The sequence below is a fragment of the Vigna umbellata genome, chromosome 9 (genome assembly GCF_029865625.1).
Source record: "Vigna umbellata cultivar VRB3 chromosome 9, Vumbellata_1.0, whole genome shotgun sequence".
In the NCBI taxonomy this organism is placed as follows: domain Eukaryota; kingdom Viridiplantae; phylum Streptophyta; class Magnoliopsida; order Fabales; family Fabaceae; genus Vigna; species Vigna umbellata.
The window spans coordinates 27329032-27401120 of NC_142173.1; the positions used below are offsets into that span (position 1 = coordinate 27329032).

Consider the following 72089-nt stretch of genomic DNA (forward strand, 5'->3'; position numbering starts at 1 on the left):
TGTCAAAATCATCATAGTAACATAAAATCAATTTAAAATAAAACCCATCCTTACAACTTAATCAATAAGTACTCAAAATTCATAATAAACTAGATATAGTTTTATCCTAAAAAAAATTTATAAACTCCCTAAGTGTTACTTCCACAAGATGAATGTCTTTGATCTTGTACTCAAAGGAGACTTGGGCTCATTTGCATCACCAACTTGCTAAAATGATAAAAAAATAATTATAATTATACTCATACAATTTTGCAGGAAAGAAACAAAAAAAATGAATTTGTTAAGATAACCAATGGGAATGTACAATTTTACAGAGTACTATAGTTTGTTTCGCACTGCTTCTACTGGTAAATACACACACAATATATATATATATATATATATATATATATATATATATATATATTGTATAATAGTGAGGTTTTATATATCAGACCAGAAAGTTTGCTAACTATTTTAAATGACGTATGGTAAATCAAATTTTGTTGATATACAAATAGAGTAAAAAGAGAAGAAGAAATGTTATACTACCATTTACTGTCCCGAATATGAGGAATTGATTATCTACAACGTAGAGGCATTATGATTTTTTTCTCTAATTTTCAATCCAAAAAGCTCTTTAATATATAATAGTAAAAACTAGGGACCTGGTTTGATGTTTGAACAAGAACATTAATCTCCTAACATTAATTGTACAATCAATACTATTTATGTTTGACTCAGTAATCTTTTTAGTCAATATGTAGTAATGGTAAATAAGTTGACTGCCCTAACTAGGTAGTTTGGATCAAACAGTTAACAAGTCATCTAGCTGCTTGATATAATCATAAACTATAAAATGAACAAGAACAGACTTATGAAATAAGTTATCAGACAGTTAGGTGATAGAGATCTTACAGTGAAATGCTTCTCAACGTCATTAACATCATTCACCAAGGATGCTTTTGTATCATTTAATGAGATTGCAACAATTTTCGAATGAAGTTCCCCTTCATCAATCATGGCTAATGCACCCAAGGGTTTGACCTTCAAAACCTCATATTTTCCTCTCTTTCAGCGATCTCAACAACATCAACTGCAAAATTACAATGATTTCAGACATATTGTGTTGTATTCATAATATATAACATTATGGTAGGGAGGGAAGTCTACAATCTTTATTAATGGAATACCTGAATCGTTATCTCCCAGTTCTCCTTCAACTTTAGAGTTTGCAAAAGATGGATTTTCCCATGTTTGTGGAAGTAAGCCATAGTTCCAATGTATATTGTAGCTGGAGAACATGAATAAGATGTGTTTAAGAATAGGCTAAATATGAAACCAAATCAGTCTAGCTAGATCAACCAGACATAGTAAAAGAAGTCAAGGATGTGTTAAATGAGAGATGCAAAATGCTTCAACTGTTAAGGATAAAAAATTAACATGAAAATGGCATTTAAGAAGGAAGGGTAACTATCAAAGGTCAGCAATGGGTATTGAACCCTGAAAGTAGTAGATTTACGGTAGTAAATAGACAACACTAAAGAAGAAATATCACACCACATTTATCTCAACAATAAGGCAACAAAATAATATAGAGAATAGATTTACGTTAAAAGTGAACTGCCAATAACAAATAATGTAATTTAGAATAAGAAAGGAACAACATGAGCTCAGAAATGGTATCTCACGGGTAATATCAAAGCTTTCCCTTTTCTGTATCTTGTTTTATCGGAGTGAAAGCTTCATCAGTTGCAACCTCCGTCTTTGCACTGGATTCTTTAAGAATCTCAACAATGAAGTTGAAGATATCATCACCCGATGGCAATGGAATATCATGCCAAAGAGAAACCTAAATATTTTGCAAATTACATTTTAGGTACAAGTAACAGAATCATAACAGGTAGCCCACATGGCAGAAAACTCATTCTTTGAACTTTACTTCCATTTCCTAATTGAAAAGCTCAATATCTCATTAATAGTAATTCTTATTACATAGCTACACGGTTAATTAGCTTCCATCATATTAAGCAAATATAAATCATGATGAATCCTCATAAAACATTAAAATTTGGCTCCTGCTCAACATTTCTTTCATAAAAGCAGAGGAAATGTAGAAATGTAGATGTGTGAAACAGAATATCTCATTTAGCTAGTGAAGCATAAGAATATTTAAAACTATTCAACATCAGCCAAAACAAAGACTATCCTAAACAACTTACCAAACTATTGATCCATAACAGAAAATACAAATATTAAACCAGAGCATGGATTTGCACGGTGAAGAGTTCAAAGAATCCAGATGTGTGGGGAAGGAGAAAAGGATTAGCGCGGTGGTATTGGCGGGGATTCTGGGATGGAGCCGAATCGGCAGCGATCGTGGCGAGCTCGTCGGCTAGACTCGTCTCGTTGAGAAGGCGTGCCGAAGATAAATTTTTCCCTGGTGAATTTAAAAGTGAATTTTATTAACGTGACAAATTAGAAAATTTTATTTTTAAATTGATTCTTATTTATCTTTAATTCACTTAAATAAATTATAAAAAATCTATTTTTAAATCCTCTTAAATTTCTCTCAAATTTATTCTCTCATATCCATTGATGAACGGAAACTAAATGTATTGAAGAAAAGGAAAAGATAAAAAGAAAAAATAATTATAATTTAGGTAAGATATAAACCTCTCTTAGAAAGAATTTAAACCGCCTCTACTGTTAGCTCTTGAACAATTCACTAAAATCCTTTTAAATTATGTTAGTTTGTGGGAGTTTTTTAAAACCCCTCAAATAACCCCCAGATAATAGTTTTTTTTTGTAGTGCATAGCTTCTCTTACCCTATTTCAACATATGCATAATCTCATGGCACAACATTCTACAAACACTGCTCCAGAACATGCTGTTATACGAGCTGAGTAGAATGAGAAGTTCTTGGAAGTGGTCAACACCCTCACCCAAAAATTGTTCCTTCCGCCTACACCTACTACTCAACCACCACTACCTCCACCACCTCTATGCGGGAATGATGACCTTTAGTACCTTTTTGTATAACATTATATACAAATTAATTTTTGTTTGAATTTAAAAAAAAAATAAAATTGTTTAATTTTAAAAAAAAATAAAAATAAATTGAGATAAAATAAAAACACTAACTATCGAATTAAAATTAACATAATACGTGATATTAACAGGATCATGATAATTTTTTTATTTTTATAAAAATATTAAAAAATAAAAATAAAAATAATTACAAAAATATTTTAATAAAAATATCAACCGTGACACCTTCTTTAATTGTCTTTAAATGTCTCAGTGTAAAACTAAAGAAACTTAATTACTTCAATTTTTAAAAAAAAAAATATGGATTCAATTAAAACAAACAAAAAGACCTATTTAAAAAAATCATAAGAAAAGACCAAATGTATGATTACACCTTATAAATAATTCATACAAAAATTAAAAGTAAATATTTTAATTATCGTATGTATATATATGCAATTTTAAAAGTTTGGGACCACATTATTCCAGCTCCAATAATCATCCGGCCCTCTCATCTATATATACGTATGAGACCACCCAATGTTAAACATTCGCAGTTGCAGACATAAGCGAGCCTTGAACAAAATGACTCTTGTGAACCCAACGTTACTCAATTCCTCTTTTACTCCACATCTCACTTTTCCCAAACCTCTGAAACCAGTAGCTCCTAATCTTCTCCAACGTAGGATAATCTTCCCTCGCTACAACGCAACCACCACAAACGTTAACGTTTCTGAAAGAAAATCAGCAAACTACCAACCCAACCTCTGGACTTACGACTTTCTGCAGTCCTTGAAGCATGCCTACGCTGTAATTAGTTAAAGCATCATAATTATCATATACACTGTCCCTATTCTAAACTTTTTCTTACACACGTATACGTGATTCGTTCTTTGTATAACGTTTTCTGGATATAAGATACGAGGACAGGGCCAAGATGTTGCAGGAGGAAGTGAGGAGAATGATAAAGGATGAAAGTTCAGACATATGGCTCAAACTTGAACTCATTAACGATGTGAAACGATTGGGTCTGAGTTACCATTATGACAAGGAGATAGGTGAAGCCCTTCTTCGGTGTCACTCTTCTGCAGGATTCAGTAGCACATTCGTTAACAGAAGTTTGCACGAAACTGCTTTGTGCTTTAGGCTTCTCAGAGAATATGGCCATGATGTCTCAGCAGGTATAACTAACGTTATATTACATTTTATTATAAGCAAAATAAATTTTTTTTCTAAACAATTATTTATAATATTATTTAGTTTGTAAAATATCTGAAAACTACCATTAAACCTAACAAATAAGCACTAATTATGTTTTGCATTGATTCCTAATAAAGAAAGAACACTACATCTATATATACTTTCATTATGTTTTAATTATTTGATAAAAAATAGAAACCGAAAAAAGAAAGTGGTGAGGTAATTAAATGAAATTTTCAACTGTTATCTGTAGGAAAAAGAAGTGTGAACAAAAGTGGGGTGATAAAACAAAAATAAAACTTTATCATCTTACTTTAACCAATATTGTCATCGTATCAGACAAAAAGCGAAACACAGTACACATGTACAACATAAAGAAAACCAGGTACTGAGCTGTTGATGAACACCGTTATAGGCCTTAACATCATAAATATATGTATTTAAACTCCGCTATATTGTCATGTGGAGTTGGGGACCACCATGTTGGGTATTCAAGTGTAAGCTCACGTGGAATAGAAATAAAAAAATAGAACAATATATAAAGATGAAAGACTTATTAATCCATTGTCTTAAGGTTTTGGGTAAAGAGTGATATCGGTTCGTTATATAGTTGGCTAAGATGTTATTGGTGTTTGTGTAACTCACACGGATAACCTTCTCCTCGATAGATCCAACAATAATATCAAAGTCGAGCCAATGGTTCCCGAGTGTGAAATAAGAAAATGAAATAAGAAAGTAGAACAAAGAAAGTGAAATAAGAAAGTAGAACAGTATATAAAGATAAAAGACTCATTCTCTAAAGATTTGGAGTAAAGAGTGGTGTCGGTCGCTTGTATAATAATTACCAATAACCGACCTTTCAAATAACATTTCAAATAACAGCTTATGCTGCCTCACTAATCTGGAACAAGACTATGCCTAATAGACAGATAAACAAATAAGTTTTATTAATATATATATATATATATATATATATTTTAAATTCCTTATCAGTATTTTGAATATATTTATAAATTTAATTAGAATACCAAGTAATTGCAGTGGTATATAAAGTATTACATGTTTTTGTTTATTTATTTTAAGTATATAAGTTGAACATTTTGGTTTCTTTTATCAAATATAAGTGGCCTGTCTAGGTACTATAGCTTCACGTGTGTACTTATTTGATCATGTAGATATATTTGAGAGCTTTAAGGAGGAGAATGGTAATTTCAAGGCAAGCCTTGTGAGCGATGTGAAGGGAATGCTGAGTCTGTACGAGGCATCGTTTCTTGGATACGAAGGAGAGAAGATTTTGGATGAGGCCATGGTGTTCTCTAGCTTCCATCTTAGGGTTGCCCTCAACGAAGGTAAAGGCGGTAACATGCTTTTGGAACAAGTGAATCATGCATTGGAGCTTCCACTCCATCACAGAATTCAAAGGCTGGAAGCAAGGTGGTCCATTGAATCTTATGCTAAAAGAACAGACTCAAATCGATTTCTGCTTGAAGCAGCAAAGCTTGATTTCAATATTGTGCAGTCAACAATGCAAAACGATCTCCAACAAATGTCAAGGTGAGTCTGTGTTGGAAAAACGTATCAGTATTTAAATATCAAAGGATAAAAATTGGATGCAACATCAGACTGATATAAAATACTAATTTTAGTCCTATAATATTTAACACAAGATTAACTGAACTAGCAGTGTTGTGTCTTTTTCCATTAACTAAAAGAATGCCTGCTGCAACCGTAAATGTTGAAAATAAAAATCTACCAGACAAACAAATTCTGGTAAAAAAACTATACATGTCTTCCAAAAAGTCATGATTATGTGATTCCGCGCTTAAATTTTTCAATCAATTACGTATTCTTTCATTGTTTTATTATATGAGAAAGAAAATAGAAAAGGACAAAGAGAAGGAAAGTGGTGGGGAAGTTATTAAATGAAATTTTCAAGTATTATCTCGAGGAAAGAGACGTACGTGTGCACAAAAGTGGGGAGAAAGAAAAAATAAAAGGTTAATTAAACAGAATGAAAAAGGAAATAATATTTTCTGTTAACTAGACAATTATTCCCTTAAAAAAATAGAAGGTTACAGTTTTATTATGATCCTTTTCTATTACATCTTTAGAGATACCTCATTTTTCTTGATTACATCGTGATGAAGGTGGTGGAGGGGAATGGGACTGGCCTCAAAGTTAAGCTTCAGCCGAGACAGACTTATGGAATGTTTCTTTTGGACTGTTGGAATGGTCTTCGAGCCTCAGTTCAGTGATCTCCGTAAAGGCTTAACAAAAGTTACTTCCTTAATAACTACAATCGACGACGTTTATGATGTCTATGGCACCTTAGACGAATTAGAACTTTTCACTGCAGCTGTGGAAAGGTAGCTTACGTAAAAAAAAAGAAAAAACCTTCAATCACGAGCATGAAAAAAACTGCTGAAATTATTAATCAGTGCACTAATTAGAATTTTTTTTTTTTCTTGTTTCAGTTGGGATGTTAAAGCAGTTCAAGTTCTCCCTGATTACATGAAGATATGTTTTCTGGCACTGTACAACACTGTCAACGAATTTGCCTATGATGCCCTTAAGGAACATGGACAAGATATTTTACCCTACCTCACCAAAGCAGTGCGTTAATTCATAAATTATAGCAATTATTTCTTATATTATGTATACATGTTAGTGCATTATTGAGATTATTTTTGTTTTTTAATTAAATTACACAGTGGTCTGATATGTTGAAAGCATTCCTACAAGAAGCCAGATGGAGTCGCGACAGACACTTGCCAAGATTCGAGGATTACATCAACAATGCATGGGTCTCAGTCTCCGGGGTGGTTATACTCACCCATGTTTATTTCTTACTAAACCAAAGCATTACAAAAGAGGCACTTCAATCCTTGCACAATTACCACTCCCTGTTACAGAAACCATCCCTTATTTTTCGACTTTGCAATGATCTGGGCACATCAAAGGTAAATTTGATTCCATACATGACCATGTTTTTTTTTTCTGTGACATTTTTACATCATTAAAACAACAGCCTAAAACATAAAAGTAATTGGTCTTGTGTTGTAACAGGCAGAGTTAGAGAGAGGTGAAGCAGCAAGCTCCATTGTATGTTTCATGCGAGAAAGTGGTGCTAGTGAAGAGGGTGCTTACAAGCATATCCATAGTTTGCTTAACGAAACGTGGAAGAAGATGAACAAAGATAGAGTGTCACAGTCTCCTTTCCCTAAAGCTTTCGTAGAAACAGCCATGAACCTTGGAAGAATTTCTCAGTGCACATATCAGTATGGAGATGGACATGGAGCCCCAGATAGCACTGCCAAGAATCGCATACTATCTTTGATAATTGAACCCATTGCACTTTACGAGACGGAGGCATTACAACAAGTTGTTTATTAATATTAATGGTAATCTTGCAAAAGAATAATAAATTAGTTTGTATATAATTAAAGGGTTTGTTATCTTTGTATCATCTAGTTATTTTCAAGTTAAATTGTTAAAATATTTTCTTGATTCTAATAAAATAATTTTGTAACTTGCTATTTTACCTATTTTTTCTTCATCTAATATAGTAAAGATATGCATAAATTACTTTAAAGTAAAATTATGTTTTATTGATGATATTTACTAACAAATCATGATCTTTTGGTAAAAGTTAATTATCAATAGAGTTATCGGCGGAAACAAATTTTGTATTTATCGACGGAATGTTTCGTCAGTAAGATATTTTTGTTTTAATTTATCGATGAATCATTATTTGTTGGTATGTTTTTGATGAAATAAGGTCAAAATTTTGTCTCTTCTTCTCTTTTCCGTTCTTACTGTTACGCGATTTTGCTCATCCCTTTACCTCCACTGATGCGCATGTTCTCATCTCCATTGTTTTTGCTTTTCCTTTCATCTCCATTACTCTGCTCTTTTCCAATCGTCATTATTCTAAATCGTCTCCAATCACCATTGTCCAAAATCGTCGTTCATTGTTTTTTCAAATGTTCGTCGCTGACACCATTGTGAGGAGGGTGTTGTTGTGAGAGAAGAACTGGTCCACAGTTTATGTTGTGCTTGAGGTTAGTTGAGAGAAGTTGGTCAAGGTTAGGTGGTGAGTTTTTCAGCATTGTCGTGGTGAACGAAGGTTGTTGTCGTTAAGGGAGGCTGTGGAGAGGCCCTACTATGGAGGTAAGTTATAACTGTAAAAATTAATGTCCTTGTATTGTGTGCAATGACATTAGTATTTGGTTGTTGTTCTGTGCAATGAATAAGCATAACATTTGAGGTTTCTTTTCTTTTCATTTCGATAGAACAGAAGAAGTGAATGGGTTTATTTTAGCTTGGTTCCCTAGTAAATTTTGTGTTTGAATTTTAAAAGTGTTTTGTTTTCAGTATACTTGTATTTCATTCATTCACTAATTTCATATATTGGTTACCCTATGATGTCTAAATTTTGCATAAGTTTGGTTCAATGTTTATGTTGAAAATTGATTCATTCTTTTTTTGTTGTATTCAACAATGAAAATTTCTATTTAGACTCTAAATTAGATTCCAAATACATCTTAAATAATTATATATACAAAGCTAATGTTTTTGCTTTTATTAGGTTGGCCAATTGAAGGGCACAAGTCTATTCATAGTCTTTGGTTTTGGCTTTCTTCATAGTTTTTGTTTCCTTGGTTTTAGCTTGCTTCAAAACCTTTGTTTATTTAAACTTTTATAGTTTTTTTTAATTTAATTGTCTTATTTGTTAATATATATATATATATATATATATATATATATATATTGACATATTATTAACTACTAAAATGAAAAATAAAACACTTAGTTTTAGTGAAAAGGAAAAACAATATTTGGCATGTGTGTTTGAGGTGAAGTTGTGGACTTCAAATTAAGTTTATCTCTAGTGACAGATTTGCTCTTCTTTGAAGCAACATCACCTTTGTCACCATGTTCCTAACCAAGTTGACATGAATTAGTTTAGGTGACATAACATGTACAATGTATTCATATTGTAAATGATCATTAATAGTTCAATTGAAAACACAATTCTAATACACTAAAGGTAACTTTAGCAAGTTTTCAGTTTCTACTTGTTGTAGATTTGGACCCTTCCTACTCCATGTATTTGTATCCAACCATTTAGGCCCATTTACTGGTCACTACCTCTTTTAGTTTACTAATGAAAGTAAACTAAAACATAATTATATTACTTTTGGAAATTAATTATACAACTAAGAACCAAAACCTACATTACAAAAACTAACTAACCCCATACCACTTAATATTTGTCCATCCAACACCAGTCCAATCACCTTCATAGTAGCAGCAACAAAACGATGAATAAGAACAAGACCATGAAGATGACTATATAGATTATTAACATATTATTTATGTTTATAAACATATATTTTTTTGTGTACCTATATTATTTATGTTTATAAACATATACCTGGTTGTGTACCTATGATGTTTGGATGAATATTATTCATTGAACTTGGATTGTGTGTGCTAATTTTTTAAAATCTTATGACCAGGTATGATTGTATGGTAAACAACCAACAACCTATTGCACTTGAATCTACCATTATACTTACCAATGAATTTATCAAATGATATATAATTCAGACAAATCCTTCGATAATTACCGAAAATCATTATCAGTCGATAAATGATACTAACAAAGATTTTATCGAATGACTTAGAATTATTAGTAATCTGTTAGAAAATAATCATTACTGATAGATTTTGTTTATTTCCAACAAATTAGTGTCGTTGAAAATTCCAGCTTTTGTTTAATAACTTAAAAACACATAAAATATAATTAATAAAATAGTGATTAATATACAATATAAAACTATTCAAATGACCTAAATAGAAATTGTTTTTAACTTAAACCTTTTTAAAATAATGTAATGATTTTCAGCTATGGAAAAACATTTATTTTCTTTTTTATTAGCTAATAAAGAAAATTGTGGTTTTTATTTTCTCATATTGTATTAATTATGAGATAGCTTTGGACTAATCCTTCTTAGTCTATCTTGTAACACCTTAATTAACTAGATGATTCTACTAATTAAATATTATAACGAAGTATTAAGCTTAATCATATTTATAAGTATATAATTTGCATATATAGTCTTCCATGATAAAATTTGATTTGAAAATTTCCTATACAATACAAAATGTATATATTCAAGCTGTAGTTATTCATTCTTCAATCTTCAATAATCTCACATCTATGCTTAAGTTCTATCTATATTACATATAATATATAATCATAACAGGTGGACAAACCACAACATAACAGAAAAAGGTATAACTAGAAGTATTTTCTAACAAACAAACACACACACAGACATATATGTGTGTGTGTTTGTTATGTAAAACTGTAAAACTAATCCAAGCATTTAATGTAACACATTTCTATTAAATCACTTTTTATAAATTCTAACACATGACTTAGTATAGACTCAATTTCAAAATATTTATTCAATAAGTACTCATATAGTCTTGCACTTGTCATGTAACCTTGTAGTATAATGTCACGACCAACTAAATTTACCAAGTCTAAAATCTCCCATGACAAAATTAATTTTTTATGATATCGCAAGAAATGGACTCTCGCATTAAATATCACCATAGGACCTACTTCAACTCTTACCCATAAACTTAATTTTATATATGAGTCGATGAATTTAGTAGAGTTAAAATGATTATATAGGAGGAATAACTATATTAGCAATTTGTAAACAATCAATTTTCAATCTAACAAAGATAATTAAAATCATATAAATCATACATGGATCTATACATCTAGGATTCTTAACAAATGAAATATCAACTCACATCTTCCAAAAAAAACTCAAATGAAGAATGTTGTAATAGTTAATAACATCTAATTTCAAAACACAAGACTTAAATTTACAAGCGAACTTGTCATTATAATCCAAGTCATACATGTGATAATGCACAAGAATTCGTCTCCAATTTCTCACCACTGGTATATTAATTTATATGACTTAAATAATAAGTAAAGCAAGAAGATCTCCATTATAACATTTTTGTCTATCCTTAATACATAAATCAAATCATAGTTCACTTGTCATCCCAAACACAATACCACAAATTCATATAATTATTATCGATATCAATAAGCATTTCCACTTGTAATATACAAATTCTATCCATCTTAGTAATTAATCAATGTCATACAATAAAGTTAATTTAAACAAAGCTGCAAATCAATCATACATATAAATATTAATATTCATTTTGAATTTAAGAAAAACGTTCATATTCAATCCCCCAAAAAATTAGCTTGAGCAAAAGTTGTCTCCTTAAAAAGAAATGTGGACAAAAACTAGATTTGAGTTATAATATTATTTTCGATTGAACGAAAATAAGATTGAGTTGCCGTACTACTTTTAATTAAGCAAAACTATGTTCACTTTAGAAAAATACCTTTACTTAAGAAATATAAAATCGAGAGCTAGGCTTGAACTTTTGTACCAATTTTGCTTCAGTGAAAATATAAAATAAAAAATCAATCTTAATAGTAACAGAGTCAAATTAGATTTCAAATATTGTTTTAAAAAATATTTAAATAATATAACTTCGAAACTTCAAATTTATCAAACCTAACATGATTTGCTAAAAAATCAAAGCATGTGTATTTATATTCAAAATTTAATTTAAGATAACTCTTTACCTTGTCATGATCTAATTCTTATATAAATTTTTCAATAAGAATATTAGTTTAAAAGTATTTTAAAAGCATCATTTAGTAAACAACACTCAAGTGTAAACCTTTAAACAATTTTTAACTAAACTACAATTTCTACATAGAAATAAGAATTTAGTGACTAAATCATCTTCACATTCTTATAATCATTCTTGCACTTTTATAAAAAAACATAAATATTCTTCCTTGTCTATGATGCTTATTTTCAAAGAAACTTTTTAAATTCAAACAATAAAACTAATCAAATATAGGAACTTAAAAAAAAGTACACAAACATAATAAATTTTAATATAATATATGATAAATCAAGTTGAGATGCTTATTATTTTTAATTAATTTTACAAAGATCGATGACAAAGTCATAAAAAATATTTTAAAAAAAGACCTACTATGTTTAAAGATGTAATCGTCCTGGAATAAATCTCAATCCCTCTACTATTTACTGCTAGTTTTTTTTAAGAGAGATCAATAAAACAAAAAATGAAGAGTGAGTGGTACATATGTCATGTGACAATATTACCAAATTGATATTTATTGATATGTAATGTGGTAAGTTAATTACATATGTTAAAAAGCAAAAAAAAAAAAAAGAATGACTAAAATGAACAACCTTATATTACGGCAACTTAAAATTTAACTAAGTTATACTTTATTTTCTTATGATGGCATTAAACAGAAAAAGGAGAAGAAAAAAACTGATAAAATCATTCATCTAAATATTAAAGATATGTTTGGCAGAGAGAAATAAAACCAAGAGGAAAACAAGAAATAAATAAATAAAATAAAAATTTAAAACTAGAATAAAAAGTAAAGATGATTTAATAGAAAAATATAACACAAATAAAATTGTAAAAAACAATAAAAATCATCATGATATATTATATTATATCTCTAATAAAAAATAATTTTTAAAATTGATCATAAATGTTATTATTATAAAAACTATTAATGAAATTTGTATTGATGAGATAATTCAAATTTATTAATGGATGTATTTTCACAAGTTAAATATGAATTTATTAAGGATCAAACTCAACCCAATACCCTATAAAGGATTTCTTCCTTTTCTGATTTTGCCCATATTAGGGGCATCCTCTTCCATTCACGTAAGTCACTACTAAAGAATTGCTTCATCTTGCTACAAATTCCACCCCCACATAAAATTGTCGCCAACAACATCAATCACTATCGGAGGTGTTACCGACACCGTAGCCAAACAAAGATCTTAAATAATGAGAATCATCATTCAAACTCAGTATTGAGATTGCAATGCAGAGGAAGAAAAACAGAGAAGCAAAAATAGTTTGTGTATATTCCAAATCTGCATAATGCAGATACAAATATTTATACATTAAGATTATAACAAAATTAGTTATAATATCAACATAATAATACCAAACAGAAATAATAACAAACAAGATATTAAATCCTAACAAGATATTAAATCATAACAAATATTAAATCCTAACAGCCCCCCTCAAGCTGGAGAATGAATGTCAATCATTCCCAGCTTGGAAACCAGAAATTTGAAAGCTACGGGAGGAAGTCCTTTTGTGTAGATATCAGCTAACTGACATGCAGAAGGAATCGGCAGTAGTTTAAGTAAGCCAGAAGAAAGCTTTTCCCTTACAATATGGCAATCTATTTCAATGTGTTTCGTGCGTTCATGGAAAACCGGATTTGCAGCAATATGAAGGGCAGATTTGTTATCACAGAACAAGACTGCTGGTTGTTGAAAAGGTACGTGAAGATCCTGTAGAAGAAAAGTTAACCATTGAATTTCGCAAGTAGCTGTGGCAAGAGCTCTGTATTCAGCTTCAGAGGAACTTTTGGATACAGTAGCTTGTTTCTTCGATTTCCATGAAATAAGTGAGGAGCAAAGATAGATAGAGTAACCAATGATACTTCGTCTAGTATCAATGCAGCCTGCCCAATCAGAATCACTAAAGCCTTTCAACTGTATGATGTTATTGCTGGGAAAGAAAATCCCTTTTCCAGGAGCACCTTTAAGGTATCTAAGAATCCTGGAAGCTGCTTGTTGATGATCTGTGTTGGGATTTGAGAGAAATTGACTTAGTTGTTGTACTGCAAATGAAATATCTGGTCTAGTGTTGGTGAGATATAACAATCTACCAATCAATCGTCTATAAGAAGATGAAGCTGCATCATTTAGAGGTTGGCCAGAATTTGTGCTGAGCTTTGTATGATAGTCACAAGGAGTGGAAACAGGCTTAGAGTTTAAGTAACCTTCATCTTTGAGAATGTCCAGAGTATATTGTCTCTGAGAAATGGAAATACCTTCTTTGTTTCTAGCCACCTCAAGACCAAGAAAAAATTTAAGATTGCCAAGGTCTTTAATCTTAAATGTTGCGTCAAGAAGATGAGTAATATGAGTGATTTCTGTGAGATCATTTCCTGTGAGCACTATATCATCAACATAAACCACTAAAATAGTGACATTGGAATCAGAATGTTTGGTGAACAATGAATGATCAGATGCAGATTGGAGGAAGCCATTAGATAAGAGGAAATCAGATAAACGAGCATACCATTGTCTGCCTGCTTGTTTAAGACCATAAAGTGATTTTTGTAACTTGCATACTTGATTGGGTTTGATACAGTGGAGCCCTGGAGGAGGTATCATATAAACTTCTTCATTTAATATACCATGAAGAAAAGCATTATTAACATTTAGTTGCTTAAGATGCCAATTATGTGTTGCCGCAAGAGTGATAACCAGTCTAACCGTTGTGATTTTAACCACTAGAGAAAATGTATCTAGGTAGTCTTGACCTTCAATTTGAGTGTAACCCTTGGCTACCAATCTGGCTTTATATCGTTCAATGCTTCCATCAGCCTTGTGCTTGATTTTGAAAACCCATTTGCAGCCTACAGCAGTTTTGTCAACAGGTAAATCTGTGATTTCCCAAGTGTTATTTCTGGCCAATGCATCAAGCTCATCATCCATGGCTCTAACCCAGTGAGGATATTTGGATGCCTCAGAATAAGATCTAGGCTCAATGTTAGTAGAGATATGCATAATAAATCGATAATAAGGAGCTGCAAGTTTCTTATATGAAATGACAAAAGCAAGAGGATGTTTGATACCTGAAGAATGAGAGGTAATAGTTGATGCATAAGAAGTTTCAAATTCAGATAGTCTTGAAGGTCTGTTTTTCTGTCGGGTGGATCTTCTAATGTTAGGAGCTGGTAGTGTGGAAGGTGAACTGGGTGGAGAAGGATGTGAAGGATCTGTATGAGGGGTGGGCATACATTGGTCAATATAGAGCAAAGGTGGGTGGGTGAGAAGGTGGGAATTAGAAGTGGTGTATGAGTCATTGTGGTAAGGAAAACAACTTTCATGGAAGACAACATTTCTAGAAATCTCAATGGCCCTGGTTTTGAGGTTGAAGGTGATGAAGCCTTTTTTGTGTGGTTTATAGCCAAGAAAAATAGCGGGTAAGGCTCTTGGATCAAGTTTATGTCTATTGTTTGACAAGGTGTTGACAAAGCAAAGACAACCAAAAACTTTAAGGGTGGTGATATCAAAAGGAGAACTGTATAATTGTTGGTGTGGAGAATGATTATTTAGGAAAGGAGTGGGAAGGCAATTAATGAGGGTAGAGGCATGAATAAGAGCATAAGACCAAAAAATGTTTGGTAAGTGTGCTTGAAAAAGAAGAGAGCGGGTAACATTTAATAAGTGCTGGTGTTTTCTCTCAACTAAGCCATTTTGCTGGGGGGTTTCAACACAAGTTGTTTGGTGAACAATTACAGTATTTTTATAAAATTCGGCCATAATAAACTCAGTGCCATTGTCAGATCTAATGGTTAGGACCTTGGTTTTAAATTGTCTTTCAGCATAGGTAATGAAAGATTGTAAATGTGACTGAGTTTCAGCTTTTGAGATTAAAGGAAACACCCATACATATCTAGAAAAGTTATCAACAATGGTTAAAAAATATTTATGACCATGAATGGAAGTAGCAGCACAAGGACCCCAAATATCAACATGTAATAAGGAAAAAATAGAAGAAGCATGAGAAGTACTACGAGGAAAAGAAGGTTTTCTTTGTTTAGCCATATGATAAGGAGTACATATAAAAGAGTGATCAAAATTAATCACAGGATATAACTGTTGCATTATATGTAACCTATCATGGGATGGGTGGCCTAATCTGTAATGCCAAATATCAATGGCTTCCTTATTACAAATTGTGGTGTTGATGGAGCTAAAAGAAGTCTTGAGTGTATACAATCCATCTTGTGCATCAACTATACCAATCATCTTCTTGTTGTGTTTGTCTTGTATAAAACATTGATTGTCAAGAAATATTAGTTGACAATTATGGACTGTAGTAAGCTTGGAAACAAATATAAGATTGAAATTAAATTGTGGAAGATATAGGACATTAGAAATAGACAAAGAATCATTAATCTTTACTGTTCCAGAATATGAGGCTGTGGTTTGTTGTCCGTTTGGTAGTTTTACTGTGATGGGATCAATAGCCTTATAGGATGAGTATAGATTCAGGGAAGAAGATACATGATCACTGGCTCCTGAATCTATAATCCACATGACATGGTCTGTAGCATGAGAAATTGGTAGCACATTACCTATAAAAGAAGTATTTGGAGGGAAAGTTGTACCAATTTGATTTATGTGGGAAGTAGTTGTAGAGAATCCTGTTGGAAGTCCCACATCGACTAGAGATAAGGTCAATTCTTAGTTTATAAGTGGATGCAAACCTCACCCTACAAGTCGTTGATATTGTTGAGGAGTGATTTTTAACTCATTCGAGTCAGATACTTGAGTGTGATCAATGTTACTTGTGGCAGTATTGTTCACCATAACAGGTCTGTGCAGTTTATTCCCAGGAGGGTAACCATGCTTCTTAAAGCATTCATCAACAAAAAAGTGCAAACCTTTGAGTTGTATGAACCTGAATTTGATCTTCCACCAAAGCCTCCTTTATTTGATGAATAGCCTCGACTTCCTCTTATCCCTTTGTTGTATGAGGATCTTCCTGATGGATAACCATTCTTTTTGTAACAATTTTTAGCCGTGTGGTAATCTTTTCCACAGAATGTGCAAGATACATTGTTACTGGCATTTGTTGTGACTGCATTCAACATACTCATATTACTCATGATAAGATTCTGATCAATGACAACCATGAGTTAGTTTGGTAAAAAAAAACGCAAAGAAATCAAGAAGAGGCAAGAACCAAATGAAGATAAGAGGCACAGCAGAACTCTTCAATTGAAGAGCTCTGATACCATCTTAAATAATGAGAATCATCATTCAAACTCAGTATTGAGATTGCAATGCAGAGGAAGAAAAACAGAGAAGCAAAAATAGTTTGTGTATATTCCAAATCTGCATAATGCAGATACAAATATTTATACATTAAGATTATAACAAAATTAGTTATAGTATCAACATAATAATACCAAACAGAAATAATAACAAACAAGATATTAAATCCTAACAAGATATTAAATCATAACAAATATTAAATCCTAACAAAAGAACTCTAGATTTCCTCTCAATTATCCCAAAACGTGATGTTGTTGCTTGCCATCGCACCAATTAAAATCAGCAACGGCTTCTAAGAAAAGTTGAATCTGTTTGTGTATTTGGATTGTATGGTAAAAAATAGAGGTTGAAGATGGTGATGCAATGATAGAATTGGAATGGGGTTCTGGATATTTAATAGTAATGGTGTTTGGTGAGAGGAGAAAACTTTATTCGAATGGATGAAAAAACTTGTTTTTGGTCTCACTTTCACCACCATTGTTTATCATTGGAATATGAGAAGAAGAAAAAAGAAAAAGAAGAATAAGATTGTGATGTTTAGTGATAAAATAATTAATCAATAATTTTACTAGTAAATTTTTTTGTTATAAAATTTTATTCCGTCGATAAAATTTATAAATATAAGCTTTATCAAAAAAATTTAAATCGTTAATAATTTATTGTTAATTATAGTTTACAGTCAGATTTTAAAGAATACTAAAGTATATGGAGAATATATATATATATATATATATATATATATAATAAATTACATGGACGATATATTAATGAATATTAATGAATGAAGCACATTGATTGGAACTATATGCGAAAAAGGTCGCATCGGATCCGTTTCTCTCGTACTGACGAACTGTTCATACCACGTCGTTCTTTTGTCCTTCCTTATTATTCACAACTCATGACACTCCTCTGGCATCTCTTCCTTCTCTCTCTTGAATTTGTGCAAATAATTGGAATTGCTCAATTGTTTAGCCATGTTTAAAACTCACCATACACATAGGAAAACTGAACGAACCACAGACCAACAAACATATGAAACTTCACGTAGTCTAGAAAAACCATGTCAACGTCTCACATCAACGTAAGAGAGGGATTTAATTGTATCAATTTTTCATAAATAAGAATTTAATTGAAAACAAAAAGTAAATGAGTGACTGATTTGAGACTTTAAATCAAAAATAAAAATTCAAAAATGATTTAACCTTTTAATGAGTAGTCTGATAATGGTGATGATGTAATAGATGCAACAAATAACAAATTTCATTTAGAATAAATTGAAACTCATAATATTATGTTAATAAGTACATTTTAAATCTAAATTCATTATACAATTGTTTTATCTCTAATAACGGTGTCTAAGTATAAATGCTATAATTCATATATTCATCATTTAATTAACTATAATAATAATAATTTATATATATATATATATATATATATATATATATATATATATATATATAAAGATATTCATTTAAAGACTAATTTTTTCCTATTCAAAAATAAATTCAACTAACATTAAATAATAAACCACAAAAATCTAATCGAATAGAAAAATTAAAGTGTGTATATGTTACATAAGAAAGTTGAAATCCATTTTACCCGTGCCGAGGTTTAGCTATCCTGATGTTTTGTCACCTTGTCACGTTTAAAATGTTTTATGCCCTCACGAACTTCCTTCCACAAAATTAGCCTTCAACTTATCCTTTTTCGCATCTACAGTGTCTGAAATGTTTATCCTTTCCTTTCCTTTCTTTTCTTATTTTAATTTGCTTCACATTATTCTATAAGAAACTCAATTTCTTCTTCTTATTTTTTAAAATTTACAGATTGTTTCGGTAGATACTTTTAGGGACCGAGAGACTAACCTGCTGACACGTCTGGGCCGCTTGCTCGCTTCCAAACTCCTCCTGTTGGCCGATCGGTGTTGGCGCAAACCGATCGGTCTCCTTCTTGACGAGGGGGATGTACCTGCAAAAGGTACTCCGACGCCCAAGTTAGGCGTGTGATTTGAAGAGCCTCGGCTCTTGGTTGAATATTTAGTGAATGGTTATCACTATTGACTATTTGAGAGTCATGTAGAGTAAGTGGAACGTACCTGGCTCTTGGCCCTAACTTTGTATTTATTATTTTCCTCATGGATCTTGAGCTAATATAAGCCCAATAAAATATAAACAGAATAAGATATAAACAGATTACCTAAATATCCGGTTGGTTGTTTGTAACCGCTCGGTTAATATTTCATATTATACATTATGCCCCCCAAGTCCGAGTTAAGCGTTTGGCTTTAGCCGTGGTTAACTATAGGACTTATGAGTTTGAGGGAGGGTGTGTTTGTTGTATTGGTGAGCTTCTGCCGCTCTTGTCGGTGGTTGAAGAGAGTTCTTTTTAGAACTTTTTCCATGTAAAAACAAACCGATGGCGTTTTACCGCTCGTCCTTCAACATGAACCAAGAGGAATTTACCTCTCGCCCTTCAACAGGAACCGAGAGGAATTTTACCTCTCGGTCTTCGACAATAAGCGAGCGGATTTTACCGCTCGACGATCGACACTAACCGAGCTGGATTTACAGCTCGTCCTTCAACAGGAACCGAGAGGAGTTTACCTCTCGGTCTTCGACAATAAGCGAGCGGGTTTTACCGCTCGACGATCGACGCTCTACGATCAACGATCGACACTAACCGAGCTGGATTTACAGCTCGTCCTTCAACAGGAACCGAGAGGAGTTTACCTCTCGGTCTTCGACATTAACCGAGAGGGCTTTACCTCTCGACCTTCTACTTTAACCGAGAGGGATTTACCTCTCGACCTTCGACTTTAATCGAGAGGGGTTTACCTCTCGACCTTCGACTTTAACCGAGAGGGGTTTACCTCTCGACCTTCGACATTAACCGAGAGGGATTTACCTCTCGACCTTCCACATTAACCGAGAGGGATTTACCTCTCGACCTTCAACATCAACTGAGAGGGATTTAACCGAGAGGGGTTTACCTCTCGACCTTCGACTTTAACCGAGAGGGGTTTACCTCTCGACCTTCGACTTTAACCGAGAGGGGTTTACCTCTGCTTTGAGCTAGGAGTGTTGCCTAGTGAACGGGATTTACCGTTTGTCGTTGAGAGGGCTTTACCTCTCTCCCGAGGGGGATTTACCGCTCGGTCTTCGACCTAGGAGTGCTTCCTAGGGAACGGGCTTTACCGTTCGGCTTGGAGAGGGTTTTACCTCTGTTTTGAGCTAGGAGTGCTTCCTAGTGAACGGAATTTACCGTTCGTCTTTGAGAGGGCTTTACCTCTCTCCCGAGGGGGATTTACCGCTCGGTCTTCAACATGAACCGAGAGGGATTTACCTCTCGGCCTTCGACATTAACCGAGCGGGATTTACCGCTCGTCCTTCAACATGAACCGAGAGGGATTTACCTCTCGGCCTTTGACATTAACCGAGCGGGATTTACCGCTCGTCCTTCAACATGAACCGAGAGGGATTTACCGCTCGGTCTTCGACCTAGGAGTGCTTCCCAGGGAACGGGCTTTACCGTTCGGCTTTGAGAGGGTTTTACCTCTGTTTTGAGCTAGGATTGTTTCCTAGTGAACGGGATTTACCGTTCGTCTTTGAGAGGGCTTTACCTCTCTCCCGAGGGGGATTTACCGCTCGGTCTTCGACCTAGGAGTGCTTCCTAGGGAACGGGCTTTACCGTTCGGCTTTGAGAGGGTTTTACCTCTGTTTTGAGCTAGGATTGTTTCCTAGTGAACGGGATTTACCGTTCGTCTTTGAGAAGGCTTTACCTCTCTCCCGAGAGGGATTTACCGCTCGGTCTTCAACATGAACCGAGAGGGATTTACCTCTCGGCCTTCGACATTAACCGAGCGGGATTTACCGCTCGTCCTTCAACATGAACCGAGAGGGATTTACCTCTCGGCCTTTGACATTAACCGAGCGGGATTTACCGCTCGTCCTTCAACATGAACCGAGAGGGATTTACCGCTCGGTCTTCGACCTAGGAGTGCTTCCCAGGGAACGGGCTTTACCGTTCGGCTTTGAGAGGGCTTTACCTCTCTCCCGAGAGGGATTTACCGCTCGGTCTTGGACTTGATCGTTAATTATGAACTTTGCTGACAAAATTGGCAATCAGTGCTTGCAATAGGAGACTTCCCCTTCGTTAATTGAATTCCATGATACTTTAAGCATGAAGTTCGTTTATGACTAGATCTTAGTCTGCACTTGCATAGTTGATGGCGTGGATTTCGATATATATTTGTTCAAGATGTTCATTGCTGAAATTCTCATGATGATATATATTATGGTATATAACCGTATAATAAATGATTCGGTTACCAGATATTATGAATTGCACCGAATAAAAAACATAGATAATAAACAAGGTATCAAAACCGTTTCGAGATTTTATAATATTGTTGTTGATAGTTATCTCTAATACAATAATTTATTTGACTATTTGAATCATGCCAGAAAATGTTTCGGTTATAATAATTAGATAACTATATTTATAGTTATGTACTATATTATATATCATATATCATATAATATATTATGGATTATACTATATATTTAACATAAAAATAGTTGTTATAATATCTATTATCAATTAGATATTTTATGAAATATTCATATTTCAAAAAATACTTATCTTGTGGATGACGTCTCACTTAGAGATGATGATTCAAGTAGAGTGCTTCATAGGGAACGGGCTTTACCGTTCAGCTTTGTTGTTCCTCCATGCTCCTCGTGGTCGTCGTTGGGTTTGACGCTCGGCCCCACGGTGGGCGCCAAAATGTTTCGGTAGATACTTTTAGGGACCGAGAGACTAACCTGCTGACACGTCTGGGCCGCTTGCTCGCTTCCAAACTCCTCCTGTTGGTCGATCGGTGTTGGCGCAAACCGATCGGTCTCCTTCTTGACGAGGGGGATGTACCTGCAAAAGGTACTCCGACGCCCAAGTTAGGCGTGTGATTTGAAGAGCCTCGGCTCTTGGTTGAATATTTAGTGAATGGTTATCACTATTGACTATTTGAGAGTCATGTAGAGTAAGTGGAACGTACCTGGCTCTTGGCCCTAACTTTGTATTTATTATTTTCCTCATGGATCTTGAGCTAATATAAGCCCAATAAAATATAAACAGAATAAGATATAAACAGATTACCTAAATATCCGGTTGGTTGTTTGTAACCGCTCGGTTAATATTTCATATTATACACAGATAAAATATGGAAAATTAGACAGTAACGAGTCTTATTATTTATTTAGAATTTTGCATACGATTAGACATATAAATGTATTATGTGAACTTAATTTTCATACATTATTACAACTTTTGCGCACTGTTTAATTCTTTTGAAAATACCTGGTATATGACTTTAAAGCAATTATTATAATTTTAATATATTATATGACTTTAAAGTCATATGTATAGTAAAAAGCATGGTCATTGTGATCTGCTTGACTTTTCTAAATGAAAATAAATTTGAAAGAACAAAAAGTGTTGTGTACGTGTTTAGACAATGTTATACAAATAGTAATGTTTACACGACTTAAGTTTTTTTTTTTAAAAAAAATAGTAAGATCGTGATACATTTGAGGACTTAAACAATGTTCTACAAATATAGTAAACATATAATTTTAATATTAATAATAAAATTTATATGTTGAAAGTTTCACATCGATCAGAGATAAAATCAATTTACAATATATAAGTGAGTTTAAACTTTATTTTACAAAGCCAATTTTGTAGGGTTGAGTTAGACTTAAATGTCTAAATTTTATTATAGTATCAAACTTCGCTTTACATGCTGGTTTTATGAGATTGACTTAGACTTAAAAATTCACTTTTTAACAATTTAAAACTGTGTTTTTGTGTTTAATCCTTCCCAACTTTATTAACATTTTTTTTTTCACACTCTAATTTACTAATTAAAATTATACCTTTTTGAAGATAAATGTTTACTTTTAGGTATAAAGAGTCCTAATTGATATTTATATAAATAATATTTTCATAATTTTTTCGACAATAATATTGTTTCAATTGGTATTTAATTAAAAAACTGTAAAATATAAATAATTCAAAATTTAAAAAACCACTACTTTATAAAATGATGATAAACGTGAGTAAAATATCAGCTAATTAGTCAAATAATTTAAATAATTTTAAAAATATATTAACTCTAATGAGATCAAGCTTAACAAGGACCATGCCAATGGCAGCGTGAACACCATAAATGAACTGAATATCTCTTTCCTAATTAACAACGGTATATCAATGAAGTAATTCTAAATTTCTTCTTATAAAATTATTAGCTATTTTATTAAAACATTATTATTATTATTAGTACTAAAAAAGTTCACAAAAGAAGCTAATTTGATTCAAGAATAATGCTGTACTATTTACAGTATTGATCTGGTCATCCAAAATAAAAAATAAATGCGCTTACAACTATTAGTTAAAAGGAAAACAATTAATAATATAAAAAAAATAAACCCATATTATTTTTTAAACTAGTTATAGTTTTATTTTATTATTTTTTAATTGGTATATTTTATGCATCATTCTTGCATTAAACGTGTCAAATTAACTTTAAAGAAGGAAAGTGAATCGTTAGAAAACAAGCACAACATGTATTTCTAGTATGCAAATTTCCTACCATTAAATTCTCGTGGATCAATTATTAAATATTTGATTAGGGTTGGTTTACTGTCCTATAATTTGATTAAATGTTAACTCGTAATATTATTATTATTATTATTATTATTCACTAAAAATATATGCACAGTTAAATTTAACTTTTATTTTTAATTTATCTTTCTTTATTCACGACATTGTCCTTTGAATTTAAAATGTTTGAGTTGTTGTTTTCACCAGTCAGCACATACCAATGGAACAAAAGAACAAAAAAACAATTGAAAATATTTAAAATGAAACATGTGATACAACTTCTCAAGATTCTTCTATGTAGTATATGGCAATGGGCCACAAATTTCACTTTTTCCTGTTACAAGATTGTCGTTCATGGCTCAAGCAAATAAATTTTATTTTATAATATTTCGAGTCCAAACATATTTTTAAAGATAAGATTATTCAATTACGATAAAATTATTGTTTTTTTTATTTCTTCTATTGAATTTTTTTTAGTTTATTTAATATAACTAAGTTTTCTATGGTAGATTGATTTTACATATTACACTATTTTATTTCTTGTTTCAATGATTTTCACTAATACATATTTCACTACATGTTAAATAATAAAACTTATCATTCCGTTTTATAAAACTCTGTGATCTTATGTTTTCGACCTTAATCCATTACAAATTATTAACTTTTAGGTTTAAATTCTTTTTATAAAAAAGTACCTTTTTAATAACTAATTATGTATTATTGCTTTAATATATTTGGACAAATTTATCGCAAAGTCTTATATACAAATCACCTAAAAGTAAATTTGTTTTTAGTGCATATCAATTAATTATCATCATTTTCTTCGTTTGCAAGTGGACTGCATTATCAATAATATTGCTCAGTAGACAGAAAATGCAGCATGTGGATAAATATCAGAAGATGTAGTCAGATCTTCAAATGCAGATGATGTCTGTCCTTTATTGTTGTCAATTATTAGATGAAAAGGTTGGCCAGAGCATAATCAATGAAAACATCTTGCACCAAGTGTTATTTTCAATATATTTATCCATCTTTTCTTATATAACATATTATTGCTGTGAATAATTTCCAACCATATAAAACCTCTCTTATCTCATAAAAAAGCATCTTTCAAATGTCGTACGAAATATATATATATATATATATATATATATATATATATATATATATATATATATATATATATATATATATATATATATATATATATATATATAAAGTTGAAATTATAGTAAAATACTGACAAGAATACGAATAAGATCGATTTGTTAAGACGTGAATAATCGAGTTTGTTTGCATTGATAAAATAGCATAGTATAACATTACAGTAATATATTCACATAAAAACAGTGGAAGCACGTATGATTGAACAACGTGCGTATTTTTTGCTATTGTGATTTTGTAATCCAAACATAAATTTAACTTACTCAAACTCGATGGTGTGTTTTCTGAATAGAGGAATAAACTTAGTGTTCAAAACTGAGAGTAAACTAAGAGCAAAAGCAAAATAAGTGGATACTTCAGACAAAGATGTTGCACATGTAGGTCAACTATGAATATGACATTCATTTTGGAGTGACTAATTTATTTCACATCATTTTTTCAACTAAAAAGTGATGTGAAACCAACTATTATGCCATTCATATACAATTTCATGACCAAGGAACCATATTTAGTAAAACTCATGATGCAGAAACTACAATGGTAGAAAAGGCAAATTAAGTGGGTACTTCACGCAAAGATTTTGCATAGGTAGGTCAACTATGAATATGACACTCTATTTGGAGTGACTAATTTATTTCACATCATTTTTTTAACTAAAAAGTGATGTGGAACCAATTATTATTTCAAGCAAAGGTTTTTTCTTGAAACTTCATGGACATCGAACTCATGTTAACGCATTCATTGACACTTAACCCAATTTATTTTCATCATTTTTTTACATAGAACCCTATACATACAATATTTCATAAATAATCACATCCAAATTTAATGGGGACTTTAGTGCAAACATTTAAAACATTGATCATTATGATCTTCAAATTTCATTAAAAAATGTAACCACTACTCTTCTTTGAACATTTTTAACAACAAATATGTACATTCAGTCATCATCAATACATATTGAAAAAGTTGTAAACAAATCATCAATAACATTGCAAAAATCCATATTCAACAACATCTACACAATGCCTAAATCTAACAACACTTCAGCCCTTCGCACATTGTCCACATCCAAAATCCAACCACAAACATGTTTCTCCCTAACATGTTGTAGTTCCTCCTGCAAAGACAAAAATGCACAACATATAAATAAAATGCACCATTTCTATCAAAGCTCCATAATATGAAACTTTTTACAACTTACAGTTGTGTAACTGGGCATTGTGTTGCCTCCATATATCTAGATGCCATCCCAACACTCCATAATTTTCAAAATAACTACTCCACAATCAAATCTACAACAAACCAAGTCCAACAACAAAATAATATTATTTAACATATCAGTTGGTCCCCCAATTCTTCAGAGACAGGGACATTTTTATCCTCAACTTCGTCATGTGAAGATTTATAAGTTTCAAGCAAAACATCATTGATTAAGCTTTCAAGAAATTTTATCTTTCTGTCAGAATGGACCCAGAAAGGAAGCAAAGATGACCTGTTTGAAGCAAGAAACCTAATATCAGAGAGCTTAATCTCAAGTCAATTTGATGTCAACCCTGACCTTTGTTCAGTGTTTTACTCGTAACTCTTTTTACAGAACTCAAAATGAGTTGATTCTTGTTTTATTGGATTCAAGACTCAAAGATCTTTCTTTAGACACCAGACTCGTAACTTTTAGAAAACAAGGTCAACTGCAGTACAAATTTTAAGGTAGATATTTTAATTACGTTTTTCAGTATTTTCAGCTATGACCTTTACTCACTATTTTACTCATTCCTCTTTCCACAGAATTCCAAATGAGGATATTCTTGTTTTGTTTTAGACTCAAAGATCTTTCTTTAGAAAGAAGACTCGTAACTTTTAGACAACAGAGTCAACTGCAATACAATTTTTAAGATTGACGTTTTAATTAAATTTTTCAGTATTTTCAACTATGACATTTACTCACTATTTTACTCATTACTCTCTTCACAAAATTCCAAATGAGATGATTCTTGTTTTGTTCGAATCTACATTCAACGATCTTTCTTTGGACACCAGACTCGTAATTTTTAGATCACAGAGTTAGCTGCAGTAAAAATTTTAAGATCAGCATTTTAATCACGTTTTTCTGTATTTTCAAGTATGACCTTTGTTGTTTGATTTTCTTATAACTCTCTCCACACAACTCGAAATGAATTAATTCTTTTTGGGTTGGATAGTAGACTCAAAGATCTCTTTAATGACTATAAATTCATAAATTTTGAAACAGTGAGCTAATTATGGTTAATTTTTTAAATTTTCGTAAGTGTGCACAAAATTTCTTGACTCAAGGAAATTTTAAATTTGAATTGTGCCTTTATTTTGGCTTTACATACTTATTAAATTGAAATAAGGAACTGGACAATAGTTTGAGAAAATTTCCACGAAAAGTATGGTCAAACACCATAAGGCAAGTTGTATTAACTAGATCAATAATACATGTTACCAATGAGGAGCATTGGTATCTTGAAGCTACTGTGAAGTTTTGATGATGATAAAAGCTGAAGAATTGAAGACTCTAAGTACATCTTTGTTAAACGCATTTTGTAGAAACAAATGTATAGGATAAATTGTAATGATGTAAAAAATCTTTGAAGTTTTCGTATTTAGTGAGTCATTGTGCAAATAATCAATTATCAAGAGGAATAATCGATTATCACGAGCCATTTTTAGAAAAGAGTTGCTCACGTAAATAATCGATTATCACTGTTTCATTCAATATTGTCCAAGTCTCTGGAATAATCGATTATTCCTCAGGATAATCGATTATCACATTTTGAAACCCCATAACGGACACAAATAATCGATTATCACTTATGATAATCGATTATCAGTGGCAGTTTGGAGATGTCTTTACAGTTTTTGTCCCTGCACAAAACTAGGCTTATAAATAGAGGTCTTCACAGCTCTTAGAAAAAAACTTTTCAATTGAGAGTATTAGAGCTTTGTGCCTAAGGGAAGCTCTCTATGAGTGAAAAGGATCTATGCCATTTTGAGAATACAGATTGTCTGAGGAAGTTCTCAAAGTGATAGAGTGCTCTTGTCTGGTCTTGTGAATAAGAGAAGCTCGCGCTTTGTGTGTCAAAGGTCGGAGCAGTTCTCTTCAAGTTGGCAGAGTTGTTGCTTCCAGTTCGTGCGTCGAAGGAAGCTCTTCCGGTTCGTTTGTCGAAGGAAGTTACTTGTTGCACTCTTCTGGTTCGTTTGTCGAAGGAAGGTGTTTTCTATTCTTTACTCATTTCATTATCTTGTAATATGTACAACTATATTTTTAGTGAAAAAGGTTAATCACTATTTATATTGATTAACGACTGGACGTAGAATCTTTTGATTCGAACTAGGATAAAAATTCTGTGTTGATTTTCTTGATCCCTAAACTCTTAGCACATCAATTGTTCGATAAAAGTTTGCTAAGAAAATCAATTTTGGAAACCGACTATTTTAACTTGTGTTGTGATCGTTACACGTTTTCCGCTATCTATATTTTATTCCACTGCGCGACTCTATATCGGTACCGATTGTTCCGACAATACCATGGCCCATATATGACCAAACATTTCTAAAGTTATGCAATATCAAATGGTGTAGGACCCTATGCTTATCATTTACTCACGGTCTTATGACATTTAGAAGAGATTTGAATCTCAAACTTATCATTTATCAGTAAGGAACCAGAATTCCACCAATTTCAAAACATCATCCAAGAGTTTAGAGAAAACATATAGCACAGATTTGCATACAAGCCTTCTATTCTTTCCAAACTCATACTTACAAGGTATTTATTTAGTCAATCATCTAGTTCACTCTTACAAACCAAAAACAATTCATACTTTCTTCACAAAAACCACATCAACCACTATATGTTCTAAACAACTTCATGCCACACTAAACCATACCACCAAAAATACCTAAATAACACAACAACCCATAAATGCCCAAACAAATTTAAACAAACTAAACCAACCAAACACAAATAAATGAATTACCCAAACAATAGAGGCAACCTTCACAAAGCACCTTCGATGACGGTATCCAAGTACGTTGTTCCCAAAATGCCTATAGTTAGGTGCCTACAACGTTGCCCTCAACGGTGACAGTCCGACCAACACCAACGCTTCTTCGTGGCTGGGAAGGAGGAATATCGATGGGTGGGTAGACATCCACGACAACACTCCAGCAGACAACGGACTGCGACGCTCCAGGCAAGAGGCACGAAAATGAAACTATGGGTGGGTAGAGACGTAAACAGTGGCACTTCGGCGGCAATGGATGGGTGGGAGGGAACTCCTTCTCTCGCAGATTTTGTGGGTGGGAGGAAGCGACACTCTCTCTACATTTCTAGATCTCTGTCTAAGTTTTGCTTCAGATTAATTATGAAATGAGAAAATGAACCCCTCCAATTCAAATCCTGCCCCAATTCTGTTTCCACGTCATTCTAATTTTTTAATTTATTTTTCCATGTGGACCAATCACGTTGTGACACGTGACCCATGTCAAAATGTTGTCAAATGTTGTTTTAAAGTATCATTTTCCTATTATTATTTATGAAACTATAGGTGTGGTTTTCAATAAATAATTTAATTAATTTTTTTTCTTCAAATATTTTAAAACAGTTCATATTTAAACTAATTAATATTCCAATTATAGTCTATTTTATTCACGCTGCTCTTATGCTGATTCAAGATCGGGGTGTTGCTCCCTCCACCACCACACCTTTCTCCCTCCACCTCTCCAATTTTTTTTAATTCCAATTATATCCTTAGATTAAAATTTTTTACTTTTACTATTTTAATTTATTTCAAACCTAGTTCTCATACTTTACTCCCTGCACCCAATCTTTCCATCTCTCATTTCCGTTTAACAATTTGTCTTCCGTTTTACTCTGCAATCCCATTTGTCTTCTCTGTTTCACTTCTCCTCCTCCGTTTCTTTCTTCTTCATTTTCCTTACATTATTAAAATACATTAAAAATATATTCAAAAATAATAAATCAAAACATTTAAATTAAATTATTAAAATATTTCCAAAATAAAGAATAAACTAATAAAACAAACCTTAAAATAAAAAAAGTAACCTTTAAACGGAGATGACATCCGTTGAAGGATGTTGACATCCGTTGAAGGATGTTGACATCCGTTGAAGGATGTCACCTCCATTTAAAGGTTAAGTTTTTTATTTTAGGGTTTTATTTGAAGGTTTATTCGAATACGCACCTGGAGGAAAACACACGCACTGCACCACGAGAGCGACCTGCACCACGAGAGGGAGACTGCTTGATAATTCTTTCCATCACCACCAACCTTTGCAACTTGTAGTATCTCATAACGATGAAAGAAAGAAAAGAAGAAATATAATGTTAAAATGAAAGAAAAGTATTTTACTCATGTACTGGGGACTAGAATAGGTTATTAGTAGAATAAATTGTGAATGGGTAAAATTAAAAAATAATAACCCTAAAAATAAAATTTTACTTAGGGGTCAAATAGTAAATGGGAGGTGGAGGGAGAAAGGTATGCTGGTGGAGAGAGCAACACCCTCAAGATGGGTGTTGCTCCCTCCACCCCCACACATCTCTTCCTCCACCTCCCCTTTACTATTTTGCCCCTTCCTCCACCTTTCCTTTACTATTTTGCCCCTCAGTAAAATTTTATTTTTAAAATTGTTGTTTTTTAATTTTATTCATTTATAACATATTTCACTGATAACCTACGTAGTTTCTTGTATGAGTAAAATATTTTTCTACAAAGCTTGGTGATCGTGAAAAGAATTATCAAACAATCTTCTTCTTGTTCTCGGTGCAGTACGTGGTGCAGTGCGTTTATGGTGTAGTGTCCTTGTCGTGGTTCCTCTCCAGGTACGTAGTCATAATCCTTCCAATAATCCTAAACCCTAAATCCTTCCCATACTTCCAATAATCCTTTTAATATCCAAGCCTATAATCCTTGCATGAGCCACAAAACGTAGTAAAATAAAAACGAAACGTAAAAGGAACACTGCCTATGGACGGATGACATCCTTCAACGGATGTCGACATCCGTTTAAGGCAAAACGGATGTCGACATCCGTTTTGCCTTCAACGGATGTTGACATCCGTTGAAGGATGTCATCCGTCCAGAGGCAGTGTTCCTTTTACGTTTCGTTTTTATTTTATTTGTTTATTTTATTTACAGTAATTTATATTTAAATTTATAATTTTAAATGTTATATATGGTTAGTTTTTAAACGTAATAATTTTGTTAAAATATGAATTTGTTAAAATATGAATTTGTTATAGGTGGAGAAGAAGCTTAACGGAAGAGAGAAAGGTAAACGAAAATGGAAGAGAGGAAGAGGTGCAGAGGGAAGTAAATCAGAAGTTTTAAATAAATTAAAATATTAAAATAATAAAAATAAAAAATTTTAACTTTTGAGGATATAATTGTCATTTTAAAAGGATATAATTGGCATTTTAGAAAATTGGGGAGGTGGAGGAAGAGACGTGTGGGGGTGGAGGGAGTAACACCCCCTCAAGATCGCCTTACAAGTTAGCACCCGTAAGCCCAATTTAGGTTCTTTAATGTGTTTTTTGTGGCCCAAAAAGGGAGTCATAAAGGAACAATAAATTTGGTGGGTTGGTCCAGAGGTCCATGGGATTCCTTCCACCTTATTTTTAACTAACCAAAATATCTGAATAAAAAAAAACATTACAAACTAACGTACAAAAATGAATTTAGCAATTTCTATCCACACCCTGTTTCTCTTGAAACTCTTCCTTCTGTGTTTATAATATTCTTTTTTCGACGATGCTCTTCCTTTCATAGATCTTAAAGTTTTAACACATTTGGAAATGTATTGAAATGTAAACTTTTAAAAAGTTGCTGGAAGCCAATTTCAATATACTACTTCAACATCTGTTAGACAATATTGTTTGAACAATATTGTTGAAACAGGAATTACACAACTGCTAAGAGTCATATTTTGAAGGAGTAATCACATACATATATTTTTGTTGTTTACATTTCTTACACATTTGTTTCTTTTATCAAATCATTTAATCTATAAAACTATTATTTTGTTTTTTTCTCTCTCTAATGTTATGTTTGTTTATAAGTATTTAGTGTAGAAGGGAATTGAAAATGATAGATAGATGTAACAAATTACAAATGTTACGTTTTTATTCATATGTCCGTCATTTATTTTAAATTCAATAGTAATAATATTAACGATAAAATTACAACTATTGAAAAAATTATTAATAATAATAATAATTATTATTATAATGATATTGATGATAATAATAATAATTATTATTTTTATTATTATTATTATTTATTTTATATTAAATTTAAAAATAAAATAAAATTATAATATAACAATTTTATCAATTAAAATATTTTTATTTATTTATCAAATCTATCACTTCATTCACAAATTTTATCTTCAATTTTTTTCACTTTCATCTCTCCATCCATTAAAACTAAAAACTACATTCTTTCTATATCCCTTCAAATCTATATACCCACTCTTCCACAAATGCGTCACTGAAAACAATAAATTAAATGTTAAACACCATTTTTATGTCTATAATTATTTTTTCTCGTTAAAAGCATACATCATGTAATGGGAATAGAACAAGTTAATTGAGAGTTTTAGGTATTTCCACGTATTGGAATTACGTTTAGATTAGAATTTAAAGTTCAAATTTAATCTTTAAAAAAAATAAACTTGCTAAAATGTTCATTATGTATGTATTAGAAAGTGAGTTTTTAAGCCTAACTCGCTAGGATAGACTTTATGGCTCTGATACCATATTAGAAAGTGAGTTTTTAAGCCTAACTCAACCCCACAAAATCGGCTTGTAAGGTGAGGTTTGCACCTCACTTATATATTATAATTTGGCCTTATTTCTAGTCGATGTGGGACTTCCAACAATATGTACGTATGTATGTACAAATGTATATGTATTTATGTGTGTGTATATATATATATATGTATGTATGTATCTATGTATGTGTGCGTATATGTATGTATGTTTGTATGTATATATGTATGTATGTATATATGTATGTGTGTATGTAAGTATCTATAGTACATACCAACCAACCAAATACCCAAAGAGTAGGTAACCACTTACAGGTCAATTGGTCACAATAATAGTTGACCTTAAACATGATTGATCGGTGTACATCTAGCACATTTTATCTGTTTAAAAGTAGTTTAACACAAATTAGTTGGATAATGGTATTAAGGTATGATTGGAGTGTAATTAGACCGGTGGTAAGTAAAAATATATTAGAATTAGTATAAATATAAGCTTTTGCTGATCTTTTCTGAATTTGAATTCTCAAGAGACACAACAAAAATAAATTAGAGAAGAATGTGGGAAAGACATGGATGAGGACGTCATAATCTAGCATATTGATAAGTTAAGTGAAAATTCACCATGAAGATGTTAATCTTTAAGAAGAATCAAAGTTCTAATCCAAGAACCAAGAGAGTCCTCCCTTAAAGAATGCAAATACATATAATGACTCAAAAGTATTTACATATGTATTTGGTGCTTTTATATATAGCACAAATATTATAAGTCACCTAAAAACTACCTCTGTTTTATTAGATAATCAAAACCTACCTTGTGCAATAAAATTCTTAAACTATATTTTTTCTTGGATATTCAACATTGCATAAATATGTTTGGAGTGAAGAAGAAAAATGAAATATTAATAAAATATCATGTGAAAAATGCTAGACAGAGATTGCAAAACAAATGAAAAAAATAATTAAAAATAAACAAATTTAGTTTTTTTTGGGTCAACTCTATCCTAATAATGTCTAAATCCACAATTTGTAAGACTTTGGTTGTTGAGACTTTTAGAAAACCTGTATTAAATAGGCCAGCAAAATAGGACTTAGTTTTAGAGGAAGTGAAGGTCAGTCCATAGGCTTGTAACTCAAATAACAATTCTACTCTTAAGATTTTATAAAGGCCCTCCTGATTAGATAAGAATTTGGAATTGGAATCCGTACATGTATCAACAATTTATTTTATTAATTTAATTTTCTTCAAAATATCCAATACATACCTTTTTTTTTTTTAATATAACAATACCATTATCTTACTTCAACCCCAAAAAAATATATTTGAATTTGCGAATTACAAAAGACACCATATATGAATTTCAACAAAAAGTATACTTCATAGAAGTTTATCTTGAGTTGTGTATTATTCATATATAAAAGTTGCTTCAACAATAACTTATGAACAAAATTAATAAAAGAAATGGTTCAAGTAGTAATATATGAAATTAATTGTCGGATTTACATAATTAGCTTAAGCTGTCATACACTAACCAGTTTATCATTGAAACAAAGTTTTGTGTAAAATGTTTAAATTTATGGTATAATAAGGCCATAAAAAATTACAATAAACAACTCTTTTAGTTAGTTAATTAAATAACTTAATTTATTACGTTCCGTCCCTTTAATTTTGAATATTTGGATCCATTAGTTTTTTTTTTAAAATGGATGGTTTCCACTAACTAAGGTTGCTGATTGTAACTGAACCCCAAAACATCCTATACACATTTCAATTCAGTTGACGATTCAATTCAAATACTAAATATCTAATGTGGTAAATATTTAAAAGAGGAGTTTTCCTATCATCATACTTCTATCTTGTCCGAACACAATTCTTTTTAATAAAAAAATGCATCTAGTGTATAAACAAATTATTAAAGTTGATACGTTTTCACATGACAGATAAAGAAACACAAATAAACTACCCTTAAATTATTGTGTATATTTGGATGTGGTTAAAGAGTCAAACGTTGATGACATGTCCCACATGATACATAAAGAAAACAAACCATCCTTAAATTAGTGTCTATTTGGATTGGTGTTTTAAGACTTAGATCAATATTTAGCTGTAGAAAATAAAATTGTTCAAAATAATATTTTTATCTAAATGTAGATTATAAAAGCATTAACTTATTAGGGTATATATATATATATAGATGCACGTCAGGCTGCTTCTTTCTACACCCATCATCAAATTTCTTCTTGCACCCCATCAATTTTACTTTCTGTTAAGTCAATTCGGGAAAACTTTTTCTGGAAGACATTCATCACAACAAAAACCAATTTTGGGATAAAATTTAGGGCCTTCATATTGGTGGATTTGAAATCTAATCCCCGTAGAACATGGGCACTACCTTTTTTGTCCATAATGGTTCACTTGAAAGTACCACAGCCAAAAAAACCAATTTGATCATCTCCAACATATTGGGTTCGAGTGCTTCATGATGAACCTATAAAGGGTGTAATTATTACTAAAATTGTTGATTTTACATCAACTTAACAAAACAATTCTTTTACTATTTATATTACTTTTTTTCGTGATGAAATTAATTTGTAAATATGTTCTTTTAGCTTGTTATATGCATTGACAAAATGTTTTATGATATTAAGCTATTTTCAATTCATTTCTTTAACTTGTATGATAAATTGAGGCTAAATTGTAATTTTGATCTTCTTTAATTCCTATAATTGGTGGTTTTAATCTTCAAAAATTTGTAACTTCATATAATATGTGTCCAAAAATACATTTCTTTTTCATTTGAAACTTATACTTAACTTATAAATAATTTCAATAAATTAAATTAAAAAAGCTGAAGAATAAACTATATAAAAAATGAGAACTAACTCAAAATTGTTTTTAATTGAAAGATTAAAATTGTTGAAAAAATCACAAAAAGCATAATTAAACTACTAAACACAGCTAAAATTCAAGCATTCAGGTTTTCAACAAGCTTATCCAGTAGCAAGTTCCTCCAAATATCATCAGCTAGATGCCAAATCCTTCATTTTTCTCCCATAAACAAAGTAACTTGAGAACTTAACAAAAATAAATGAATGGAATAAAATCCTTAATTGCAACTGTTAAGACATCTTTGTCACCAATTTTGTAATAAAAAGATGTCCTAGTCAGTGTTTTCTACTTGGAAGTGGCACTGAGGAAGATGCTAAACTGTGTCGTTATGTGGTCACTCTGTCCCCTTGTCCTTACATGCTCTAACGAAGAAGGTTGCTATAGCTAACGTAAAATCTGGGTATGTTTCCCTCTGCATTTTTCACTGTCACTGCAACGTCCTAAAAGTCATCTTTCATGTGCCGTAACGAGCAAGACATGCACTGTTTAAGAAAACCAAACCAAGTTGGTAGTTTAATGTACTTACCAAGTTCCTTGTGTAATTTATTTAGTTTCTTTGGTCTTCGTTGAGAATTCCGTGTTTGCATGTGTCGTGAAATATATATATATATATACTATATAGTGTGTATTAAACTCTTAGTATGAAACTCGCGATTTGTGGCAACCAATGCATTGCTGAATATATAAAGGTTTTTATCTCTCGTTGCATTTCCCTTAGACGCTACTCTTCTACCTCTTTCTAGGTCTGTGCAGTTTAGTATTTTGATTTGTTGACCCAAAAAGTTTCTGCTACGTTATATGATAATGATGCAAAAATGGAGTTTCAAATTCAAGAACTAAGCGTTGTTTATGTGGTTGACTCTCCATAAGTCTCATACGAGTCCCATAGAGTAGAGTTTAAGTTTTTCTTGCCAAATTGTAGAAAAGAGAAATAATAACGTCATTTTAATTATCCTGTTTGTATAAATTAAATCTTGTGTCAATGAAAACGAGATTAAATATTTATAGATATTCGACTTTGAATCTGAAACTAAATCTTTATGAGTAATTTGATATTGAATCAAGACTAAAGTTTTATAAGTGGTTTGACAACATATGATAAGATAGATCTTAAATATTTATGGATGATCCGATTTTGAATATGAAATTATATATTTATAAGTGGTTTAATATTAATGTAAGATTATATTTATAATCGTTTGCCAACCTATAAAATATTCTTGCAAAACTATGATTTGAATGACTTTAATACATCTTAAAAAGAAGTGAATTTTAAATCCATTTTAACATTATAAAACTTGCTTGTATAATTTGCAATAAATTGTATAGTGTAAATTTTTATTATTTCAAGATAATTTGAAATCTCCAATAGTATTCTAACTCCCACATATTTATATTTATACTTGTAGTTTTGATAAAAACAAATTCTTAAGGAAAATAAAAATAAAGTGTATGACTAATAGAAAAACATTGAGAGTGTATGGTTGAGGTCCAGTATATTAAATAGGGTTCCAGTAGCTTCTTTAGTTAGTCCCACAACAACATGTGCTGTTTTTGAGACATGGCCTGTGGGTACGAAAATATTCGATAGGTAGACAAAAGAACATTATTATATATTTATTTGTTGAGACAATTTTCTCCATGGACCAAACAGCATACATGATACAATAGCCAAATACAACTAATAATGCCTAGTGCATATATGGTTTGGATTACTATATGGACAGCAATGTGCTGATAGCTTCGTTTGAATTTGGTTGGATTAATTACTTTGTATTATTTTAAATACTAGATATAATTACACTTCACTTATATGATAAATTAGTTAATAAGATGATAGCTACAGACAAATCAATTATTAAAAAAAAGAAAAAAATTAGTTAATAAAGAACAGTAAACACCTTTTATATTGCATTGATACAAAATTAAAAAAACGTAACCACCTTTAAGTTTTTCTTATATAAGCTTTCTCTATTTTTTAACATTTATTCAACCTCGTCAAGGGTAGAGTGCACAATGTAGTCATCTTTAAACTATAAGTATCAACCTAATTATTTTTATGAGTTCAAGTCTTAATTTTTGTTGAGATATATTCAATAAAATCTTTTGAAAGACGCTTAAGTATGCCAAATTATCCTATGATAATATCAGAGAAGATATATACAAGTAAAAATAGTAAATTCATGTCTATTAAAATGTTAATTAAGTAAATTTAATTTTCTCAATTTTATGGGAAATTGAATTGCATCCACTTGATGGAAAATTGAATTGCATCCACTTGATGGAAAATCCTTCAATTTACAGAACAATTTACAGAAACATGAGAATGCTTTCTTTATTTTCATATTAATGGTCAAGTGATTGCTGTTAGGAAAATAAGAGAGTGTCATTAAAAATAAAATCTGAATTAAACAAAGAGTGTAGTCAGGAAATGGGTTTCTTGAGTAGGTAGAATTAGTTAAAGTTTATTTTTATTTAGGTTTAATTGATTTTTTTCTCTGGTTTGGGTGCAGCTGTCAAGTTCGTCCACCCTTTTAAAAAAGTTTTAATTTAGTCCAAACTTGGTTTAAAAGTGTCAATTTCGTCGAACATAGGTAAAATTTGTTTCAATCAAGTCTCTTCCGTTAAATATGCAAATACACACATGATGTTGGGTACAAACAAAGTCTCACATTAGATAAAACAAAAGATAGACATGAGTTTATATACACATAAGATACCTCTATTGGTAAGAGGCGTTTTGAAGTTGTACCAAAAGCAAATCCGTGAGGGTTTTGTCAGTGTGGAGATCTCTATGTGTGTTGAACCTCCATACAAATGGTATCAGAGCTCATGGTTTAGGTCTAGTGACCTGATTATTACTATAAAATTGAATTTTGAAGTCTCTTATTTTCAATCTTTCACGTCAGTCTAAGCTTTGACATTTTAATCGAAAATATTTAATTGTAGCATTTTTTAAAATAAATTTATTTGTTTTTACAATATTTTCAAAGTTGAAAAAGCAGAAAATGTCCAACACATTTTTTTATACTAAATGTTTCCAATACAGTTTCAAGATTAAAAGTATAATCAAAACTTAAGCTATCAAAACTAAAAGTATTAAAACTAAACTAATGAAAATCTTGAAGAAAAATATAATTGTTGTTATTGTGGGTCCTAGTTCCTAAATCATTTCAAAAGATACCGAATTTACTCCTATCGTATCTTCTCATTATGTCGTCCGAATGGATTCTTGAATCACTATAACAACTTCATTATGTTTTCATACTAATATTTAAAGTTCAACTTGATTTGTAACATGTGAAAGATATATATTATTATCTTAGTCATATCATCTCTAATTCTTATTCGAATAATGGTTTTGATCTAAAAATATATGAAAACTTTGTTAATTTTTATAATATCTACTTTCAATTCATTGTGTTGTATAGTAGCTCTACCTTTATTTACAAAATGGAAGGTTTAGTAATTAGTACCTTTAGTTTTTGACGATGATAATGTATTTTGGTTAGTCGATGTGGGACATTTTTGTTATGCCTAATACAGACAAGCGTGAAGATGGAGCTGCATAAACTAGAGGGACCAGTTCCACCTCTTCTAACTCACAATCAATTGCATTATTACCAATTTGCAACGCAGATGGGACCTCCTACATATTGAACATCTTACAACTAATCTTCCTCGTGATTGGTTTGGAATTTGAGTCAACACCAAGAAATTCTTTATCCTAACATAGTACTGTTCAATTCAGAGTGTATTCAAGTATATTACAACGGTTCAGCAATCAGCTTATTACATTTTTCTTGAATTCATCTGACACGCTTGCATATTCAGGTAGTGGTGGCTGGTGATAACAGTAACTACTTTGTATTTTATGCGTGTCAAGTACTGCATTGTCTTCATGTAGGGGCAAGCCAACAAACCATGATTTTATTGGTTGAAACTTGATGTGAAACCATCGTTCTGGCCATGCTTCTATTTGCAGTTGAAGGGTCAACTTTGATTTACTAGTTACAACGAATCAGAGATGAATGAACAGTGATAAATTCAAAGACCAATGTTCATAATTTGAAGGGGGGTTCTTGAAAGTTGCATTATGAGAAATGTGGTTAGTACACGGTTAGTGTAAGTAATGGTCTAATGAATCATCACTTTTTGATAGTATTATTACGATAAGACTCTTTTTAAAGTAATCTAGGAAGAACATGATGTGTTTCTTACACAAGGTTATTGTCCACACTCTAATCTGAAATTCTTTGAAGTCTCTTCCATTATTTCATGACTGTACAATCAATATATCACTGTTCTTAATTACGCGGAAAAGATCAAAAACTACAGACACAACTCATTCCTGTACTATACAGATGTGAAGATTACAGGGGAAAATAAACAAAAATCCAACAGCAAAAAATTGTGCCATGACTCATGAGCATAGCTTTGGCAAAGATTTTGCATAACTATTGCCTGATGCTTTTGATTTTGTGATCTTTGCCATTTGGACTTGCATTTTCCTACAGAATTTCTCTAATTCCATGACCCTCCACTGCATTCCTTGTAAATGTGCTTTGAGTTTCTCATTATCTGTAGCAAGATCAAAATTGCCAGCATACAACACAACCTGTTCACTGGTTTTATCTTTCTTTACCTTTTGAGCAGCCCCGTTGGAGCTGCAAGGTGAATCGTTGTATGAACTTGTACTGGGAGTAACATGGAGTAAATTTTTTAGCTTAGATTGTTGAGAGATAAGAGCCTGAACTGCAGATTTTGAAGGAAATTTTTTGTTCTGAGATATGTGTAGGCAAGCTTGAGGTGAAAGCTTCTCATAGTTTAAAACACAGCATATCTTCACTCGTTCTTCCTGTGACAATTGAGCATGTACCTATAACAATAAAGGTGAGTAACTACTTGAAAGTCGTAATAAAGATGATTTCTTATGAGTTGACAATTTGTACAATGCATAAAAATTAACCATATGACTGAAGTCAGATAGTTCCAACGTTATAATTAAACTGGAAAGAATTGTTAATTATTATACCTCAAGATACATGTCCATTGCTTGGTAGATCTCATCATAAGAATCTCTTGCAGAATCTGGAAGTGCTGTGGCAAGAGCCAAGAACTTGGAAATTTTCAAACAAGGATCAGGGGCTATTTCTGCTGTATACAAATCTATTAAGCTCGCAACTTTCTTCATCCGAATGGGAGTAACTGGACCATTTCCTCTTCGCAAGAATGCCTTCAAAAATCTCAAAACAAGGTTCACATCATACAAGTAGCTTATTCCATAAGGAGATGGAACAAGCAAATTGTCCAAGGTTGCTTGATCCAATTGGGAACCAATCATAGTCTCCAACCTGTTCCTGCTACATTTGCTTATATTTAAACCTAAAGTTACCCTCAGAATCCCAAACAAAGTCTTGCAAGGAACACAACTTAGATCCATATCATAATGCATATCTATGACCATTTCTATTATCTTGCTCTTCTCTTGTGTAGTAGAAGTGGAGAATTTAGCTTTCTGATAGTAGAGAAGAAACTTGCTGATCAAAACATGGTCCATCTTTCGCGCAAGCATTGACTTAACCAACATTGCAACTAACAAGGGACTGAAAAAAAGGAGATCTTCAAACCACCATGTCAAACGAGTGAAACTTGTTTTTACACTCTCAGTGCTCTTAGAGTCACATGAAAACCGAATCCAAGAACTATCTGTGGAACTAGTTGATGGACAAGGACTTGCTTCACTAGCCAAAACCAGCCTCCCCACAATAGTGTCCAAGCATTTTTCTACCATCTCCGAACAATCTAGAACTAGTAAATTCTGGCACTGCTTCAAAGCAATCAAAACATCTGACCAAGTCCAATAGTTGATCTCGTGGAGTGACTTTTCAGTTAGCTCCATTAAGTTAGATACATCAGCCACAGGTTCCTTCATTTCCATGTACTCAGCAGCACAACGCGCAAGGAACAAATTTGAAGGACTTATATCAGCTGTTCCATTGTTGTAACAGAATTTTAACATAAGCTCAAAACCTTCTGCACCTCCTGGAAAATCGTGAAATATTACTTTAAGCTTTCCTGTGGCACCACCAGACTTTCCAAATAATCTAGCAAACTTGTTTGAATACTGTGTAATAACAGTCTGCAAAAGCACCAAGTTAGATGATTGATAAACAAGAGAACAGATAATACACCATGAAACAACTAGATAAAGAAGAAATTGCAGCAAAACTGTTAAAGGGAAATTATTTTATTTTACTTTTGTGGAAAAAGCAATCACAGACAGTAGTAGATTTAATCAGATACCAAAATAACTCGCCAAAAACAGGGAATCACTGGAGCACATAGACTGAAAAAGGACAAATGAAAAAAGGGAAAGGAAGAGAATGAAGGGAAAGTTCCACTCCAATTAAAGCTCTGATACCAAAGGAATGGATTGGAGTCGTTATGGACAATAAATTATAAGTAAGTGTGAGCAGGAAAACCTCTATTCACAAATCATCTGGCATGGAAGGATATAGAAAGTAAATAAATGGCATGAAAGCAACCCTCGGTCCCTCTCAGAAAAAAAATGTGAATAAAACAAACAAAACGAAGGTGAGAACATTTAAGACTCAGAAGACCATGGCAGCAGCATTTAATGTGTGACATGCAACATATAAAAATAAAAACAAAAAGAAAAGATGAAAAGGTGATTCATGCTTGTGGTCAGTAAAAATGGAGATGGAAATTATTGCTGGGATGGACACACAGAAGTTGCCCCACCTCACTGCTATGTAGGTGCAAATTAATGATGGGCGGAAAGCTACATACACGAATCACAAAGTAACTCAGGGTGAGCCACTACTACTAGCTAGAAAGCAGAAGAGAGAAACAAAAATTAAAAATTGCAAAGTATAAAATCATTGAACCATAATTACTCTATATTCATGAGTATAGCAGCATTTAGCATGAACTCATTTAACTGAGACAATCAACCATCGATCAAATGTCATGAAAAAACTAACCATGTGACTACTACGTTTCGGCATAGATATTAGATGCTAGATCCTATAAACAAACCTAAAGGAAAAGGAAACAACAAAGGATTGAGAATTTACAATAAAGGTAAAAACATAGAAGAAGAATAAAAACGAAAAAAAGTGAACCATTGTCCAACAAAGTCCTCTCTTTTATTCTGTGAAATTTGTGAATAAAGTTTTGAAACAAAACAGGTAACAAGATTTTCAAAAACAGGAGTATTGAGCCAAGCAATAAAGAAGATAGAGAAAGGGTTACCTTGTCCACCATGAAGGTCTCTTCTCCATTTACATCCACTTCAAGGTTGCAGCAGCAAGCTTCCATAACTTAAAACAAATAAATAAAGACAGAAGAAAAAAAAAACTAAAGCACAACAACACAGATTAAGGGTCTTCTGAATTGGCTTTCTGGGGCTTATCTTACATGAAAGATAATCCAAGAAAGGGAGATTCATGAGAAAGCCAAACTGGGAAGGGAAGAGGAAGAAGGACTAACAAGATCATATTCTGAGACTAAGAAGAAGACAAAGCAAAAGTGGTCACAAGACTGGGTGGTACTAGTCAATTGGCGCAGAAGTAATGTGGTTTTCCACAGGACACAACAAAGACAAAGCTCGAAGTGAATGAGAAGCAACAAGGCATATAAAGACAGAAGGGTGAAATATAATATGTGCGGACGGGTTATGAGTCAGAGAGAGCACACACCACAACGCAAGCAAGAAGCAAGAGAGAGAGAAAGAGAAAATAATTATATTTTGGTGTGTGAATTTAGATATAGATAGCCTATTATTATACCATAATAGAGCACCGAACCTTCTGACATTCCTGCAAAAATAATATTACTACTAGCCTCTTAAATAACAGCATATTTTATGACTAATTATGGTTTCTTTCTCTACAGCAAGTCAGAGGGAAAATTAAGAAAAATAAGACTTAGAACTTAAGCTTTATATCTGGCTTTGACCCTTCTTCTCATGTTTGTTCCATCTTCACTGCTGAAAGAGTTTTATATCTGTGCACCAACACCACCATGAGGGTCCAATATTTTAGTGGCCTAGGTGCCCCCACATCTCTCCCTTTTTCTTTCTTTCTCTGTCAACTGTCATGTAATTGACTAAATTTACCATGTACCCCTTCTTTTTTTTCTGGGCATGTGCTTCTTCTGGGACCAATTCAAGTCCTTTTATTTACCCCACCAAGCCACCAACCAGTTTAGATGACAAGTTTTATGGTCATGTTAGTATTTATAAAATATGTCTTGTAGGTGATCAACAGCAAGCGTCGATATGTCCGAGTGGTTAAGGAGACAGACTCGAAATCTGTTGGGCTATGCCTGCGCAGGTTCGAATCCTGCTGTCGACGTTTTGATTTTTTTTCTCTAGTTTTGTAACACTCGTCTTGATTTACTGAAAATAATGTTATTAACTTTATATTATTATTACTAGTAAAATAATAATTTAAATAATTATAAAAGTAAATATAATTGTTTTTAAAATTTTATTAAAAATAATTATTTTAATTTAAAAAGATGGTTAAATTTAAAAAAGATCAAATAAAAAGTGTTAATTTTAAAAAATGTCACTTAAAAAGTAAAATTCATAAAGTAATTGTTTTAATTTAAAAAAACAGTTATTTAAAGGTAAAAATAAAAAGTAAATGTGCATAAAAAAGTCTCCTTTTATAATATTGTAGATATATTATTATTATTATTATTATTATTATTATTATTATTGTTATTTCTACCGACAGTAAAATATGAAAATCTTTCCTGCCCCTTATTATTGTTTTTGGGTGATGAATGTTGATAAAATTTTCTATTTTAGAGCATATTCGGATAAATTTTCCGTAATTTAAAAGTAGGTTATATATTAAAACAAATTTGATAAGTTATATGAAATTTTTTTACAAAATTAGTTTATTCATATGCTAGTAATTCTAATTTATAAAAAAATTAAGTTCACTTTTTTTACTATTTTTTCAGTAGAAGTCTCCTAAAAAACTGAGTTTGTTTCATAAACTTTGTTTTACCCACTATTGTCTTGTTATTTTTTAAGATGTCATAGGAGGTAGTATATAATATTATAAAATTGTTAGGACACTTTTTTTCGGGGAAAGGTCTGCAAGGGAAAAAAAATATGGTGAATGAGTTGGAAGAATATATATATATATATATATATATATATATAATATATATATATATATATATATATATATATATAATATATATATATAATATATATATATATATATATATATATATAAATTGAATGCTTATGGGAGTTTTAAGTGTTAATGATATTGCTATTTTCAATGTTTTTCTTTTGGAAAGTGGAGATGCTTCTTTTTCAACAAATGGTCATGAGATGGTGTCAAATTTTAAACTTTCAAGAACGGTGGGTGAGAGGAGTGAAAGCAGGTTGTGGGTACTATCTTCAATATGGTGAATACGTATGTCACTTGTATGGAGGTACGATAAACTTAAAGTGGTTTGACATGAGAACACAATAGAGAATAATAAAGGGTGAAACTAGGTAGATTCATGAAAGTTGGTTGGTAGAAAGATTAGAAGTATAAAATCTAATTATTTATGGGGGTGTAAGGGTAGAGGAGAGAGATTTCTTGTATGAGTTAGAAGGAGATCTATCATTCTAGAAATATAGATGAATTAGTCATATAGAAACATAGGCTAAGTGGATATGGAAGAAAGATTCAATAGAAGGCTTTAGTGTCACATCAATATATAAGATGTTACATATGATCGGGAGCAAGAAGTTATTTTATAAGATTATTCATTTTATGTCATTAGTTTATAGAAAAACTTTTTTATATATTTTAAAGAAGGTTTTTTATATTTTTAAAGAAGCAATGATATATAAAAAAAGTATTAAATTTTTTATATAATAATTGGTATAAAAAGTTTTAATTTTTTATACTAGGTTATAATCAGGATAAAAAGTGTCTTCATATTATACCTTTAATAAATCATCACTCATTCATACATACTTGATTCATTCTCACACAAGAACAATACTATTCATCACATAGTAAGTGAAAAAGGCAAAAATGGATATCATCTAATGCACACACTTTATTATTTTCTAAAATCATAAAATATTTTTCGAAAGCAAAATAAGCGTAATAGTTTCTATTCCGATGTTTAATTGAATTGAAAATTAATGTCCCAACATTATTTCATTTTTTCTCCTTTCATGTTACAATGGTAAATAGTGAACAAAAGTTATAAGTCAAATAAAAAAGAGGAAAAGGATTGAATAAGCTTCGAGAGGGAGAAACAAATGTTGTGATGCTGGGGATTTTGCCAAAAGAGTTTGCATGCAAGAAGAAGAAGAAACAATGATTTCTCTAATTGGTAGTTCCTTTATTAGCAGATGGTAATGTGAATTTTTCTCTATGGTTCTACATTTGGGGGGAAGAAGAGAAAATCCGTCAACAATGGTGGACTGTTCAGGCACTATGGCGATGTTGACAGTGATGTAAACGTAAACTGGGGGAGGCGAATCAAAGAGCAACATCAATGCTGGCAAGGCTTCCTATGGTGAACGGCGTTGTCAGTGACCTTATAAGAAGCAACAATGGTGTTTGCCTTGTATTGGTTTTTGGTTAAGTTGAAGATGAAGACGAAAGAATAGGAGCCTCCATGCAAATGCAACTACTACAACCATTATGGGTGTTTGATCGAGAAACACCTTAGAAGAAGAAACCCTAAACATTATTTATAAATTAAAAAAAAACTACTTCTTATATCGACAATAACTATAACAGGTATAAAAAGTCTTCTCTAATTTACAAAGTGTCACCGAATCACATTTTATATCAGTTTTAGCTCCAACATGTATAGAAAGTTTTCTTTTTTTACTGCAAAAGAACTATCATCATATCACTTTTTTTTTTTAATTCAAGAATCATCAAAAGAAATATGTGGTTTTCCTTATTGATCATATTTTTGCATAGTTTTGTAGGAATTATTATTTTATGTACTTTCGTTCTTATTTAAGTGGAGCCTAATTGGTATTCAATAGACTTAACATGATGTGAAACAAATTAAGTAAAAAAAAATTGACATTGTTGCTTAATATTAGATAATTTTGTCCTATTCATTAGTTTGTATGAGTATGGTTATTATGTCGTTTAATATTTCAATAATCTTTAACGATTATATTCATATTGAATTGCGTACTTTGTGCCAAATATATAGTATCTTTACGATAAATTAGATTAAGTATACTATCCTTTCTATGTAAAATTAATACAATTCAAGAAGGTTGTGGATAATTTTGTTCATTCCAGATTTAACTATATAAAAACTAAAGATCTATTATTTGTAAAATGAAAATAAACTATTAAAAAAAATCCATATTAAGAGTTTTTTATTATTAGTAAAGAGGAAATATGATCTGCGTGCAAATTAAAGTGTGAGCGATCCCATCTTATATAAATCATATGCATTTATTTCCTTTAATCCTTTATTATTATATACAATTATTTGTATGTTTAAGAATGAATATTTGTATTCATTATTTCATCCATACCATATTAGTATATCTTCACTATATATTTTATCATTATTATATTAGAATGTTTTGCATTATATATTTTCTTCTTTACTAGTAATAATAATAAAAAATTAATATAAGATTTTTTAATGGTATACGGTACAACTAGCATTATTGATGTCAATTTAGAATCTTCTAAAAATGATAGTTATTATATTTAATAATTTTGTTTTCAGAAAATATGTTTGGTCACACACATCCAATCCCAAGAGAAAGTTCTCCTCACCTCCTTATACCAACTAAGGATCTCCACCATCTACTAAGTGATTCCTTATTTTCTTCACTATTAGGTCTATCAAGTTCATTGGAGAAAAACAACATTAATGAGGTTTAAGCCCAATCATATAAGTGATTGACATCACTTTCTATCAAAAACCTTAAGACAATGAGTTAATTGATCTTTACCTTTGTATGTTGCTCTACTTTCTCATTCCTATCAAATGTGGGACTTAAATTTACACTTGGATTCTCAACAATTCTCTCTTTCAAGGGTGAGTCCCTTCCACATTGGTATACTCCCCCTCCAGCAAAATTATTTGCCATGAAGACTTCCGATATAGCAACATTGTATTTTTCTAGACCAATGAACCCATACAACCCGCAATAAAATCAAAAACAGATAAAACACCTAAACTATAAAATAAGTAAGCTTCTCCGGATCATACAAGTGCAAGTCGAACCCAAACAAAGAATTTGGTTAACATATGTCAGATTCCACCAAATATACAAATGAAACTCAACCATACATGCCTTTTGCCTGACTTTGATGTCACGTTAATAAGACATGAACTCAATCACATAAAAAATTGATACTACTCTTTACCAAAAACCTTAAGACAATAGATTAATAAATCTTTAATATGATATGATATTTTACTTTTTATTTTTACCTAATATGGGATTGAGATTCACATTTTATATATATATATATATATATATATAATTATATAATGTTGAAAAAATGATAGAGATATGATTAGATTGAAGCAAAAGGATCGTTGAAAACGTAAATAAAAGTTTATAAGTTGCAACTTGGTTGGAACCAAATACCTAATGGCTCGCCCACACTTGAAAAAATCTTTAATGAGCCATGTGAGAATGAGGTGTGTAGAGCTTTGGGTTAAAGACAAAAGTGGGAAGTGATGGAGATAAGACGAAGGGGTTGACAAAGGATAATGGTGAAAAAGTTCAAAGCAGAGAGAGAATCGTGAAGAAGATGGAGACAATCACAGAACGTGACATAAAAAAGTCGTATAGGGTCAGAATCTTTACTTCCTGATTTACATTTTTTTTTTGTCTGTCAATCTTTTTGGTCTTGTCCAAGTTTTCTTTAACCTTTTTTTTTCCTATCAAAAACACAACATCTTTCATCAAATCAAACAACTGACATGTCAGGTTTGGATTAATATTTCATTGGCCAAGCAACCTTTTATAAAGATGGGGTGTTTTCATCACTCTATTCTTCTAAATAAACCTCAAACGTGAGAACTTGCAGTTATATATATTATCTTCCCGTAGAGAAAGAGTAAGGTTTCTCCCCTGTTTTTTACATTTATAAATGATGGAGTATAGGTTTTTCCTCAATCCATCTTCAATTCATGGTTTTGAAAACTCTTGTAAAGCCTAATAGTGAAAGAAATTCCTCTATAACTGATAAAAAATAAGTTTTAGTAATTTACATTAAAAATATATTTAATTTAATATATTACTTTTAATTTTTAAATTATTTATTAAAATTCTTCGATAAATATTATCTGTGCTTTCCGGAAACAAAAAAGTTAATCCAGCTATATGATCAATGCTATATATGCGCATCCATGCACAACTTTTTAAAGGAAAAGAGTTCTCCCACCTATCCAAAATAAAAGCAAGTATATGAACTGCATTAAGAAGAGAAATTATCTTGCACTACTGTCATTTCATTCATTCATAGCTCGTTATTTTGTGTAATTAATAATAATAATAGCAGTATTTAATGCATATCTACATATTTATATTAGTGGGTTGTTGATATCTAATTTTTTTTATTGATTAAAGCTGAATAAAAATATCAAGAACTAAGTGAAAATTATCCTGGTTTTGAGATCAAGGATGAGAATAAAATGAACAATGGGACTTTCCCATCATAATTTGAGTTTCACTGTCATTTCTTTTGCTTTTTCGTTTTTCTAGAGACCTCACTATCTCTTTCAAAAAGCAAAACTAGTAAAACATCAATTCCTACACAGTAAATAGTTTGTAATGCGACATTTTAAACAAACCGACCTTAGCTCAGTTGGTAGAGCGGAGGACTGTAGTGGTTGAAACCTCAGATATCCTTAGGTCGCTGGTTCGAATCCGGCAGGTCGGACTTTTTAATGCTTTTTCATTAAGTTTTGGTTTTATATTTATGTTATATTTTTTCACTATCTAATATTTTACAGGTTTATTTCTTTGTCCATTTTGATTGTATAGCACCTATTTTAACCGCAAATACAAAAAAAAATAATGTCATTTGAAATTGAATATCACAATTTAAATAAATTTATTTTTTTCCTAAATGAAATTGCTTTCGGTAATAAGGTTATTATGAAAAGAATTATCAAAATTAGTAGTGAGTAGAGAAAAGGAAAAGACAAAAAGTCCATTACTGATAAAATTCTTGCACTTTCATATGGAGCCCACGATTTGGGCTTGATGTTCTCAGGACCTTTCTTCTTTCTGTACCTCTCTTTTTTCTTTTTGCATAGTAGACTTGTTAAAATTACTAGTTTAGTTAATAAAAGATTAAATAAAATCCTAAAATATGTGCGAAAGAACTATTTCATCTCCTTCCTCTGAACTTGGCTCATCCCTTCACCTCCTTTGAACTCGATTGAGAAGCTTTTCAAAAAGCATCTGTTTCCCCTTTACCCTTATGAAGAAGTGAGTTGCATCGCAGGACGGATTAAAGAGGTTACTTTCTTAATTTTTTCTTTTCCAATTTTGTCATCAGAACAGTGGTTTTTGAATCAAATTTGTAAAATATGGGATTATTTTTGGGTGGGGTCTGCATTCTGAAAAAAAAATTCAGAATTATACACTCTATAATATACTTTTAAATTCAAATCTGAGTGTGTTTTAGATAATACACTCTATAATATACTTTTAAATTCAAAATTATATTCTGAATTAGGAATATGAAATTTTTTATAATAACATATCTAGGAGAGTTGTCAGAACCCTTAAAAATCTTGTGTGAGTGGAAGCCATGTGTTAATGAAAAACAGAAAGTGAAAGATAAGTGTGACCAGCTGAGTGACCGATCGATTTTGACAGTAGTTTATAAGTTAAAGTTTTCAAAATTCGTGCCACTTTTTTGCATGCACCATTCTCTCCCAAATATTCTGAGTTCTTCATTTCTCCTCCTTCTCTCTACAACCTTCTTCTTCTCTTTACAAAATCTTACCCTTTTATTCTTCCAATCTTCAATCAGACCACGTCTAAGTCTCTCTGGTGCCGAGAGCTTCACTTTGCACCGATCAAGTTGCTGGTTTGAGCTGGTAAGTTCATCCCTCTCTCAGCACTGTTGTTTTCTGTCACATGCAAACCGAGTTTCTGGTTGCATGAGTTTGCCATCTCATTCTGAGCACACTTCTGGTCTTTTGTTTGGTTTAGTTTCATAAATCGTGACCGTAGGAGCGTAAGATTTCTGGTGGTGAATTATCCTATACAAATTGTGAGCGTACGACTAAGCTTAAGAGGTAAGGGAAGCTTATATAATTTGATTATGATTCTTGTTCTGAATGGTTGTATGTTTGTTTGATTATTTGATGAATATGAAGTATTGGTGCTACTGTATGTTGTTTATATGAGTGGATGATATATAACTAAGGTAGACTGGGTTGAGATAGAGTTTGATCTTCAATCTGCAGCTTTCTCTATAATCCTATGTTTGACACCGAGAGTCATTATTGACCGTTCGGTTTTCCTTTGAGCGTTCGGTCTAAACTGAATTCTTCTGTAAAGAATTTAGTTAATGACCGATTGATTTTATATTATTATATATGTAAATGAGCGTTCAGTCTAAGTATAGTTTCTCCTTTGTACTTCTTAAATCAACTTAGTTAAGATATTCAAAAATACATAAATTCTTAAATATTATATTTATCCTTTGTTGAAAATAAGTCATATGTAATTGTAATTAGAATATATTCCTTCATTGTATAATCTCAGTAGTGCTTGGTCATAAACCTAGCTCTTAGTCTCGGTAGTGCTCGGTCACAAACCAAGCGCTCGGTCTCAGTAGTATTAGGATTCGAAATAAGTGCTCGGTTATACAATATATTCCTTAATATATCTGCTTTGGGTATTAAGAGTGTTCGGCCAAATTTCAAAGTGTTCGGTCCTAGTTTGTAGTGTTCGGTTTAAACTCTTAGGTCTCTGATAAAAACTTTCCTTATCATTCAGTCAGGTTTAAGTAGATGTATTCTATAGTATTCCACCTATTTCTTGGGTTCTTTCTAGTAAAGATCTTTCGGTCAAAGTTGTTGTGTATCCCGTAGTCTTTTCTTATTATTATTATAAGTGTTAGGCTTATGACGAGTCTTGTCTCTCCTGGACCGTTCGGTCCTATTTGGTGGATAAGTGAAAGACCGCTCGGTCTTACACTAAGTGTTTGGTTAGATTAGTTTATGAAGTATTTCTCTCGTTCGGTCTTGCTTCTAAGATGGAATATTGTTTCCTTGATTCAGTTTGAATGTATTGATAATGAAGTATGATGACTTTAAAGTATGATGTGATTTGAATGATATGGATATGAAAGGATATTCCAGGGAGGAATATCTCAGGATTTGTTATGGATTGGTAAAGTAAGAATGTGGTCATGCTAAGGTGGCGTTTATCCTGATATTTTATGATTACTCATTCTCAAGTAGAGAGGAGTAAATCATGTGTGAGAATAGCAGGAGGTCCTAGTCTATAAGGTTCAGATGGGTTATGTAAGAACGGACTAACCTCGGGTGGCAACTGTTGAGGACATCCCAACTACTACATCACCCGAGTGCAAAAACGTCATAACTACACATAATTGATACAGTCCGGACAGTCTGAGTCAAGTGGTCGTTCATTGCATGCATTAATGTATAATTGGTGGATTGATTGAATTATATGTGTATTGAATTAATTAAATTACATAAGCTTACCCTATTTCTTGTCTTGTCTGTTTTTTCCTTCCTATTGTCGTTTTCTGTTGCAATGATCATCCTGTGGATGTGAGCAGAAGGAGAGGAGTTGCTGGAAGAGGCTCTTGAAAAAGTGGAGGTTAAGGCCGAACCATAGAACCGTTCGGTAGTTATAGATAATGTGTTTTGTATACCCGGTCGGTTTAAGCTTAGTTTTTGGAACCATTCGGTCCAGTATTTAGTTTTGTAAAATTTTAAATTTTGTAGTATTTTGTAAGGTCGTTCGACCATAAACGTATCCTTCCTTTCTGAACTGATATGTAATATTGTTAATATGTGAGTATTCTATGATATGATTTTATATTGTACTTTTGGGATGTTACAAGAGTAGAAGAAAGAAATCGAGGAGTAACTTTTATCTTATTATAATTTTAATGTGAATAAAATTTAGGATTCATGAATTTTATGGAGGTAATAAGAAAAAAGGGAAGTGCAGATCTCAATCTTTAAGAATTGCAAGTTGGCCTCTTCCTTCTTAGCATATTGTTTTATTTTTACTCGATTGACAAAAAAAAGTATAATTTAAATTTTTTATTTAAAAATAGTATGTCTAAATCTTTTATTTAAAATGGATTTCACTCTTTTTTTATTAGAATTAATACAAAAAAGAGTGAAACAAAGACAAGTCTATTTAAAATCGATTTATTGAAAAATAATTATTAAATCAATACATTCTGAATTTCTTCAATACAGATTAATAATATTTGAACGATTTCTTACAGTTTTGATAATCGTTAACTACATATTACTTGAATTAGCTATTTTAAGAAGTTACATGAGAAGTTTTTCCTAAAACTTTAAAATATAAGAAATATGTCAACATGTAAGGACGAGTTTTAATAAATTTTAATTACATAAGATTTTTTTTACTAAATTTAATTGTGAAATTTGTACAGTAGATTTTGAAAAGATATATTCATAAATTAAAAGGAAATATAAGAAATCAATATATTATTTTTATCTCTTCATAAGCTCTCGTATAAGTACTTTTTAAGGTTTTATATTTTCTTATTCTGTCCATTTATATTATAATAAAACACTGAAAAATATAACAGTATATAACAAATTTAAAATACGAAACAAAAATATTATACTTTTATAAAATTTAGAAATAACTGAAAAAAATTATAAATAAAAATAATGAAACAATATAAAAGTAGAATAGTTTTCTATACTGTAAATATAATCATTATGTTAAGATAAAATAATAACAAAGCCCACAATTACGAGAAGAAAACAACACAAAAAATTATCTATGTAATATTTAATGATTATATAATTAGCGTTGAGTAAATGCTTAGCTGTCTATAGTCTTTCAAAAATAAATTATAGTATTTTAAGTAAATATATTGCCGTTTAAATTATATCAATGTAGTAATATTGTAATTAATAATAAAAATAAGTTATCATAAAGAATTAAAATGTACACAGTCGTAAATTGCATTCAAGATCCCAGTTAATATAGTATATAACAAAATTAATCTTTTCTTTTTTAGAATATTTTATAATCTTTTTAAAATAAATCTACTTTTGTAAATAAAAAAAATAAATTACGCCAAATTTGTAAATCAATACTTATATATATATACATATATATATATATATATATATATATATATATATATATATATTTAATTACACCAATAATGTTTCTCCAACATTAAATAATAGACTAAAGAAAAAATGTATACCGTGATAGCCTTAGAAAAACGGAAAATTCATATGACTATGTAAACTTATATATGTTAAAATAAGATCGTATAGAAGTTTAATAAAATCGAAATGTTTATCAAAAAGACGGTTTAACATAACTTGTTAAACTGTATATTTATCTAAACAATATTCTAAACTATCATAAACTATATAAAAAAATAAACTATACTAAACACTATAATACACTATCTACATAAAATGCTATAATAAATTTAAAATTTAATGTAAGAATATTACTTTTTATATATTATGTAATTTCTTTATGTACATATGCTTTAAAGACAAATGTTTTATTGAAAAAATTGTGTACTAATTCACAATAACTTTAAGAAAAAAAAGACATTCTAGAAATATTTCTTTAATGCTTTTTATCTTATCAATATGTACAACAACAAAATTTCTCAGCACATGTAAAGTAGCATTTGACAAACGTACAAAAGGTTACAACAACTCTTTCAATGTCAATGCTTCAAAGTAACATATCTCTGTTTCGAAATTGTCTATAAGTAGAAGACTGCATGAACAACAAGAAACAAAAAACGAATCAATTGCACATATTCTCACGCTGTCAACATTTTGTCTTTGATAGTGGGTCGTGTAGCTTGGAGAAAATCTCCTTATAAAAAGTCTTCTCATATCTACTTTGTATTGATTAATATCTTTCTAATAAAACTTTTCATCTGTACTTGTTTTAAAAACACTTTGTTGTTTGTGGATAATTAAGGACAATTTAAAATACTTGATTTGTTTAACTTAGTTAAAGTTAAACAATTTTAACCTATTGGAGAGAAGTGATGAAACTTGTTATAATTTATTAAAGTCGTTGTAACTTATTAAAGTTAGTGGAACCTTTAAAAATATTTAAAGAAAAACTAGAGTATCTAACCCATACAAACAACTTCTAAAATTAATTTCGAAAAGTTTTTAAACTATTCAAATCCCACTTTTAAAGTTTGCTTGTTATTTCAATATACTTTATTATTTAACTTTTTTTAATAGATGTAAAATTTCTAAGTACAAATTTAAGTTCAAGAAGACTTTTTAACTTTTCTGAATTGTATAATCTTACAATAGCTTCTTTTAACAAAATATACAATATGACACTTTTCAAAGAATTAATGAAAAAATTAACATAACGTACAATTAACATGAGAACAATATTTTTCAAACCAAAAAATATAAAAAAAATATATAGAATAAAAAAGGAGAGAAGTACGTGCGCAGTTTGAAAAAAAAAAGACTGATTGGCCGTAATTTACTCCTCGAAACATGAGGAAAAATGATACAAAAGAGTGAGAGGGGTAATTTGGTCATGTAAAATGGTTCAACTTTTTGAGTACAGAAGGCATGAAAGTCTTCTACACACTTTGGCATGCAAAGCAAGTTCATTGTGGGAAAGCTACAAAAGCACTAAAGCTTGAATGAGTGGCTTCAAGATGCTTTTCTTACTCACTAATTAATCCATAGAGGCAGTGGCAGAAACGTAATATGCAATAGAGAACAGGCCATGAACAAAACAGCAGATTCCTCCGATGGACAAGAAGTGATGGTGTGAGAAACCACATGATCCATCTGACCTATTGTTTGACATTGTCCCTATCACCAACATGGACAATCCAATGGCCAACACAACCCTAATCAACAACAAGATTTAATGTTATAATACTTCTTAACAATTACTCATATTTATTATTTTGATCATATTAACAAGAATCTTGTACAAATAAGAAAGATACACTTTACCAAGTTAAAATGAGACAAGCTGTTGAGATTTGTCTATTTGAGGAAGCCTTCTCAAACTCCTGTTGAGAGCAAATGCAGTTGCAGCCACCTAGCATGTTGGCTATGGCATGAGCTAATCCCAAAAGCACTGCTGCTACCAACCCCAACATGAAGGCTCGATGACTTGGCTCTCTACACTCAAATATCCACACTCTTAAATGCTTCACCTGTTTGTTGAAAACAACAATGGGAGTTTAACATAGGTTTCACTTCACAGAAGTTGTCTTAGCTTATGCAGTTCAGAAAATAGAGCTGGCTCAACCATACCTTGTTCTGTGCTGTTTCTGCCTCAAAGCCAAGAATCCCAGCTGCAACATCCATCACTAAAATCAGGACGCACAGAAAAATGCCTGCTACTCTAGCCATTTTCTGTCTAATTTGTTGAAGATGATAAACAGTGGGGAAATTTGTAAGTGTAGTGTGAGTATATGATTATATATATAAGGAATAAAGTGAGATTGGTAGTAGGAAGTAGCTAGGAAAAGTTTGTTTTGTCACACTGTGCAAACTTTAAATCTGCTTTATTGTCTGCTTTCTCTTCTTTTTCCCCACTCAGGGATTCCTTTAGATAGTAGAAACCAGCTCATTCTATGTATATAGGCATTTACTTACTTGAATATAGAAATATAAGTTAGTTAGTTTTTTTTTCCACCTTTTGGGGAGCAAATAATTTAGTTTTAATTATATATTACATTTTATGACAAATGGTATGTTTGGAGGAATTTTTAAAAGTACAAAAAAAAAAAGTTTCTAAAAGAATTTAAATTAATTATAAAAATTAAATTTTTTTCTTACTTTCTCTAAAATTTGAATTTTAACTTGCGAAAAAAAATAATTTAAAAATTCAACCACAAAATTTCTTAATAATGTCACATGCATTTGTTAGTTATTTGTGTGGTAGATGTTTGCAAGTGAATTGTGAGTTATTCTAATAAATTGGTGTGGTGAATGTGGAGTTTCAACCATCATGAGATTGATAAATTCACCACTCTGATGTTGTGTTCACTTGGACTGATAGCAGTGTTGATGAGTACTTATGGGTGATGAAATGCGATGACTTCTTTGTTCAAGCCGAAATGCGACGAATTGCGAGGATGGATATGATGCGATTTGCGGGATGTCATCACCCGCAAGAATGTAGAGATTTGGAGGGATAGAGGGTATAATCTCTGATTTACCCTTTAAATATTATACAATTTCAGCTCAAGCTTAAGCTCAAATACTCTTTCCATGTTCGACGAAGGCAAGAGATCCACCGTCACCAACCAACACATTTCTGCATGTAAAAGCAATTCCAAGAGCCAACACAAAATAAAGAAAAATTTGATTGTAAATAAGAGAAATTATTAAAATGAGGAAGTAAAAGCAAAAGAAAACCAAACACTTCATAAAAAAATGATTCTCTCAAGATGAAAAAAGAAAAGGAAAAGCAGCACAACAAGTAAAAAGCTTGAAAATAAACAGATAAAAATGAAAAAGGTTAGCACCTGTATCTTCAAAATCTCCTCTTTACTCATGTCTTACCAGGGGAAATGGATTTGTAAGAGATAGGAGAAATGCAGAAAGGGTGGTAATAGATCTGAGAAACAGAGTGAGGCAAAAACGGAAATAAGTTAGAGAGCCTCAGACTTATCCTCTAGAGCTTTTGGAACCAAACACACACCCTTAAACAAAAACTCAGCAATCATCAGGAATAGCTAAACCCCTCTTGTGTTGAGGTTATGATGTAATCTTTTAGAACTATCTTGTATTGGTACTATTTTATTTATCAAATTATGTTTTTGTTTACATTTTTGTGAATTATTTTATGCTTGTTGTTGGATGAACTGATCACTCATCTTATTTCATTGGCTTTAGGATTGAGTGAGAACTGGTTTCAAGTTATGGTCCAACTAATTCTCCTCCCGCTTTTAGATGTTAGGAATAAATCTAAGGCTCTAGCTGGTTACAAAGTCAAACTCTTAATGTAAATGATTCATTCAAGCAATTGTTGAGAGATTATATGAAGTTTGATGATCTTATGTTCTAAGTGCCAAAATGGATCTAAAGTTACACTTAAGAGCACTCCCATAACATGAATAACTACTTCTTTATGAATAGTAACTGAACTAGTATAAGAGAGGGACAAAATGGTGAAATTTGACTTCAACACGTTTTTATCATATTGAAATCAACACTTTCATTCAAATTTGTTTTAACACATTTTTCACACAATTCAAACATTATTTTATTCAAATCAAACCAGTTGAAACATTTTGTATTCTTCCAAATCCTTATGGATACACCATTTGTTATACTACATTTATCCAATATACTTGCTGGTTACTGCATAAAGTAACCAACATGTCTACTCTTCACTAGCAAGTAAGGAGAAGACTTGATATACACCATGAATGAGGAGATGGAGTTACTTCATCTAAACAATACTTGTACTCTTGTTCATATACTTGTGGGTTCTAGTTGGTCAATTATAAATGAATTTTTAAACCAAAGATGAAAATCCAAAAACTAGATAACAAAAATTCAAGGCAAGATTGGTGGCTAGGGGCTTTACTCATAGGAATTAACTACAATGATGTGTTTTCTCTTGTAATTAAGCATGTGTCCATTTAGATGGTGTCAACCTTAGTTGTTGAGCTTAACCTTGAGTTGAAAAGATGAACCTTATGATTGCTTTCCTGTATATATGGAGACATAGAACTTCAAGGATTTGAGGTAGAAGGAAATAAGGATTATGTTTGTAAACTAAATAAATCCTTGAATGTTCTAAAATAATCCCCAAGGTAGTGAAATAGATAATTTGATATTGTAGAATTGGTTTTGAACGTAGGAAGTGTCAACACCCAATTTCGTCCGAATGACTAAATAATATAGTTTTGATGAAATTTATTTTATTTTATTCTAATTTTATTTTATATTTTACTTTGTTATTTTAAGTTATGGTATTTGAGTCTATTTTAATATACTGTATTTTATTTCATTTATTTTATTTTAATATTATTTCGATTATTTTTTATTTTTTTTATTTATTTAGAGTTATTTCATTATGTTTTATTTTAGTCCTTTTTTACGTCAACTTATTTTGTTTTTGTCTTCTTTTACTTTAATTTATTTGCCAAATGTTAAAACTAGACAAAAAAAAAATGGCAAAGGTCAACTTTCTCTGCTTTCTTTTCCCACGCCATCTCCCATTCTGGTGAAATCTTCTGCTCGCCATGCATGCTGCACCTAAATTGTCTTAGTGGAGCAGAACAGAGTCTGTGGCAGAAAGCAACCATTTGACAGGCCAGGCTTTTGACTCTAAGCGGGATCTGAAGCGTGAACAGGGGAAAGGGGAATCTCAACTCTTCTCACCTTCAAAACCAGCCACTATCTGTCCAGCTCTGTTTGATCAGGGGAACAGAGAGAAAACACAATGTCTAAGCTAAAAAAAACTGGCAAGAAATTACAACCGAGGAGGAAGAGGAGGATACAGGAGGGAGGATCATCCATTTCTAGGAACAAGAGATATTATTCACAAGGAGGAGAGGTACAAGAAACTACAGGGGAAAACGTAAAAGGTAAGTCCTCATCCTTCAAGCTTCATTGCTCATCAGCGTAAATGTTTACAATCTTGGATCATAGTATTGTTGTTGGCTTGCATTTGGTTCGATGATGCTTGGCTTGGTCTGTCTGCTGGTTTTTGGATTAAACATGTAATTATATTAGGATGTTACTTTGTCCGGTTCTGTACCATTGTTTTCCATTCATCCATCATCAACGTTTTCTCACAACCATCACATAGACTACGATCACGGCCTAAGGAGGAACGAGACTCTCTCCTTGACCCGCACCAAACATCATCCACCCCATTGGACTTAACAGAAACCATTTTGCTCGCCACGCTTCATTGCTCTGGTCCATCACCCACTTCACCATCCAGATTCACCCATGGCCATATCTTGCCACTCCTCGGCCCATCACTCCCAACCACACGCCCCTGCCAAGTCCATTTTATTCTCCGTGTAACACCCTCTTCGAACCCCATATCTTCCTCTGCCTTCATCTCCGATTCCTTCGAGTCACCAACACCTATCATCTTCATCTTACTCTTCATTCATCATTCACCTCTGACCACTCTCCATCATCTCCAACACTCGTACCCGTGATCACCTCCAATACCCATCATCTTCATCCTAACACCTTATCCCACGGCCAACGCCCACCATCTTCAACCCTTCTCTGCTCATCACCCCCAACCACACTTCCCTTTCGCTCACAATTCCTCCATCCACTCAATAGAACCATACCCACTGAAATCAATTTCTCCATCACGCACATCCCAGAAACCTATCCCTCGCACCCCTTTTTTATTTTACTTATTATTTTACTTTTATTTTATTTTTTCCTTTTACTTTTTACTTTATTTTCATTATTTATTTATTTATCCTTTTATTTTATTTTTATGTTTTTTTCTTTTTTCTCTTTTGTTTCCATTTTAAATATTTATCTACTTTTTAAATGCATTTTCAGAAGAAATGATAAAAAAATATTTTAAAGGTTTAGGCACATGTGTGATCGCTCGCATCGTCCTTGTGCTAAAACCTTTTCTTCTTCTCTTCTAAAAAAATAATAAAAATATTTTAAAGGTTTAAGCACATGTGTGATCGCACGCATCGTCCTTGTGCTAAAAACCTTTTTTCGTTCTTTTATAAAAAATAATGATACAAAAAAATATATTTTAAAGGTTAAGCACGTGTGTGATCGCTCGCATCGTCCTCGTGCTAAAAACCTTTTATCTTTCCTTTATAAAAAAATACCAAAAAATATATTTTAAAGGTTAAGCACGTGTGTGATCGCTCGCATCGTCCTTGTGCTAAAAACTTTTTCTCTTTCTTTTACAAAAAATACCAAAAAATATAAAATCTTCAAAAACTAAAAACATCAACACTTTCAAGCAAACAAACAGTCTTTCAGTCAGAACTACGTGATCCTTGATTCTCCATCAAGAGTGGAGATACGTAGGAGCAAGGCCAGTCCTTGTCAGGTTCACCTTCCCAAAAATCCAAATTTATCCATAATAATTTTCCAAACAAATTTCTCAAACAAATTCCAAACAAACTTCTCAAACAGTTTCAAAAGAACTACGTAACCCTGATTTCTCATTCTGAATGAGAATACGTAGGAGCAAGGTCAATCCTTGTCGGGCCCAAAAAACTAAAAAATATATTTTGTTTATTTAGAATTTTATTTTAGGGGATAGTTAAACATTTTGAAAACCACATCATATTTGTGCATTTAGTTAAAGGTACTGCCTTAGGGCAGGCGTTGTAGGGTGCTAACACATTCCCTACGCGTAACCGACTCCCGAACCCAGAATATGGTTTTTGTGGACCGTGTCTTACTATTTTATGGTTTTTTCCGTAGTTTTCCATAATAAACTATGGTGGCGACTCCAAATCTCTTTTCGAAACCCGTTCCTTTTTTTTGGATCGTCGTCCCGTCGCGATTCTGGTTGCGACAGGAAGTATGACACTTACCTCTACTTCAAGTTTCTAGTAGGCAATCTATTCATTGTATTGTTGTTCATGTAAATGACATTTTGATAGTAAGCAATAGTAAACTTGAGGTGTAAAAAGGTTAAAATTAAGCTAAATAACGCATTTGAGATCATTAAACATGAGCAGAAACATCTATGTAGTGACATATCTTAGAATAATTCTCGATAAGTTTGGTATGACAAACTTGAAAATGTGTCTTGCATCTCACTACAAATTGAGTGATGAACATTCTCCTTAAGATAATGGAGAAATAATGTTATATGTACAATCTTCTATATGCTAATATTATGTTGTGAGAAGTATTGGCAGGTTCATGTTGAACCTTGGACGAGCTCATTGGAAAGCTCTTATGTGCATGCTTGGAATTACTTTGAAGGGATTACTTAAAAGAGTCTTGATCTATGATGGAGTCAGACAATGTATTGGAGATGCTCCCATAGAAGGGTTTGTAGACTCAGACTATATTAGGTGTTTGGATACCAGAAAGTTTATAACTTTCTATGTATTCAATGCTTATAGTATTGTTATCAACTAAATAAGCAATTTACAAAAAGGTAGTGGCTTTTGTCAACCATTGAAGTAGAGTACGTTGCCATGATAGAAGCTATGAAGGTGGTGAATACCTTAACAGATCATAATCCCTCTAATATGTTTTCAAAGATGTTGTCAAACAATAACTTCTTCATTGCTTGGATCAGTGGTTAAGTCTGCTATGGATTTAGTGGTAGATAACAACTCTTGTTTAAAAGACTTATGTTGAACCAAGGTGAAGATTTGTGAAAAATTGGCTCAATACAATTTTATATGAAAGCTTCCTAGATTGTCTACACATTAAACTCTCTTGTATTTATATGCTATAGACCATCTTAATAGACGATATGAATAGGCTATCTCGTTAGACTAACTAATCTCAATGTTTATTGACTTTTTGTACAATCTGGTAGATAGCCTAACGAGACCATCTAGTGTTATATAGTTATGTTTTGAGAAACATTGTTCACTTATCTTTCTCATGCAATAGACATGTCTGATGTTGTCAACTATAATATATTTGCTTTATAATTTTAGTAGAAAGCTAACGTTTGAGTTATATATTGTGCGAGTTTGCTTAGAAAGAAACTTCTCAGTTGTAATCTATGATTTATACTTAATTCCTTTTGTGAACGTAGATTGAAGTTTATTAATACTTTAGTGGCTTAATACCCTTGATGTCCCTATTTTCGTCGAGTGCGTTTGATTTGGTCCCAATTTTTTTTCTCTTCAATGTTGTCCCAAAAAAATGTAATTTTTGTTCAATTTAGTCCTTTTTGCAAACGGCGTTTAAATTATTAACGGCCATTGCTCCAGCTGTGCAATCTTTTTCTGAGATGGCATTTAACTTCTGCCACGTCACCATCTTCTTCAACCTTCAGCCAGAAACCGAAACCCTACTTTCTCTCTAACCTTAGCGCCAACTTCTCTCTAACCTTAGCGCCGCCACCGAACCCTAACGCCACCGCCACCACCACCGTCCGTCGAAGAAATTAATTATTAGCTGCTATTTTTGAATTTAGAGTAGACATATTTTGTTGCTTTGCGTTCCAATGATTGTTGAAACCCGACGAAGAAGAATCGTTGATTCAATCACTACTCCGATGATTCCGACGCGTCTCTGGCGACTTGCTCCTCTCACTAGGGAAGCGCCACCTCCTTTGTCCTTGATTTGGATTATCGAAAATCCAAAACGACCGAGCCAACCAATGGAATCACCCAACGCGAGTAACGATAATAGGTTTTCGAATCCAAAAGCGAACACGACGACCTCAACCTCAGGTTTCACGTTCAATAGCACCTCTTCCGTTCCGGGCCTGTCCCGGCCCAGATTCGTCAAGGTTCGGAAGCCCAACAACGCCCCCGCTTTCAATCCATTTCGCAACGATGCTTCCGCCAATGCCACCAATCGACGATCGATTCCGAAAATCCTAACGCCGCGGTGAGTTCGTGTTCGCTACTAATACTTCTTCGCATGTTGAGGAAAACTCGGTCTCTGAACAGATGAACAAGTTGAAGATTGTAAATGAAGGTGGAACATGTTTTAGCGAATCGGACCTATGGAATGACCTGAGGAAGAAATTGAACATTAAGAAAGAAAGGAAGAGGTAATAATGCTGCTACTGAGAACTCAACTCATGAAGTTTTATGTCAGTTGAAGAATCTGAATGTGAATGACTCTGTTGGTAGTAATATTCGCAAGAGTAAAGTTGATGCTAAACCTAGTTTGGAGAATGTGACTACATTTGGAAAATGTGAAATTGGAGAGGATTTGTTGGAGAAATTGGAGAAGTTAAACCTAGTTAAGGAGAATGAGAGATTTGTGTTTACTGGTAAGCAAGATAGTTCGGGCTTGTCTTTTGTAGTTTGAAACACCTGCACCAAAAGTTGGCAAAGAGGGAAAACTTAAGCAAAAGAGTAGCAAAACAAGGATGAGTAGAAGCAGAGAAAATCTGAAGCATTACAGCACAACCCAAGACCAACTACAGGGTTCGCCGATGGATGTGTCACCATATCAGGAAAAGGTGGCTGAAAACGAATGGTGAGGTGAGAGAAGTTAAATGCCATCTCAGAAGAAGATTGCACAGCTGGAACGGTGGTCGTTAACGATTTAAATGCTGTTTGTAAAACGGACTAAATTAAACAAAAATTACATTTTTTTGGACAACATTGAACAGAAAAAAATAACCAGAACCAAATCGAACGCACTTGACGAAAATAGGGACCATAATAGTTATTAAGTCTACTTTAGTCGGTTATTTTATTTTTGTGTGTGATTTTTGTTCTTATGTTTATATTTTATTGTTCAACCCTTGCAATTTTAAGCTTTCTTTTTTTGGATTGTTTGTGATAGACATTTCTGAATGTATTTGTAAGTTATTCCAGAACACAATAATATCTAAAATGTTCCAATGGCTAGAACAATTTCGTTCGTTACAGACCGAACATATATGGAGCAACTCATAACAAGATCATGGGACGCAGGAAAAGGACAGAACAAAAAGGGTCTATTATTGCCATTCCTATTGTTTAGATTTTTCAGAAGATATTTTAACAACTTTTTTTAATAAATTTTGACAACAGTCCGTATATTTGAAATCGATACTAGTTGTTGTAAAAAAACTGTAAAAAAAATTGTTAAAAAGATATTTTCAGACAGACTAATAAACAAAAGAAATCCAGAGGTGCCACAATAGACTCGAATGCTCTTTTTAGTGTTTTTGCTTCCAACATCAGCTAAACAAAAGCATTTGAAAAAGTAGAGAGAAAGACAAGCAACAAATTCACACCAGAACTGCATTCTCGTAATCTTGTTTGGTTTCCATGTAAAAGGTTAGACAAGAAAAACTTTAGAACTTCGAAGAACAAAACCATACTAAGCATTGATCAGGAGTCCACACTGAAATGCTACGATAATCAATACACATGTCCCTTCAGATAATCAGAGGCAGCTTACCGAAACCCATGAACAACGCTTTGTTTCCTTAACTTTGCATGAGATGAAGCAGTACAACAACAGGCTTTGTAGTCAAAGTCAGTCACAAACCACAAAGCTAAATCGACCCTCCCCTTTTCTATGGCTCAATTTACAAAACAACACCACAATATATAAAAAGAAAAGACCAATAAATCCTTCAACTGGTGCCATTTTGATGTGAGTTTAGATCATATTCATATCAATATATGAAAGTGGAAGTTAGTCGTCGTCATCATCGGAGCTATCAGAGCTAGAGTAATCCATTCTCCTCCCAGCAATGGCAGGAAAGAGCTTACTGTGGAGATTAGTGGATGGCTTTGGCGAATCTGGATTACGCGCGTTAGGGGAAGAAGCCGTAGGAGTCTTAGGCTTCTTCTTGGTAGTGGTGGGAGCCTTCGCCGGCGTCATGGTCGTGTCCCTCACTTCTTTGCAAACCTTGTCCAATATGATCAAGAAATCACGTACGATTAGGAACAAACGTAAACCTTCATCCTTCCCGGCATTGCCGTGAAAGTAATCGGCAGTGCTCTTAACCAGCGCCATTATCCTCTTCTCCTCCTCCACCATCCACATCACCTCTTTCCTCGCGTTTACCATGAACTGCTCCATGCTGTTCTGGAACTCGCTCTCTTCCGCGATGTTCTTCATTTCCGTGTCAAGAAAATTCTGCGTCTTCACCAACGAGTGCCCCAGCTTCGACACCGTCGTGGTGAGCGCGTCGCCGTCTATCAGCGCCGCCTTCTTCACGGCCTCGAGTTCCGCACCGAGGCTCGACACCACCTGGAGGCCGACGCTGCGGTAGTGCTCCTCGGACTCCTCGCCCTCGTCGGATTCGTCGCTGGTGTTGACGCTAGAGATGCTCCGGCTGGCTCTTTCGTTGCGCGCGGCGCGGATTCCCTCGGAGCGGATGATCTCCTCGACGACGAAGTGCAGGAGCGTGGTCTTGCCGTCTGTTCCCTTGACGTCGGAGAGTTTGAGGAGGGTGTCGAGCCTGAATGCTTGCGCACGGCCGCGGTAGGTTCCGTCATTCATACGGTTGCCGGTTTTCAGAACTGCTTCTAGGAGTTTCAGGAATAGCCTGCTTTTTCTCAGATCGTTGCTTGCCACCTGCCATTGTCATGCAACAACTACGTAAGCCTTTATGGACTTATAACGTGACCACATGGGACACAAATAGCAAACATGTCCTTGGTCTTACCTCTAACGTGGCAAAGGATTCCTTAATGCTTGAGAAATCTTCTTGAAGGTTATGCATGAACAACAGACATTCAAGACGTTTGAAAGCGAATGGTATCTCAATCAACACTTTGAGAAACCTCTCTGCTGGGCCTAGTTCATGCAGTTGTCCTGTGAATAGCCTTAGCTTCAGTTCCTCATCTTGTGTAGGTGCCATCTTCAGCAACGTCTGTATCAGCTCAATAGGAATCTCATTTCCTGATTCAACCAACATATTGTAACTACTTCGTCCCAAGAAATGCAAATCTTAATCTCATGCAAACGCTACAAAATTTTAACATTTTTGGATTCTTTTAATGCTAAAACCAATGAAGCAAACCATAACCAGAGAACACCCTTATGAATGTAACTTCAATATGAGTCCTGACACATTCCCAAATAATTATCATCGATTCAGAGTCAATGTATATCCTGTTCTAAAGAACATGCAAATGAAAGAGTAGAGTATTTGAAATTATTGGTATCATGAACACATACATGTCAAATGAACAGCGAATAAAGTTAATTAACAGAACTGAAATTTAAGTGATCAGGGGAATAAATTCATCAGGAATATCATCCGTGTGCAAATCCAGATATCAATTAAATTCAAAAGTTCAATAGAAATTAACAACCATACACATAAACCCAATTTAATCTTAATTAGAGCTAGTTAGCTTAAGTTTTATATCACTGGCAGCATTTCTTAATTGCCCTTTCATTTCAGCATTCCTAGGAGAGAAAGAGAGTCACCTTCTACAAGAGCATCGACAACTTCTTCTGTTGTGACGTTCAGAGCTCGCAAAAGAATTGACAAGTTCTGTGCTTTCCTAGGATCAATAAGCTTAATATATTGCACTGAATTTTCTAAGGATGAATCTCTTTTGCGATCATTCTTGTTCTGGTTGGCGCAGCCAAATAAAGACTCCATCATTTCCTCATTGATCCTGAGAAGTTATTGCAAAGATAAATCAGTGAAAGCAATTTTTCTGGTATATATGTTCTACTTTGTTCATTCAAATTATACTTTTATCTTTGACAAGAGTTAATGATCTTACACGAATGATCCCGAACTGATCTCATGCCACACCATTGTTTGGCCAGGCTTTGCATTAACCTTATCCCAAAAAAATGGCTTTAGTTTTGGTTTTGGAGCTTGAGCATCGCCGTCATTTGAACTTCCTTCTTTAGGAAGTAGTGGTCCATGATTCGCACCTCCAACTGGTTTGGGAGGAGCTGGCGGAGCATGAGCACCTTTTGGGGGCGGCGGTGTACGATTAGCGGGAGGAGGTGGTGGTGGTGGTCCAGCAGTACGGCCAGGAGGAGGAGTAGAAGAAGAGGAAGAAGATGGAGGAGGAGGAGGGGGAGGAGGAGGAGGAAGAGAAGAAGAAGAAGAAGGAGGAGGTGGGGGAGGAGGAGGAGGAGGAGGGTCAGACTTTACACTAGGGGATACTGTTAGTTTTCTTCCGCCTTCTGATGATGATGATGCTATGTCAACCATTGAGACGTTGACATCTACACCCTTCCTACTGGACAAATTTCTAACATGAGAAGGGTTCTTTCCATCGCCAATGCCATATTCATCCCTTCTAGAATTTCCTAATTGAACAACCTTCCTTGTACCTGAAGAAAAAAAATTAACATGGAACCTTTGATTGATCCTAGTGTAATGTTTCACAACCATGTGTAACTGTAAAATAGAAGAATTTAAACTGACTCAAGTCTTCAAGAAATTGATTTGGCAACTTAAGAGTTTGCTCTTCACTCTTCAGATTTCATACATTATAAAGAAAATATAGTATATATTTCACACTGTCATATCATAAACTGTCACGACTGATAAGTTTATCAACTTCAACAAAAACCACTGTTGAAGACATTACTAAAATCATGTAGAAAGAAAGAACAAGAGCATACCGCCAGTATAATCATCCGAGGTTAATACGAGCAAAGGCCTGTCATCCCTATCACTTCTCTTCTTTTTGGTCTCACGATAGCATAGGAACAAGCCTATCAAGATTACAACACCTGATAAAGTGGTAGCTAAAATAATTGTTTTCTTCTTTTTGTCATCAGCGCTAGATGTTGGAGGAGCAGGAGTCTGGACTGTAGGTTTAGAATTTTTGGGAGGAGAACGAGCTATAGGGGGTAGAGGTGGAAATGGTGCAAACATATCTTTTGGGAGTGGTAAATCCTTTTTTTTGGGAGTAGGAGGTGGTGTTGATGGTGGAGAAGTGGCTGGTGTTGGTGCATGACTTGGTGATAATGGAGATCTGGCTGGTGTTGGACCATTACTTGGTGATAATGGAGAACTGGCTGGTGTAGGAGAAGGACTTGGTGCCGTTTGTTTCTTTGGTGAATCAGCAAGCAAGTTTCTTCCATGGCCTCTTTCCACACCCAAGGTTGATCCAGAATGCTCTGTTGACAAATATCTAGAGCTACCCTTTTCTGAAACAGGACTAGAACTAGTTCTTTTGCCGTCTAAAGTTTTTCTTTTTATATGAAGTGGCAGAAAATTAGTTTCTCTGTTTATGTTACTTTTTATACTCTTTATGTCACCACTCCCTTCCAGAGGATGCAAGTCAAGGTTCCTGTCTATCAATTGTTTCCTGCAGGGTTTACCGTCATTTTCTACCTGTATCAACCAAATAAGAGAATAGCACCATTCAGAGTAGTGTGAAACATTAACTAATATGCCTTCATTTAAAAAAAAAAAAAAAAAAAAAAAAAGATAGAAAAGACTAGCTAATATGTCTACAGCAAGCTTCCAGTTGCCATATAATTTACTATAGTTTCACAAGAAATTTTACACTATCTATCACTGTCATGCTTTATAAAAATTGAAGTAATAAGGCATGTTCCTTCATTCAATCAATGTGTAGTCAAAAGCAGTATTTTAAACACAATTGGATCATCTTTTGTGTGCTGTATTCCTGTTAAATAAAATGGTATGAGCATTCTTGGTTTTCTTACAATTTTTAAGATAACAAACAATAGTAATGGACTTAAAAGTGTTTCATTTCTTCTATAATCCAATTTCAATATGCAGAGGCGAAATGGTGGTATTTGACTTTTTAGAATAAGAACATGGCCTTTTTATACTCAGCATCATTTACTGAATCATATAAGCACAGGCTGATATTAAGGTATTCTTTAAACAAAAACATGCATCCCTAGTTTTCTTAAAATTAGCTGAGAGATCCTTTTATGTGATACTACTTTTTAGTCCTTGAATTCAAATGAATCGATTTCTTCATTTTGGATTCTTTCTTTGGAAAACATAGATGGAAATACTATATATAAGCTTCGCGATAAGTAACATAGTAATTGGTGAAGTAAAGATGGAAAGTTCTGCATGTATGAACTTTGATATACAAACAGGTAACTCTATATGCAGCCAAGTAAAATCTCAATAATAAGCACGTAGTTCGCACGCTTGAGTCAGCTTAATATACATGTAAAACCAGGGGAAGTTTTACATAACAACACAAAAACACAGAATTACCAACCAAATTAGCCAATTGCTATGAAACCAAACAGAAAAATATGGTAGTCAAAATCAAAACCACTTTTTGGTAACAAATTAAAAAGGGCCATTAAACATTTATTCAGAACAGAAAGAAGAATCATGAACAAACAAAAAACCAGACAAGAAATCCAAAGAAGAAACAACAAAGAAGGGACACAAATTAAAGAAAAAAAAACGATACCTTCAATCTATGAACATAAATAATTGATGCCCCTCCACCAACTCTAGAAGACTCATCTTCCTTTCCCCCTTTCCCCTCTGAACCCCCTTGGGCCAACGCACAAAGGAGAATGACGTAAACAACAGCATAATTGGGTCTTGTCAATTCCATTATATTTTTCAACTTCATCAACCCGAACGCAAAATTCCCGTCTCATCTCTCATTGAACATGAGTCCTCCCAAGTTTTCAAACGAACAAAGCCAACACCTTGCCAAAAGCTTCCGTGCCTTCCAAAAGAATAATAAATACAACAATATATCGCTCGTTCCAAACTTCGTGAACGCTCAACTTTTCCACAAACCCACGAAGGTGGGAGTTTGGAAATTCAACTGTATGATATCTCGGGAATCAGGTTGGAACGAGAGACAATATACAAAATATGACGAAGCTGGACAATGGGTTGGTATTAGATAAGATGAATATACGAATAACGCACGTTGTGGAAGAACCAATCAAATGAACGTTACGTACGTGAGAGTGTCGTATGAACCCAATTCATGCAAAGGTATAACAAGGGTTGAATCCACGTTGAAAATTTGAATTTTTTTTTTTGTTTTTGGTTTTGTCTTTTTCTTTTTTTGGTTTTAATGAAATTCTATAGAATTGCAATACCAGTACAAGAATTTGCGTCTCTGGGAATTTTGATCATTGAAAAGTTTGTTTCTTGTACTGGGTGTGGGAGGAGGCGTCAGAGGAGAGAGAAAGACAACGATGCATTGAAAGTCCTAATAGGGACGTGGGGAGAACAATGTGGGACCCTTCTTTTGCTTTCCTACTCTCCAACTATGTCTTTTTACTCTCCTTTCTTTATAGGAAAATTCTTTATATGCTTCCACCACATTTATTTTTATTTATTTTATTTTATCGTCCCTCTACTCACCTTATTTATCATCGTTGTCGTTACTCCGAGCGTTTGTTTCTGATTTTCTTTGAAGTTCTCTTTAAGCAATTTTTGGTTATGTTTTAATCTAATCTACTTATTTAAAAAATAACTAGTTTTGACTTATTTTAATAAGAAAATCCTATCTACTTTTTGAAAAGTGATGCTTTTAAATTATTTATTTTAAATTTAAACAAACTGATTTATAATGTTGAATAAGTTTGGTTAAATTTGAAATAACTATTTCCGAAATAAGTAAATTAAATTTCTTTAAATAATGCAGTTGTTTAAAATACAGATAACTTCTATTTTTTAAAACAAACAGTTTAAACAAAACGTTAAAAGTAGAAATTTATCTGTTTTTATTAAAAACACTTTTTTTTTCAAGAGTAATTTCTAACAAACAATAATTCTTGTTTTTTTAAAAAAGGAGCAAACCAACTCACCTATAGTATGAAAGTGAGCGTCGCAATTTTTTTTTTAAATATTTATGCTCATCCATGGATTTTTGTAGAAACTTATTAATATATGCTATATAAGGAGAGAGAGAGGTTGATCTTTGCATAAATAGTTTTTCATGTAACAAATCACCAAATGATAGTCAAAGACTAATTATTTTTAAGTGTAGAGATTATATAATGTTTACCTGTCATTTTTTTCCGTATACAATTTATTACAAATTGATTAAATTCAAGTTATTTATCAATTATATTTGATATTGTTTATTTTCTACACGTATATTTTGTTCGTAAAAGAATTGACTGTAACATAATTTCGAATTACATTCATATATACAACGTGTATTGTAGGGAAAATGAACGCAAATAAAAGAATTTATATTTATCATGAGTTATTATAAACTCATAGATTATTTACTTTCCTTCTACTATCTAATATTCTTTCATTAAATTCCAAGAATCATGGTCCCATCTATAATTTCACCATTGTGTATATAATATATATTTAAAATATATGAATAATTAAAATTTTATGATAGTTAGAATTCGCAAATGTTGATAGGAAAAATATTTAAAACATTTAGGTAAGTTTGATGGATATCAGACAAATAGAACTTTTAAAACAGACAATGAAAAATTGTGCAGTGAAGAGTGATGA

The 72089-nt window shown here is 32.4% G+C and overlaps 4 protein-coding genes, 2 non-coding genes and 1 pseudogene across 9 annotated transcripts in view; 3 read left to right on the forward strand and 4 right to left on the reverse strand.

Annotated features, from left to right (window-relative positions):
- The window catches only part of LOC148193116 (soluble inorganic pyrophosphatase 6, chloroplastic-like), a 1963-nt pseudogene extending 36 nt beyond the window's left edge, over positions 1 to 1927 (reverse strand). The window contains exons 1-5 of the transcript XR_015782291.1: positions 1922 to 1927; positions 1671 to 1831; positions 1173 to 1273; positions 898 to 1075; positions 1 to 207 (exon numbers count right to left, since the gene is read on the reverse strand). The exon at positions 1 to 207 is cut by the window's left edge and continues 36 nt beyond it. The product of XR_015782291.1 is annotated as a soluble inorganic pyrophosphatase 6, chloroplastic-like (transcript). The remainder of the gene's footprint in view (positions 208 to 897; positions 1076 to 1172; positions 1274 to 1670; positions 1832 to 1921) is intronic.
- Positions 1928 to 3568: 1641 nt separating this feature from the next.
- Positions 3569 to 7751, forward strand: LOC124831682 (tricyclene synthase EBOS, chloroplastic-like). Its single transcript, XM_088098467.1, has 7 exons — positions 3569 to 3819; positions 3920 to 4191; positions 5386 to 5764; positions 6358 to 6576; positions 6685 to 6823; positions 6922 to 7170; positions 7277 to 7751. Exons 1-7 carry the CDS (start codon positions 3596 to 3598, stop codon positions 7601 to 7603), a joined length of 1809 nt encoding a protein of 602 aa, XP_087954593.1. The 5' UTR covers positions 3569 to 3595; the 3' UTR covers positions 7604 to 7751.
- A 32282-nt stretch (positions 7752 to 40033) lies between these two features.
- On the reverse strand, positions 40034 to 43801 carry LOC124831713 (BTB/POZ domain-containing protein At3g22104). Of its 3 annotated transcripts, none has more exons than XM_047305793.2 (3): positions 43070 to 43801; positions 40827 to 41933; positions 40034 to 40670 (listed from the first exon to the last, which is right to left on the reverse strand). In XM_047305793.2, the coding sequence occupies exons 1-3, from the start codon at positions 43133 to 43135 to the stop codon at positions 40215 to 40217; spliced, it is 1629 nt and encodes a 542-aa protein (XP_047161749.2). In that variant the 5' UTR covers positions 43136 to 43801; the 3' UTR covers positions 40034 to 40214. The 3 variants fall into 3 exon arrangements, with proteins under 3 accessions (XP_047161749.2, XP_087954232.1, XP_087954231.1); XM_088098106.1 differs by lacking the exon at positions 43070 to 43801 and adding an exon at positions 42098 to 42439; XM_088098105.1 differs by lacking the exon at positions 43070 to 43801 and adding an exon at positions 42051 to 42439.
- Positions 43802 to 44090: 289 nt separating this feature from the next.
- Positions 44091 to 44172, forward strand: TRNAS-CGA (transfer RNA serine (anticodon CGA)). The gene has a single exon. It is a non-coding gene; the product is annotated as a tRNA-Ser (tRNA).
- Positions 44173 to 49644: 5472 nt separating this feature from the next.
- TRNAY-GUA (transfer RNA tyrosine (anticodon GUA)) lies at positions 49645 to 49734 on the forward strand. The gene is given in 2 exon segments: positions 49645 to 49681; positions 49699 to 49734. It is a non-coding gene; the product is annotated as a tRNA-Tyr (tRNA).
- A 5788-nt stretch (positions 49735 to 55522) lies between these two features.
- On the reverse strand, positions 55523 to 56572 carry LOC124831688 (protein VASCULATURE COMPLEXITY AND CONNECTIVITY-like). The gene is made up of 3 exons (XM_047305766.2): positions 56348 to 56572; positions 56042 to 56247; positions 55523 to 55932 (listed from the first exon to the last, which is right to left on the reverse strand). The coding sequence occupies exons 1-3, from the start codon at positions 56444 to 56446 to the stop codon at positions 55755 to 55757; spliced, it is 483 nt and encodes a 160-aa protein (XP_047161722.1). The 5' UTR covers positions 56447 to 56572; the 3' UTR covers positions 55523 to 55754.
- An 8397-nt stretch (positions 56573 to 64969) lies between these two features.
- On the reverse strand, positions 64970 to 70549 carry LOC124821202 (formin-like protein 3). The gene is made up of 6 exons (XM_088099041.1): positions 70054 to 70549; positions 68261 to 68978; positions 67402 to 67966; positions 67097 to 67290; positions 66327 to 66562; positions 64970 to 66235 (listed from the first exon to the last, which is right to left on the reverse strand). Exons 1-6 carry the CDS (start codon positions 70219 to 70221, stop codon positions 65348 to 65350), a joined length of 2769 nt encoding a protein of 922 aa, XP_087955167.1. The 5' UTR covers positions 70222 to 70549; the 3' UTR covers positions 64970 to 65347.
- Positions 70550 to 72089: the final 1540 nt, after the last annotated feature.

Excerpts from the sequence above, each read along its gene's own strand:
- LOC124831688 (XM_047305766.2), bottom strand. The coding sequence starts at position 56,446 with ATGGCTAGAGTAGCAGGCATTTTTCTGTGCGTCCTGATTTTAGTGATG. Across the intron at positions 56,248-56,347 it reads CAGAAACAGCACAGAACAAG|GTGAAGCATTTAAGAGTGTG; the intron begins GTATGGTTGAGC and ends TTCAACAAACAG. Across the intron at positions 55,933-56,041 it reads GCTTGTCTCATTTTAACTTG|GGTTGTGTTGGCCATTGGAT; the intron begins GTAAAGTGTATC and ends GTTGTTGATTAG.
- LOC124831713 (XM_047305793.2), bottom strand. The coding sequence starts at position 43,135 with ATGGAAGCTTGCTGCTGCAACCTTGAAGTGGATGTAAATGGAGAAGAG. Across the intron at positions 41,934-43,069 it reads AGACCTTCATGGTGGACAAG|ACTGTTATTACACAGTATTC; the intron begins GTAACCCTTTCT and ends GTGCTTTTGCAG. Across the intron at positions 40,671-40,826 it reads CAATGGACATGTATCTTGAG|GTACATGCTCAATTGTCACA; the intron begins GTATAATAATTA and ends TTATTGTTATAG.
- LOC124821202 (XM_088099041.1), bottom strand. The coding sequence starts at position 70,221 with ATGAAGTTGAAAAATATAATGGAATTGACAAGACCCAATTATGCTGTT. Across the intron at positions 66,563-67,096 it reads TGTCGATGCTCTTGTAGAAG|GAAATGAGATTCCTATTGAG; the intron begins GTGACTCTCTTT and ends TGGTTGAATCAG. Across the intron at positions 66,236-66,326 it reads AATCCTTTGCCACGTTAGAG|GTGGCAAGCAACGATCTGAG; the intron begins GTAAGACCAAGG and ends TGACAATGGCAG.
- LOC124831682 (XM_088098467.1), top strand. The coding sequence starts at position 3,596 with ATGACTCTTGTGAACCCAACGTTACTCAATTCCTCTTTTACTCCACAT. Across the intron at positions 5,765-6,357 it reads GATCTCCAACAAATGTCAAG|GTGGTGGAGGGGAATGGGAC; the intron begins GTGAGTCTGTGT and ends ATCGTGATGAAG. Across the intron at positions 6,824-6,921 it reads TACCCTACCTCACCAAAGCA|TGGTCTGATATGTTGAAAGC; the intron begins GTGCGTTAATTC and ends TAAATTACACAG.